Source organism: Limanda limanda, chromosome 11 (genome assembly GCF_963576545.1).
Source record: "Limanda limanda chromosome 11, fLimLim1.1, whole genome shotgun sequence".
NCBI lineage: Eukaryota > Metazoa > Chordata > Actinopteri > Pleuronectiformes > Pleuronectidae > Limanda > Limanda limanda.
Window position 1 is genome coordinate 25,056,603 of NC_083646.1, and position 72,089 is coordinate 25,128,691.

Consider the following 72,089-nt stretch of genomic DNA (forward strand, 5'->3'; position numbering starts at 1 on the left):
AACACAATTGGCAATGTTAACGAGGGAGGCCATTATAGTTATATCTGTGGATGGGCTGAATTACCAAACTCTGTTATTTGTGTCGGAGGCAGCCCTTGTCCTCCCCTTCCTCTGCAGGGAAGTCAAAGTCAGGGTCAGCTACACAAAGACATGGGGGAGAATTATATTCACTGCATCCCTGTTATCCATATATAGATGCATATAAACTAGTATGATGCATTGTAGCATTTAGGTCACAGAGGTAAAGCACCTGGATTATCCAGAAGAGTCAACATATTTAAATTACCTCGAAGTATAAAGAAATGTAAAAGAAAAAAAAATGCTTCATGAATAACATGGTGCTATTTGTATCCATCAAACTATGACTTCTACAACTTAAACCTTTGAATAAGTTATTATGGACAGTTTTATAAATTGTAATAATAGATGCAACGGTAAGAAATAAAAAGTGGAACCGTTCAAATATATCTAACTCTGGGGTTAGGTCTCTCTCTCTCTCTTTCCTTGTATCTCTCTCTTTCTCTCTCTCTCTACGCGCGCGCACGCTCGCTTGCGTGTGCGTGCGTGAGTGTGTCTCGCACACCTCCCAGCAGCCCCTCGGACGGCATCCCAGGTTGGAGGACATCACCAGGCGGTCCAGCCGGCCGCGTCATCCCCTGATGGGCGGCGCGCTGACGGGAGGACGGAGGGTGTTTTCCAGCTTTAAAAGCACCGGAGCCGGCCCCTCTGACAAACCACGCTGCGTCATCGACCTGGGGAGACTCTTGAAACCCTTGACTGGGTCTGAAGAGAACCCGACTCACTCACCTCACCCCCGCTCCCCTCCACGGCTCCTGACCTGTGCCGGGTCTCCACATCCAGCTCGTCTGGAGCGCGAAGTACCTGCGCCGCGTTACGCGTACAAACTTGAACTCTCGCTTTTCTTTACAAACTATGCTTTGGTTGAATGGTGTGTGAAGTGCACCCGGTCTCGCAGCACTACCGTCGGTGAAGGGGTTCGCCTGTTAACAGCCTCACAAGCGGAGAAAGTTGCGCATCGCTTGTTGAATGCAGGATACCGTCTTCTGCCTGAGCGCCGAGTCCAAGTTGAGGTTTGGAGCATCAGCCGGCCGGGAGCGAGCACTCCAGTGTCTCACCTCTGTCCCCGCCAACATGAAGTCTGCAGAGGAAGGTAAGTCACTTCAGCTCCGGTGTGAATCCGCTATAGCCACTGTTCATTGTGGGCATCATGTAAAGTGAGACTTTAAGGTGTGTTGCCATTAGGTGCTGCACTTAATGCAAACTTTTATCTTCAGTGTTTTTCATAAAATGAAAGTGGATATGAATTTCGAAGTTTTGCTCAACTGCTGTTATTATTTCATATATTACGTGTCAGCTATTTCACTAGGCTGCTATTCTAAGTAACTTTCTCTTGTTTTGTTAAATACGTTAAAGTAAATCATGTAATTAATTAATTAATTCAACTATAAGTATCTGGATGCAAACTTGAATCACTGTTGAGGAGGTGACAATATATTATTCAGTCACAAGCACATTGACACCCATAAAATAATAAATATTAAGGAAACATCAACATCTCCTTCTTGAGGGGCATCAACAACTTTATTGTTGTACATTATTTGGATAACACCAACTTCACTTCTCACTTAACTGTTGATCTGTACACACAGACACTCTTTTTAGGGGTCATTAGGGGTCTGCAGCTGTGCCTGCAGGTGTTTCTCACCATGCACAATGTATGTAAATTGGGTGAAAGTGTTGCTGCCCCTTGCTCTCCTTATGGTTAGACGTGTGTTAAATTCTATTATTGAAGATGTCCAATCTCCCTGTGCACTGGGAGGTCAGAGGTCAGGGGTCAGTTGTAGAGCAGACCCCAGGAGTTCCTGAGGTTTCTTTGCTTTGCTCATATGAGACACTCAAGCACAGATGATGATTCAGCCATTAAAAGGAAGCTTCATTTTTTTTCAGTTCTTTGATTGAGCAGTCATGTAATGAGAATTTGATTCGGTCCATCAGAAGCCGCTGAGAGTCGGTCTTGTCTCAAGTCTTCCAGCACTGAATTTACTTTTTTGTGGATTTATAGAATTCAATTTTGCCTTGAGGTTTCAATCGAACGAGCTGTGTTATTATTCATTTCAGTCCCTCAGTCCTAAGCCTTATAATTGGTAACAGACGTGTGTGTGTGTATTTGTGAGGACAATTTTAAGCAGAGACTTAACAGAGTGAGGACATTTTGGCCGGTCCTCACTCCTCACTTCAAAGGGCTGTTTGAAGGTTTGGACTTGGTTTTAGGGTTAGGGTTAGAATTTGGTTAGGGTTAGGCATTTTATTTTGGTGGTTCAGGTTAGGGTAAGGGGCTCACTAAGATATAAGTACAAGAACTTGTTTGTGTGTGTGTGAGAGAGAGAGAGAGAGAGAGAGAGAGAGAGAGAGAGAGAGAGAGAGAGAGAGAGAGAGAGAGAGAGAGAGAGAGAGAGAGAGAGAGAGAGAGAGAGAGAGAGAGAGAGAGAGAGAGAGAGAGAGAGAGAGAGAGAGAGAGAGAGGCGTTCAGGGAAGCTGGGTAGCATGCTTGACATGGAGACATGCTGAACCAAACACAGCTTCAGCAGTATGCAGAGGGCTGCTTTATTATCACACATAAACTGAGACGTGCAGACACACTAGCACACCAGCACACACAGACGCACTCCGCTGGTGTTTTGCCTTAGCCCATAGTCAGCCATGTGCAGTAAGTGGCCCCAGGGTTCTTAGTTCCACAGGCTGCGGATGACTTCTGTGGGCGACCCCCTATCTCTCCCTGAGGTCCCGTCAGTCTGAGCCCAGCCTAGACCACAATCCCTGTGGATAAACCCATATATTCTTTAGTCACGCTGGTTGGGCTGTGGGGAGAGAGAGAGTTTCGATCGTGATAGCATAATTGACAAAAATGGTTGAAGACTGAGAGAGCATGCTATAATCTGTGTGATCGTCAGTGTTTTCAAATGAACCCTGCTTACGCAGCATTTTGAGCACACAGCAAACAATTGCAGACGCATTGCCTTGAATCCAAGATCAGTTTTTCTTTTTCTTTCATTTGGTTCACCCCCCAAATTATGATCTGGTATAATATTGTTTTCTCAGCCCACATGTGACCCCAGAGTTTCAAGACTGTGCAGCACACAGGACTGACACAGCCTCAATGTGTTTGGGTTGGTATTAGGAGAAGTGCAGTTTTGCACACATGTTCAAGATAAAAAATAAAAAAAACAGCTGAGACTGTAAGCAAAGTCAGTCAGGCCTGAAGTGCAGAGGTGTGTCACGATGGGTGGAGTGGGCAGGAGATTATCATCTGTTCAGCACTAGAAAACCAGAGGACAGCATCGAGGAGACAGAGCTACCAGTCTTTGTAGTTATGTTTTTAGTTATGATTATAGTTAAAGTTTATAATCAGTGGGACAGTGATGAGTTTACAGCATGTACAACAAGAGTTATAAATCAGATATGTGAATGAGGGATATGAATTCAGCCGTGGTGTCAAGACTAAGCCTGAGAAAGGTGGCTATATGAAGTTTTGTTTGTGGTTAAAAGACTGTTAAGGATCTGACATTTTTCAGACCCTTTTTGTGAAAAATATGTGATCCTGTTTTTAAAAGGAAGCAAAAATCTCAGATGGGATTTTCTATAAAATGCATGTATATTGTCTGTTGTTCCTCTACGAAAAGATGTTGAGCCTCATTGAACTTAGTGCATTGAACTTGTTCTGATGCACATCTCATAATCACCTCTGAAAATAGATTCTCATAAACTAATTTTAGGCTGCCTACCCACATTATGTGGTGTGACACAGATTCATCATTTCATGTGATGCGCAGCATTGTGGTTAACAAATATAGCACGCTGCAACAAGGGGAATGCCCTTCACTGGGTTTCAGACTCACTAACATTATCAATAAAAAGCAGACGAGAGGTTTACAGCTGTTGACGCAGCAGCCAGCTGCTACAAAGCTAACTGAAGTGGCTACCTGCCAGGATATACGTGCCTCCACTGACTGAGCTTTTATGTCACTGCACTTGTCTGCCTGCGATTTCTTTCTGTGCTCACTTGCGGGCGCCCATTGTTTTCTGTCTGCCACGGGCGCATCTGTGTGTAACGCTGCAGCAAACTCTCTCCGTCTTAATCAGGAGCTCAGAGCGATGTGAGAGTGCTGTCAGTTTTCCACAGGGGAGGGCCTAATTCACTCAGTGAGTGATGCAATCAATCAAACAAAGCATCCATCAGCGCTGCTGGAGGAATTCCTGTAGAGTACATATGACAGCAGGGTGTGCCAAATAGAGCCTCAGATGAACTGATCAAACAAATAGAGTGGCTGTGCAACTTTGCGACTATACACAGCCGCCACATACAGGAACTGCTTTGAGATGATTGCTAAGCTTCTCCAGATGTTGTGAGGAAGTTTATGCAAGAAATATTGGTGGGAGTTGTGTAGGGGTATTGTTCTAAAATGTATTCAGAGTTAATTATTACCATAAAAGTCAAAGTAAAAATATCTAAATCTTTTTTTTTGCAGATGTATACAGCTACACACCAAATGTCAGCCTGTCCCTTCCACTGGGCATGGGAAACCCCTGTCTGGCCACCCAATACCACACCTTACAGTCCAGCCCAGTCATCTCAGTTTCCTCTTGCCTGCAGACAGGCTACAGCCTCCAGAATGATATCCATGCAGCATCAGGCTATTACCTGCCCCACGGCCTCAGACCCAATGGGGCTCCAGCCCTGGAGAGCCCCCGTATAGAGATCACTGCCTACAGCCAGTACCCTGAGGAGGAGGTAGAAGAGAGCAGCAGTGAGGACCACAACATCAAACGAGGTTTGAACTCCATCGTCACACTGACACTGCCCAATGCTGATGGCTACCGCGATCCCAGCTGCCTCAGCCCTGCAAGTAGCATTTCCTCACGCAGCTGTAACTCGGAGGCGTCATCCTATGAGTCTGGCTTCTACAACTATGACAACTCCCCACAGAATTCGCCCTGGCAGTCTCCCTGTGTTTCTCCCAAAGGCTCTTCAATGCTCCTGTCCTGCCCACATGCCAGCGGGCCTGCAGGCTCCCCACACAATTCACCCTCCAACTCCCCTCAGATAGGGGCAGTGGCTGAGGATGGCTGGCCGGCTCAACTTCGCGGGTCCAGGCCCAACTCGCCTTCCTACAGTGGAGGTGTTGGAGGAATCGGTGGAGGAGGAGGAATTGGGAAGAGAAAGTACAGCCTCAACGGTGCCCCCTACCGTCAGACATCCTGCACCCCCAACCAGTCCCCCATCCCGTCTCCACATATCTCCCCCAGGGTCAGCATCACAGATGAGAACTGGCTTGCCAACACCAACCAGTACACCAACTCTGCCATTGTGGCTGCCATCAACGCTCTCACCACAGATGGAGTGATAGACATGGGGGAGGGAATCCCAATCAAGACACGGAAGACGATGCTTGACCACTCGTCCTCCATGAGCCTGAAGCTGGAGCCTGGTGGGGAGGAGCTGGGTCTTGACGGGGAGCTCTGCCACGAGGACTACCCCTCCCGACTGCCCCTCAAGAAGGAGAACTACTGTGGAGGGTTCCTTGATGTGCCCCAGCATCCGTACTCCTGGTCGAAGCCCAAACCTTACCTCAGGTAGGTGGAGCTGCTCTGACGTAGTTGCTTTGTCAATAAACTCTGTGGCCCTTTTAGCATTTGAATCCACAAGATGAAACAGTTATGACTAAACCACTCAATGTGAAACTGAGCCAGCAGTTGTTTTCTGTGAGAAGACAATGAAGCAAGTCTGATTATTTAGACAGATTCATGGTTTATAGCAATGTGCGTTAGGAAACAATGTATTTGCAGACAGTCCAAGAGAAAAACAATTCATCCAGCTGTTCCACTACTTTGCGCAGTTGTCTTTATATTAACAGAGTTAGTGTTATTTATTTATTGCAAGGATACGATTGTTTTAGTTTTTAAACTTCAAAGGCCATATCAAAAGGCAGAAATCCAAAAGTTGCATGCTCTTCACTTTCAAAAGAGTTCTCTTTGAAGATCAAAACTATTTCATAAATCATATTTCACAGAGAGGAGTTGCCCTGTGTGTGTGCCATTGTTGCTATAGTGATATAACAGACACACACACACACACACACATTGTGCATGCGCTCAGCTATGTCATTGATTTTTCACTTTTGAGCAAGGTAAGCTTTTTCAATTTCAATTGTGTCCCAACTGGCATTTTTTCCCCCAAGCCAATAAGACTGTTTCCTGTTGGAAATCAAGTGTTTGATTAAGATAGTGAGCAACAGGAAGTGATGGTGACAGGCCTGGCTGAAGGGGAAGCAGTCTGCGGGTTAATCAGGCGGCTCACTGCTCTGGCCTGCTGCGCCATCAGCCCATCTCTTTCTGCGGAGCTAACGTGATGTCATGCACTGACTGGGCAGATAAAGCCCTGCGGGGGGAAATCAGTTCGTTTTGGGTCAACAAACAGCCCGCGAGTTCCACAAAGATGTCAGAGATTGGTTTCAGTTGAGCCACCCTTCAGGTCAGGGGTTTGCGTTTACCAGGCATCCGGCACAGAGAAATATTGTCTGGCACATGTTTGTTTTGGTTTAGATATCACCACGGTGTTCACATGGGAAGCTCTGACTCCCCGTCTCCAGAACAATGATGCCAGCTGTAGCTCTGGGAACGATATCATGCTCCAAGGCAGAGTGTGCCGCTGACCTTATTCAACTGTAGAACTCTGTTGACTGCAATTCCAGTGTGGCTGTGTTTTATAATTTCACAGTTATCGATTTGGAAAGGATAATAATTGTATCAAAGGACAGGATGGTCGCCAGCTGGTACGAGATTTGTTTTTCTGCCCTAGAAATGTCTTTCCTCCCATCACTTTCTTAACTCCCTGCGTCTGTTTCCACCTGTCACACCATAATAAAAAACACACTGCTCTAACCAGGGAACAACCGTCTCCTTTATTTTTCATAAAGAAGGACCACTAATTATTACCCAGCCCCCAGGAATTACACACGTCAGCGAGTGAGTTTAATTGATTAGATTAAGGACCATGATGAAATGGGGAAGGATCAGGCCAGTTGGGTTTACACTTAAGTGTCCTAATTTGAAGATAATTTAAAGCAAGTTTAGAGCTTTTTCATTTAGACTTTCTTGGTAATGACTGAACAATGGAAGAACTGCATCCTCACAGGTCCTACTTGGGCAAATCTAATCTGACTTGGTTTTAAGAATATAATTTAATTAATTACAATGAAAAAAACAAAAGGACTACAATTCCAAGCACTTTTGAAAAAAAAACAGGAAAAAATTACCAGACCATGAGTGTAAATCTTTCATTGACTAGATTTGATTGAATTCACTGTTATATCAATTCCTTATTCAGTAAAAAAAAAAAAAAAAAGTACTTTTGTATTAGGAGATTATTCCATGAACCTACTAACAAACAATCTGTCATGTTAATACAGCCCATCTCTACCAGCTCTTGACTGGCAGCTTCAATCATGCTCCGGCCCGTACAACCTGCAGATCGAGGTGCAGCCCAAGTCCCACCACAGGGCCCACTATGAAACTGAAGGCAGCCGCGGGGCGGTGAAGGCGCTCTCCGGAGGACACCCTGTAGTGCAGGTACGTCACCAGCAATTGTTTACTGAATTGATTGGTATGAGTTCATGCAGAAATTGAGGTTCACCCGACACAAAGTCAGCTTTGTGCCTTTAAGCTTTGTGATATTTTGATGTCATTACAGAACAAGTGCTAACAAGCAAACAAGTGCATGCTGATAACAGCTCCCTTTTCCTCCTGACAGCAAGCAAAGTGGATGTTTGGCAGATGCTGATTTTATGGCAGAATGTTTTCACAGAGTAAAGTCAGCACAGCCAAGAAATCTTCATTATCTTCTCCTGATCTTTTTTAAATGTTTGATTTGTCCCAGTCGATGAATCCTAAAATGAGATCTTAATGATTACAATGAGTTGATATTAAACTACGTGATTGACTTTCAAAATATCTCCCTCTTTTGCATTTATTAAAGTTTGCTTTAGAAAACCATTGCTTTACACTAGAAACCGTTTGTAAAGTATGATACCCAACGTTTACCAATGTTGTTGCAAACATTTAGAGCCAGTTTTCTAAATTATAAAAGCCCTTGAGTGCAGTATATCCAGACCCCAGTCCGTGCCAGTGTATGCTTGTATACTGTGTTATTAATGTTCGCAGAATCAATCTACTGCTGCTCTGACCAGCAGCAGTGCATGCTGACTCAATTAGTATAGAGCAGGACCATCCCCTCTCACTATTGTACTTGGCGAACACTTAAAGAGCACACGTCAGTCTCGCCAGCAGCACAGCACAGAGCTCCTTTCTCTGCTTCACTGTCATCACACTGCACTGACATCTTAGTTTACTGAAGGTGGGGATCTTAGTGACGTGTGTGTCCTTAAGGTTGTGAGTCAATTTGCCTTGTATACAAATTAAAACCGTGTAAATAAGAATAATGTCAGGCCATTCATCTGTGGTGCTTTTATTTTTTTTCCATCCTAAAATTCCATTTATCATCCAGAATTGCAGCCAGAGAAATTTTCTGTTTTGGACCATTAAGTATTCAGGTTGGTGTTCTGTCTCTGTTTTACAGTTAGCATAAGATGTTGTTAGTGCCACAGTTGTAAATAGATGTTGTCAACACATCCTCGCCTGCCCAACGTCAAATGCACTTGACAGCTGTTGGCCAGGGTGGTGTTATAAACAGGCCTGTCAACCCTCAGGTTTTCTCTGTAAATACAGGTAATTATTCCCCTTCATTACAAACCTTTGTATATCAACATGCTGGTGAATCAACATTTTACCCCCGCGCTTCCACGTGAGCCGTACCAGACTCAACTCGTCATGCACAGCTGCATGTGGCAGGTGAGGCTTGTTTTGATTTAGTTAATGCCACTTTCTGACTCACTCTGGGAGCGAGAGTGAAAAGTCACGAGTCGGCAACCCGCAGTTCTGTCCAGATTTAGATTGATGACATCGTATCGTATTGGCGCAAGTTTATTGCTTTGCAAGGAGGTTTTTCAAGTCTTGCTGTGTATGTCAAGCAATTGTTAGTGATTAGTAGTCATGGATAAAATATGATGACAGCTGCTTTACCATCACACCTCCCCCGACTAGCATTGCCTACTTTTTACCCTTACTTTTTGGTGTGGAGAGATTTATGCTCTGTGCAGTCATTTGGGATATCTGGAGGGAAGCAAAGCAGTTGGCAGAATGATAAATCTTTACAGATTAGGCTGTTATTTGTACATGCCAGAGGCTAAAATATAAGAGAAGAGAATGTTCTGTACCTTCAAAGGGATTTTGCACATTCCAAGTGCAAGATTTCTCATTTATCTGAGTGTTCTCTTTATCACTGTCTTAATCTTTGCTGAAGTGTTGTGTGAAATTGTGTTGTTGTAATCTTAGAGAATAGGGCATGCTGAAGTCCCCAGTGCCCTGTGGTAATGAGTGGCAGGCACTGGATGGGTGGATGCAGTCAAGGAGAATGAGTCAATAATGACATGAGGGCATGGGTGTAGGAAGCAGCCATAGAAGTGTCTCTCTACGTGTGTGTTTGTGTGAGTGTGTGTTTGTGCTTGACTAGATCGAGTAGAGAGAAAGAGAGGGAGAGAGGGAAGGGGCAGAGGGAGTCAGCAGGCAGCTGGGGCTCAGCTCAGCTGCCCCTGGAGATGCTCTGTATCCTGCTGATTAGGGCTGTGTGGCCCTTAGGTTGACTGAGCATGGCTGTGCTGGGGCTGTTTTGGTGGGGGTGGTGGTGGGTGGATAGGACTTAGAATCCCAGCGCCCATCGGACGCCACCTCCCCTTTCCACACACCGGTGCCTCCCTCCCTCCCTGGGGGGTCCAATGATGTCGCACCCTGTGAACAATCCATCCTTCAACCAGCTCCCCAACCCACAGCAGCCGGCCTCCCTCGGTTAAAGCCCAGTCATCCACCATGCACAGCTCTATTGTTTTTTAAGCTCATGGATGATCAGACTCACGTGCAATGAGTGATGGTGACATGTGTGTTGGAAAGCATCTCTGGATGAAGATGAAAAACATGAAGAGATACACTGTTTCTCTAGCATTGTCCCCCAGAGAGACACGTCTGACAGATAGTTAAACCAAAACACTCAACTGCTCATTTGCCGATGTTGTTTTACTACTCAGTAACAAGCGGTGGTGTTTTCCTGATATACACAGAGGAAAGTTTGGCATCGCTAAGGTCTGACATCATCCCAAGCTGCAGTATCAACCACAACACATTCAATGCAGGATGGAGAGCTTGTGGGATGGCTGCATGGGGAGAATGGAGTGTCAAAACTGCAGCCACACACCAGTGAAAACCTCTAGATTATGGGTTACCTCTTCTCATTACCCCTTTGCAGCTTGCACCGGCTCTCCGCACTGTTTCTAATATCATTCATTTATTCTGTACCCGGACTCCATCCCTCCGTCCCTTCCTCCGCATCGGCAGCCTTTTAACTTTCCCTCCCATGATTGGTCCACTTTGTGACCCCCGTGGCTGCTTTTCCACTTTATTTACTGCAGCCGACCACAGCGCCATTAAGGGGATCTCGGGTACTCCTTCGGCTCCCAACGCACGGTTCCAGAAGCTTCCCTCTCTCACCACAGCTATGCCAAGACATTTACGTGGCCGATTTTCGTAGCAGTGGTCAGGAAAACCAACAACCTGGTCTTACTTCACTCAGAATACTGCAGTGACATTGATTGATGGCTTTTTCCAGAGGAGAACAATAATTGAAAATATAGTGACCGGGTATGTGACCTGGCTCGGATCGAATCGTGGGATGAGTTGAAGATGTTGTAAACTCAGAGACACACAGACATCCGGCAGGCCCAGAGTAACAGCAGACAACAACACCTGTGGAGTATTAAACTCAATCGCAGAGCACACAGCACTGTCCTGCATAGGGCTAGTTCATATAGGATAATGACTGGCCTATAGGGCTTCCCTCCTCACACATTCACAAACTCTCTCACCCACTCTCTCATTAAGTCTAAAGCAGCAACAGACACGGTGTAATTTCAGCAGGATGTGGCCATCATCCCTATGAACGTGTGCGTGACTTAATACACATCTCTGTTCCTCCCCGACTGCATGTGATGCACATCAAATTTTCAGCATGTTTCTTCCGCGACGACATGAAAGACCTTGGTAAACATGTGCTCAGTTCTTAGCATGTGCAGTTTCACCTTGGGATCCGGTGCTGGCTGGCTGCGTAATGTCCCAAAGAAAACCTAAGATCTAAAGCGCCTTTTACTGTAGCTACTAATTGCTCATTAAATCTACTGCTGCCTCTTGTTTGATATTCAAAATGCTCTGTGTACCCTGTAGTGCTGCTACAGCTTAGTCAGGGCTATTAATCATTACCCAAAGGGGTATTTATGCCACTCTTAAACTGTGGTTCTCCATTTGCGTGGGCTTCCCTTACACTGGTATTTGGCTACCACTAATTACCAGTTAATAACAAGTGGATAAAAATGAGCAAAATGTGCATCGTTTTCACTGGTTTGAGGTGATAACCAGACATCCCACAGATTTATGAGGTAAGACACGGGTGGTTGTTTTGCTTTTAGGGGACAGCAATTGTCTGTGCATCATCTTACTCAAATTCTCAGTAGGTTTGGATGATATTTCTTATGGTAGGCGTTGCTGGTAGCAAATCCATTTTTTTTGGTATGGAATTTGGACCCTCACTGGTCTAGACATGGGGTAGTGCTTGAAACTATGCCCTCGATGACATAACACTATAGTACTTAGTTCGACAACAACTTTGAGGGATATATATCTTCTGGTTGCTTATAAAAACAGCAGCATTTGAAGACGTGGAAATGCTGAACATTAAAGGATTGCATGCGTCCTTATGCATTCAGGATGAGGCACTGGAGAAATGAGCAGGAAAGAAGGGTGATAGAGTAAAGTCTGGAAGGAGAGACAACTTGGATGAGTTTACATTTAATTGGGTATAGCAAAGGCTGGAGAGAGGGGAGCATGAGAATGGGAAAAAGCCTAAATCTGCTGTTGTAGTTCTCCACCTCCCCTGCTTCAGTTTGCCCAGTCCTCTACTGCTTCAAGTCCCCTTTTCCTTCTCCTCTCCCCAATTCTCTGCGCCACGTGGACTTCTACGAGTCATGACATTTCTCCAGGCGGTGATGAAATGAAATTACTGCAGAGGGATAGAAGGCAGCACAATGCAGGCCTGTGGAGTGTATTCACACTCAATATCTGTCCAGACCAGACACATCAAATTTACCAGCAAGTCATTATTAAACATTACATGATCAAATCCTCTCTTTGAACTATTGAGGCAAGGTACAGGCAGCACATGGAGTTGAGAAAAAAACCAACCCCACGTCATTACTTCATCACAACAGATTTTCACTGATTGAAGCAAATGAGGAAAAAAAATAGGGCTATATCCCTAGGACTGAAATTGTCTATGCTGATGATGGATCTGCAATGGTCCGAAGGCGACAGGGAGATGAATGGGGGAAAGTGGTTGGGATGTACCCCCCTCTCCCTTTTCAGCTCGACCCCCCCACATCATCACAACTGATCCAGACAATACAGCTGCATACAATTACACAATAATGCATCAGCCGCCATATCCACAGTGTTTTGCTTGAGCCTCAGCTATCAAAAATGGCTCGTGCAACAGTGGCTTGTGGTAGGAGGTGTAAATGGATCTAGCTGACACAGTGGCAGAAGTTGGCACCTTGAAACAGCTGCAAATCAAGCCATGACTCGGTTTCGATTATCTCAAAATAAATATACGGTGCATGTGCCAGATAGGCTGCAGTTACAGCAAGAGAAGCTCATCTGGTCAAAATTAGTGGCTCACTGGTCCAACCTCGAAGGCAGCATTACAGACAAATACAAAGCCGAGGTCACAGGTGTGTGTGAAGCCTCTGTCGTTGGCCCACACTTAAAGTTTACGACACTATCTTGGCTTTTTTCCCGCCATTTATTTCACCTTTGAGAATGAAATAAAGAAGTACGTTTTGCGTTTTTCTTGTGGTGTGCATTTGTGTGAGCGTCACAGGAGCTCAGCAGAAGCGAAGTGGGGGCCTTTAGGAGAGGGTCAGGGGAGCACATATGGTAAAGGAATCGAGGGGGGTCGCCCGGAGGGGACTAGACCGCCTTTCTTTGCTGCTGGGAAGACCAGCGTCACCAGGAGGACTATCTGACCTCATTAATCACTTCCTCTCCTCCATGAGGTCACTATGGCTTTGAGTGAGGACACTAGCGTCATCATGCGCTACCGCAAGCCGAGTGAAAGGGATAAAGACACCCCCTCTTGCCGTCTCTTATACAGGCCCCCTTACCGCCACGTGGCAGCTGAGGTAATGGTTGGAGGTCAGTGAGAAATCCCAAGAAGTCTGCTAAGGCAAAAGTGACAGACGACACTCCTTTGTAGCGTGGAGGCCTGTTTTTTATTAAATCATGAGAAAACCTCAGGCAATTTAACGCTACGGTGTTTCAGATTTGTACCTCATGCTCCAACATAGCCCTCTCAACAGTCAATACACAAGTAACTGGTAGCATGTGTGGCTATGGATAATTGCCCCTGGTGACACCATAAGTAAAATATAACAAGCAGAGCGAGGTCTGCCGGTGAGATCACTTCATAGATGAAGTGGTCCCTTGGGATGCCAAGACTTCAAGAAGCTCCTGACCTTGGCCTAACTCACTGATGACTTGCATGTGTGACTAGCTCACAGGTCAAGACAGCTGCTAGAGACACTATGAGGAGGTGAGGAGAAAAATAGACGGTTGGAACTGGAAATGAATGACGGTCTTAGCTTAACCACTCCCTTTGCAATCCCTTGATATCTGAATCAAATGCAAAGGCAGCCACAGGCGCTCAAATTATTGAGACATATGGATATGCTCTTCTCTAGTGACTAGTCATAACTTAATTTTATTAAACATAATTAATACCGAAAATCATGTAAATGCGGGGAAAAAAAACATAACCCCACAGGCAGTCAGTCTTGATGTTAATTATCAGGCCAGACAACTTATCCAGTCAAATTTGTTCTCAAACCAAAGACACTGAAGCACTAATTTCCATGGACCTTTCATGACATAGCTCCCCAGTCCTCCACCAGCCGTCCTCTTCCTCACACCCCCCCATCCCTGACCACCCTCACAAAGGTAATTATAAACCCATTAATCCGATTATGTCATAGGTTACATGTGCTCTGAATTTATATGACTCAGTCTGTTAGATAAACAACAGGGGTCTTTTATTCCATTCAACAGTACCACTGTTTTCACTTGAACGCAGCTCAAAGAAAATTGGTCTGAAGCGATGCGCTGGTGTAACTGAACAATTTGTGGGAGTGTTGTGGCAGCCATGGAATGGTTAGCCGTGGTCTTGAATAAGTGTTCTGTCACACTAAATGTCATAGTGAGGTCAAGGAGCCACCTGGGTTGATCCACGGAGGTCCTCATGATGATAAGTTACTCCTCTTAGTTTTCATCTTTTAGGTTTGGGGTGATTTCTAAGCCCACGCCAACATCCAGCCATATGACCATACGACCACTTCGCACTGCGATGAAGAGAAATTTAATCCTGGGAGGTCTGCAGTGTTAGACCTGGTTCCACCAAAAATCCACATTTGGTTGGCAAATTATTCTGGTCAGACAACACTCACAAAGTATCAGTTGTCCTTCACCGCACTTTCAACCCCGCCTTTAATTTTGAGCCATTATACACTTGGTTAAATCATCAGATGATGTTGCTTTAGACATTGTGCAAATATGAGCCAGGCATTTTGTTGGCAGTTTATATTTAAAGAGCTGTTGACCCCAAACACAACAGTACATTTCAAACTATGCATGGCCATTGAGCTTTTCTTCTCTATTTTTTTTAAAGATTTGATCTTTTATTAGTTGAGCAGTAGCAGCTAATGGAGCCCCGCAAGAGGAAGTGGTAGTTGTTTGAAGTGGTGGTTCTGATACAGGAGTCTCTTTCATCACAGTGGGACACAGTCTCTGAGCTTTAATGGAAATCATAATGTATGTTCATAACTGCCCAAAGGCAAAGGGGCTGCATTCCATCTGCATGCCAAAAACTCCATTAAGTTTTTTTGTGTTTTTCTTCACATTCAGGTGTAAATTTAGCTCAACTACCTATACTGACAGTCAATTACCTCTAAATTCATTTTGATTTATGTTCATCACAGTAACATTGTGTTCACTCATAGGTTATGTGCACGCCATTATTGCTTTTATTGACACGAAAGATTTTAATGTATGCTAAGGTCTGTGTTTTCCTGTATATGCAATTTATTTATATAAGAATGTTGTTATTAGCCCAATCATCAGTTTCATAAACTTTAATGACTGTGAGCATCACAGCTTGAGGCATACCTGAGATGATGGCCCTGGGTTCTTATTTTGTCTTTTAAGGGGTCACTTTCCGCAGAGTCACAGTCTACTGGTTGCCTCTCTGTGGGCACCTTTTTTAATAGGAGCAGTGAGATTTTAATGAACAGTGAAGTGATGGGAAGACAGCCTCTCCATCAGCCTCCACATATCTGTACCCAGGAGATCACTACTCCAGGCAGACTCAGAGACATCAAAAAACTTTTTCTTCACCTTCCCCTAAAAGAATGTAGAACTAGCGGTAAAAAACAGTAAAGATTGCTGAAAAAGGATCTGTTACATCTCTTAAAAAAATAAAAACTAACGCAGCACCTCTCAGATACCTCTAACTATCGCTAGCCGATATGCCTTCTGTCTCTATTTTCCAAATAAGGGGTTGACTTCGACGGAAGTCTTAGAACACAATGTTGCGTCTCACCTGGCTTCCTTTGTTCTCCCGACAGCTTTATGGCTACATGGAAAGCGAGCCGCTCACCCTGCAGCTGTTCATCGGGACCGCAGACGACCGCCTCCTGCGACCACATGCCTTCTACCAGGTCCACCGCATCACCGGCAAAACCGTCTCCACCGCTAGCCATGAAGTCATGCAATCCAACACCAAAGTTTTGGAGATCCCTCTGCTGCCTGAAAACAACATGAGAGCCATGTGAGTGCTCTTAGACCTCCACAAATCACCTATCCATCTTATTCTTTCCACATTTTTCTCTGGTAACCCGTGTTTTGAAATACACCCACACACACTCCATTCTCTCTCACAGCACTTTCCTCTTTGAGTCTACAAACAGAATACCTGATGATAGGCACTGTACAGCACACACTTCTAAATAGGCCTTCAAAACTTTGTGCTCTCACCCCAAGAGATGCATGATTTCTAAGGAGGTGAAATAAGTGCACAGTGTCGACAAACTGACTTCATGGGTGACTTGATTCTGACAAATGTTTTCAGGGACTATACAGGCAAGAGGCTTGAACTTCAACGGAAACTTTGTGATTAATTTGACAATATTACAAGACTAAAGTCGTAATTGAGAAGAAAGTCGTAAAAGTACGAGAATAAAGTAAGAAAAAAAAATCTTTATAAAATAACCAGCCAGAGGAACTCGTGCTGACCAGAGTTCCACTTCTTCTGGATCCAAAATCTTAAAACAACTTAATTAGAAACCATGAGCCCAATTGAATAGCACACAGGTAACCTCACAGTCAACCACAAACATTTCCTCTTCCACATAAGAGGAAACATTCTTGTGTTCTTTCGTCGGATTAGACAAAGTTTCTTGCACAATCCAAGTTCTAATACTTACGTGAATGTGGTGCTGATGAGCCCTACAGAAAACATTTAATTATTTGTGAAACTTACACTAAATTATAACTAAAGATGATGTTCCACATTCCTTTTTAATGCAGGTGACAGGCTAGACGGCTCGTATCCCCCTTCTAAAATTACAAAAAGCTTTAAATGATTGCCTAAGTCTTTTAACATTAAGTATGTATTCTCATAATACTTAATTCTTAAATCATTACGACTTTATTATTTTAAATAAATAAAACTAATTCTGGTGATATTATGACTTTGGCCCCCCCAGACACTTTTATGTTTCCCTAAGACTCCTTCATAAAGTACAACTAATACCTTAAAGAATAAAATGACGAGCACTTTTACTCATGAGGGTCCCTTGATCCCTCTAGCCAATGTGCAATGAAAACATTTGTGCCGAACTGATGGTATACACACTGGAACAGAGAAAAGTGTATAACGGTATAAGTAGCAATATTTCACTTTAATGCTCAATAAAACAATAGAGTTTTTCATAGCAGACATTTTGATGGTGAACATTTTCACAGTACAGGAAACCCAGGTTTTAACATTAACATCAACAATGGCTCAGTCCTATTTGAGGGTTTCGGTATGAGCCATGACAGAGGGACAGTGACACAGGGAGCACAGGACCACCGGGTCCTGAAATATGTAAGTGATATGTGACATGTGTCTTGGTAAAAAAAGGCCTGTTTCTAACTCAACAGCTGCTAGACAAAAGTGTGATGAAGTACACAACTAAATATAACCTTGGTTTACCTTTATAAGCAAGTTTGCCAGGCTGAGGTAAATCAGGCTTGGCGTTCCTCTGTACTTGCAGTAAACCAAGAGGCTGTGCTCGAAACTGAGTCCAAGCAGTGGCTCCTTTCCTGGGGCTCTTTTCAGATTAGGGAGCAGTGAATTTATTGGACTGAGGCCCAGAACTCTGCGAAATGGATAAAACCACTGTATATGAACATAGGTTACATGAGGCCATTTACCTACATATATGTATACAGTTCTTGGTTGGACTTGGGATTTTTCGGTGGACAGTGGATGATTCACGCTGCCTTACTATATAATTTTCACCAATACCAAAATATTCCTTATATTGTATCATATTTAGGGAGGTCCCTCACCCATTTAACTTAATGTGTCCCTTAGGATGAATATGATATTGTAAACAGTATTCGAGAGGAAGTTTCATTTCCCCTTTTGTCGTCAGTGTGCATGCTAAAGGAAGAGGAATGAGAGTTCTCTATTTCTACCCCAACTATCTGAAAGGTCAAAGATGAAGCGAAGCCTTTAACTGTCTCTTTCCACTGAACTGTTAAACAGTCATCTTGATAACACAGCATCCATCTCGCTGCTCTCATGCCAGCAATCATTCGTTCAGTGTGTGGGATGCAGACAGTCGAGAACTGCAGTCAAACTTTCAGACAGTTTCAATCTGTCTTACTTTTCTCCTCTTGCAAAGTTCATACTCATACAATGTAGCTTATTTCTAGTAGTTTATTGCCTTCTGCAAAATATAGTAAGTACAACATACTGTTTGGTCATTTAATAAAAAACAAATAGAAAAAAATAATGGGTTTTAGCTGATATATTGAAGTTGCCGTTTTACAATGCTGGCAGAGAAGACTATTTCTTTCATTTTATCTAAACAGTATCAAAATGTACCGGCTTTTGACATCTTGGATGTACAGGTCATGAAAATGGACTTAAAACTAATCCGTGACATCCAGCATCTTGGGTCTGTTTTAAAACCTATGCATGACAGAATGTGTCAGGAACACATCATGCACGGCTGATAAGAAGTAACTAGCCAGCTTCACATCTTATTTTTTCTTATTTACCTTTACTCAAATTCTCAAAAACCAAAGCGAGGGGAAAATTTGATTGGTATAAAACCTGACATTTACCATGTTCCAGGAATAGTACCCAAATAGCCACCATGTAAAATAACTGAAATGCCAAACCATATCCTATTCATATTCCCTCCCTTTTTTTTACCAGCCTCTGTAGTTTTATTTAAATTCATGAAAGGGCATGTCTGAAAACGAAGGCCTTTTTCCACTAGGAGAGGGGAAAGAAAACTCGCCCCATTAGCTTCCAAATTGTGAAATGAAATAAATAGAGACAGCTTAGAAAAAGGTCTACTGCTACATGTGGTGATGATTAACAGAGGTTAAAACCCTAAATATATGAAGTATATGAGTTTGTATATGCTGACTGCTGGTGGGACCTCGTGTGGTCGTGTTCAGTCACAGTGTGTTCATTCTTGAGGATTCCTACAGAGAATTGCTAATTCTTGGACCACTATGACCCTTTAAAACAGTGATATGAAGTAATATACGTCCGACTCTATCTTTGATGACATGCTAGATTAATAATGACATGGTCATGCTCCAGTCAACCTCTGGTGCATGATCTGTAACACCAGCAGTCACGGCTGATCCTAATGCACAGCAACTCTGCTCAATTTCTCAGTTAAACAGTCAAATAATCAAATCTGCCTGTTTCGGCCTCTTTCTCTAGAAAATATTCTGAGATGTTTTCCTAATCTTTTAAATGTGTTGTTATATTTTTGCCCTTCCCTACCTCTGTCCCAGAATCGATTGTGCAGGGATCCTGAAGTTGCGTAATTCGGACATTGAGCTCCGCAAAGGCGAAACAGACATCGGTCGTAAAAACACACGTGTGAGGCTGGTGTTCCGAGTGCACATCAACCAGCCCAATGGCAGGACGTTGTCCCTTCAGGCTTCCTCCAACCCCATTGAATGCTGTAAGTTTCGCACACTAACACTCCGAAATAAACTCATTGCACGCCTTTTCTCTTGGCTCCCCACCAGAGCAAAGGGTGGCATCTATTGTTGAAATCCAATAAACTGAGCTACTATGTTTTTTTCTCAACTTGCTGGAGCAAATTCAGTGCACCAGTCAGTAATATAAAGCACTCAGTAGGATTTATATGAACGAAGTAATCTGCCAAAGCAATGTGTGCATTGTACATGATGTCAGACACATGTGTGATCTATTTCAATTCACATTTTATGACTAAGTGCACAATTTACTATGGTAGAACTATATTAGAACAGGTTCCACAGAGGTCATTTGCCAGCCTTAGATTTGGCACAGTTAACTGGGTCCATTGAAAGAAACCTCTGTTTCTTTGCCATTCATTTGTGTGTAGGCATGATGTTATTTGTACCCAAAAAGCCAGTTATAGTTACACAGCTGGCATTATAGCTTATGGTCTAAATAAAATACAGATAAAATGGTAAATTGTTTGCATTTATATTGAGTTTTGTCATCTTAATGACCAGTCAAGGCGCTTTACAGCACAGTTACATTCACCCGCACACATTCATACAGTGCATCTATGGGCAGCACTTTTTTTCTATGAGAACGGCACAGCCGTGAGGGGCAATTTGTTTGGCTCAGTATCTTGCCCAAGGACACTTCTGCAAATGGAACGGGGAAGACCGGGATCGAACTGTCGACCATCTGGTTAGAGAATGACCCATTCTACCCCTTGAGGTCACAGCCAGAGGTCAAAAGTGACTAGCTAACCACATTGATAAACAGGTGGTTGGCTGTAGATATAGAAAATATTGTTTTGACCAGTTTCTACCTGTTTTGATGCTGTTGGCGGAAAACTTCTTAGCGAGGGGACATGCTATCACCATATTAAAGTTGATAAGTCTGTTTAGCTAAGCAAGTACTGCTGTTTTACTGGCTGTGAGCTGGGCCTGTGCGTCTTGGGGTGGATAGAAATCACCACAGAGTTTATGGGGGCTCACATACTATATTGAAATATGTTTGTGTGTGTGTTTCTTTTCAATAGCCCAGCGCTCTGCACAGGAGCTTCCCTTGGTGGAGAAGCAGAGTGTGGAAAGTTACCCTGCCACGGGAGGCAAAATGATGCTCCTGAGTGGTCTTAACTTCCTCCCCGACTCGAAGGTGGTGTTTGTGGAGAAGGCCCAGGGTAAGCAGCAGTCAACAGAACATGTTTACTGCCTCTTAATTTCCCCTCTTAATATTTCCTTCAAACGTCTCTCTGCCTCTCTGCCTCTGTCCCGTTTCCCCAGCCTTCTCTCCCGTCAAAATACAGCAGGCCCTGCCAGAGAGCCACATGTGGTGTGCATTAAGCCACTATATTTTTAACCAGAGCGTATTTACATTTGCTAAAGTTTCCATTGCCTGTTCACTGGTGCTCGCCACAAGTTAAGGGATGAATCACAAACAGGGCATGTGCAACGTCTCTCCCACTTTCTCCCTCTCCCTTGCTGTCTCTCCCCACCAGACTCACTTTTGCTTTTTTATATTTAACCCTCTGGACCTTTATGCTCGTTAGATATCTCTTCTACCCATTCTGCTGGATACTCATCCTTGTTGCCATTCACTGATTCATGGTTAAGAGGCCATTCTTTTCTTAACCCATCTTTTTCTCTGCCACGCATTTCCTCCCTGTGTGGGAGGGAACAGTGGTAGGATCATGATCATAACAATGATCATTTCCTTGATTGAACCCACTAAATCAATACAAAGGTCATGCAAGGTGAAACCTCTGATGTCTGTTGAAACACAGTGCTGCTGCTATGACGATAATTAGCAACAAAGGAAGAAGGATTGAAGGAGGATGTTTCTTATCTCTGCTAATAACTAATAATAATGGATTTATCATAGATGTTATATTGATGGGTGTTTGTGTCACAAACCCATGTTAACCACAAAAATACTTCACATCATCTGCACTGTTTAACCATTTGAAACGTTACCAAGAGGTTTCATCAGGCGAATGAAATAATAAAAAGGCAAAAATAACCCTGACAACAGAAGGTACCCGTCGTTATCTGTCAATGAGTAAATGATTGTTTTTATTATTGCACCATCCGTCTCTCACATGCTAACAACACACAAATATGACAATATGCATTTTCACACAACAGAAAAAAAGACCTTTATATTCCACAACACAAATAATTTATAACTAACAAAAATAATGACTATATATTGTAAATACTGATTTAATAGTCCAACTTGTCTTCTTTTCCAGGATTGTAGACACAAGTATTTCAAGTTTGTGGCAAAACCATTTTTATGGGAAATGTATGTTCTTAAATCACCATATATTTATAGTACAAAAGTAACTCACTTTCTTCTTCTCCCAAATCACACGGTGATCACATTTTCTTGTGAACTATAGTTTATTGCACCGGCAATCCCCTGTGGGCCACCAAGTGTTTCAGGTGACCCTCCTCCTAGTTCGGAGGTTAGACACCTTCGAATAGTTATTGTCTCAAAAGAAAATGTTTGAACCCTTCATTATTGAATCTCTTAAAATTAAGTTATTCTCAAACTCATTATAAATTCCATAATTTATAGAAATAACTAAAGAAAAAATAACTTAAAAAGAAGACCAGCTAAAAAAAGAAAAGATTTTCTTATGTTTCTCCCTCGCTAAAGCCTGTTATAAAGGTTTACACATCTTCAGGGTTAAGGGAGAGACGGAGGTTGGGTGAGGAGGGGGGTGGGTGAACTTGGGAAACTGGGGGCTCCCCTCTCCTGGCTTTCCTTAGTCATGGAGAGGATGCCCTGGAGAGGAAAGCCCATTCATACACAACACCTTCTGCCTCTCCACCCCCTGTTATTTGATACTCATGACCCCTTCTATGTTGTGTTTCCAGTCTTTCACCTCCTCTCTTCCTCTCTTGTCTACGTTGATACCTTGTTTCCTCTCTCTCTCTCCTTTCACTCCCTCATCCTTCGTACTTCTTACCTCTATTCTCAATACCCGTTAAAGACATTAGGCAGTGTGGAGCTCGGCGCTAGCGGGATCCCCTCACTCGGGCCTGCCATCGACATTTCAGTGGTTTGTTTTCCGTCTCTGTGGTGGCGAGACGGAGAAATAGAGAGAGAAAGAGAGAGAGCTTGAAAAGAGAGGTTGTACATCTACTACTTAGCCTGCTTTTATGTAAACTTTAATGACCCACCACTTCCAGGGTCTCCTAAGTCAAAAAGCCCATTACAGATACACCTACACACTCATGCACGCACAGGAACACATACATCATTCACTAATGGCAACTATCTATGAGCATGTATGAGTGTGGGAAAGTATTTATGTCTCCGATATACGGCAAAGTACTGTCTTTTGGCATTTTAATCTGAGATCCCTGCTGTTTCATGAAGGTTCTCCGGCTCTCCGAGAATTTCTCTGATTGTTGATTTAAAAAGGACCAAATGGGGATGAGGGGAAAAAAGAAACCAATAAAATTATAATTATATTACAGATTTATTCTATAACTCTGGTTTTATTTTCCTCTGGAAAAGTCCACGACTAAATACACCCTTGAAATACAGAGCATCGCACTGCAATAATTACCACTCACAGACATCTGCTCACACATACAGTGGGAAGCACACATGCGCACTTGCAGCCGAGCTCTTTGTACAGCACAACACCAATCACTGCTTTTGCCACAGTGGTGACAGCCATTACTGTTGCTGCCATCAAAGGTCACAATGGTGGCTCATTTTCTAAAATTGACTCCAATGAACATCTTCCAGAAAATTCCACAGTCTTAAGGAGCAACCAACGTTATTGAGCGTCCCAATCCAACTCGTGTAAATAATAATAAACAGTTGAATTTATTCAAGTTGAGACGGAGGGAGATCACACACAGCACAAAAGCTGATTTGCACCAATGAGATTTATCCAAAAATGCATTCAATCTTTTAACTGGTGATTACATATTACCAAATGTTAAGAAATGCAATGAGCACAGCTGCATTCATAATGAGATACAAGGTAAATTAGCTAAATTGTATCTAAGAGTGAGTTTTTGTTTTGAAATAAGGCACTTAATATATGCATCAAAGGATTGCTGAGCCAGTAGGTGATTTCAGTGATCCATCAAATACTAGAGAAGAACGCTGTGGCCCAAGTAATATTGGGCAAGGCAGACTCCTTTGAAAGTCTGTAACGTTTTGCAGTGATGCTAAATTTAGCTGCTAAGTCCTAATAACAGGTAGCAGTGCTAACCGAACGTAAAGAAACAGCTGCCATTTCTGTTGTTGTTTCTGGTGCATTCTCATTACAAAATAGCAACAGTGAGCATGTGACATCGTTTTACAAACACTCCATTTTATACATTCACACGGATACACAGACACCGAGTTTTTGAAAATCTGCACTATGGACAGCATTTAAAAAAAAAAAAAGTAGTGTCTTAGAAAGCTGTTTGCTCTTGACGAGAGGTGCAAACGCAGAGGTTAAAGTTTTCTTTTCAAAATATCCACATTGTTTTTAACAGGGCGGTAGGCTATCGGCATTTATATTATATATTGTTTATATTGATATAAACAACTTTAATGAACATACAGAAGTCTTTGTTACATCTTTCACCAATGCAAATGATCTGTGGAGGTTATAGACATCTTGTTTTCGTGTTGTGTTTAAAAACTCTTTGTCATGTTAAGTTGTAGCTCCCCTCTGCCGCTCTTTTGCTGCCACTTTAATTTTCCTCCCTCTCTGTGTTGTTTTGACTGGGTCGTCTCCCTCTGAGATGTATCACATGTAGCAGTAGCCAATGAGTAGAGCTCATAGCTGTTGCCACTATGGGACAGCGTATTGCACCTCGAAAAATAATGACCTCTACTTTTCAAAAAGCCACATCCATCCCCACTGTTCTACTTCATCACCCACAGGATAACTGATGCAAACTGCATGTGTATGTTTGTTGCTGTGTGTGTGTGTGCCCACTATTGCTGGAAGCCTCCGGGGCTGTTTGCCTTGTGCAGAAGGAAGTGTTTTTGTTGAGTCATCCACAAGGGATTCCCTGTAGAGGCGAGAAACGGAAAAGACGAGACCCTCAGAGGTTATATTCAAAGAAGAGGAGAGGAAGAGGAGAGGCAAAAGAGGACAGAGCTTCCTTAGAAATCCTTCCTGTTACGATGTGCACTGAGACGTCAGAGCATAAAAACAATCCCATCCTTACCTGATGTGGACTTTGAGAGATAAACCTAATTCAATCCACCCGTGGCTTAATCAATATAACTGCTTTTCTCATCAAGTTAATCAGATTACTGCTCGATAACGATAGACTCAAGAGCCTCAAGTCCACTTTTTTGTTTCTACTGCAACATAAACATTATTTGTGTGTTTTTAATGGGTCATATCAATTTGTATTCACTGCAACGGAGAGTTGTACCTCTCAGAAAGCCACAACATGGGCATTTATGAAACTTTCCATCTTCTTTTGCATTGTTGTGCATGGTTCAATATTTCTGTTATTTCTAAAATGCGTATGTGTTGAGGTTGTGTCAGTGTTTTGGTTTGCCCAAACCACTCTTTTGGCGCACGAGCGAAGACATACCTGGCGCACCTATTGCAGTGTGTGTTCTGGCTTGTCCTGCTTTCCATGGATGGAATGAGCGCTAGAGGCAGGGAAAATAAAAAGACAGACAGACAGACGGACAAACAGAGAGAGAGAGAGAGAGAGACAGAGAGAGCTGGGGAAAGCCTACACTCTGACTCAGAGGGGAGGTGAGGGAATTCCCTGGTGAGCTGGATAGTTTTTACATCTGGTCGGATTGGAGCGTTGCCTGGAGCTCGGCAGCACCACAGTGCCTGGGCTGCAGCAGGGAAAAGTCTGGTCTTATCCACCTCTGCTTCAGGCTGGTCCAGCTTACAGCCAAGACTAAGAGAATCCTGAGTTACAGTATAATCTGTAACTTTAAGACAGGATGGTCCACAATAATAACTCCAGGCTGTTACTCTCGTCATGTGAATGCTCCTCAGCAACAGGCGTGAATATTTGGATTGTCATTCCTTCAAAATCGGAGTCTGACAGACTTTCATCCCTGCTGTTATAGTTCATTCAAAGACTGTTTATACTTAGTTGAATGCTTCTACCTTGGGCAAGTCTAAACACCAGACAACCTGGTCGATGTATTGTACTTCTAGCGGTATGTCTAGACTGGCGTTTGGCCTCAGGCTAGAATAACCTGTATAAGCTTGGCTCATAGTTTTGGCATTATAGCAATATAAAGTCAGCCTCCACCCATGCTTCAGGCTACAGAGTAGAGAAGTTACACTTTCCTATATAATTTGGATGGCATATTGAGCCACGATCAATCATAATATATAACGACTGTAGGTGCTTATACTCTTATCTCCCTTAAAATTAATATACTGCAAGGCCATGCCTGTGGGAAATAGATGTGTCAATACCCAAGAAAAGACCATAACACAGTATTTGAAGGGGATATGTTGCCCCCCGCCTTTGATAACATTTAATTTAGCTATAGCTGTATTATATCGATTTTCAGTGTCCATGGGGGTGCATATAGTTAAACCTACATAGTCCCGTTAGAGAGCGTAGCCTGTTTGAATTAGAACTAAAAGTTTCCCTCTCACCCTCAGACTTGTTTATTTCTAATCACGTATGACTTATCAGCATGGACCAGTGCACCTTTGTGGATGGAGGGTTTTCAGCATATTAAAGGGATCTGTTGAATCATGACCGTGTCATAACAAAGAGATGTCTAGGTTGTCTTGTGGCCTCGACCTTTTCTTCTGACATGTTTGAACATTTCTGAGGCAGATCTTGAGGAATGTCCCAACTGCATTATAAGAATAGTGATATATCTTAGGGGAGTGTTGCTAACTGCATTGGACAGGGACTCTTGACATGTACTATTCCCTGCATAATAAACAAAACAACATACTCCTGCTATGGTGTGACATGGAGACCAACCAACCTTGATATTTTCCTTCTGAACTCTATTCACTACACAAATAGTATATTTAATAATAATGCATTTAAAAGTCTGGAGGGTCCTCCATTGCCACACAGCCGGAGCCTTGATAAAAGGATGAAATCTGACTCTACTGGCTGTCGTCCTGCTCAGTCGACACCCAAAGGTCAAGTCAGCTCAAGCTTTCCCTGTTATACACCAATAATAACTCACTTCCCGACTATAAACCCATCACAAATCTACTGCCAGGCCATAATTTATACAGAAGCGTCTCGATCCAGACCCTCATTACTCAGATTTCAACTGTCCTCAGATTGGCAGAGACCAGGTGCTTCAGAGGGGGAAGCAGCCATACCTCTGGGATCAGTCACGGAGGAACCCCTTTGGCCTTCTTGGCTTTATTCCTCAATAGACAACAGAGTAATCACCATAAAAATAAGTTTGAAATTATTGACGCATTTCTCAGTTCAGGTAGCAGCGGCAGCAGAGCGGTAAAACGGAAAATAAACTTGACAAGTGTAAACAGGAATGAGGGGGGAATACTCCTGGAAATAATCTCTGGAAAGAAACATAGCTGCAAAAATACATTTGGGTTGTTTCACCTCCATAATTAAGCATGTGAATCATGTTTTCCATTCTCAGAAATATATCAGTGGAATATTTTGGGAAGTGGAAGTTGATGTGGCCAGAACAACACTTTTCAGAAGGAAAACTCACCTCTGGCTGTTAGTGTGAAAAGAGAAAAAAGCCAAAGCCTGTTAGGTCAGTGTGAGGACAAAGATGTCACTGCTCAGATGTCTGTTGCTCTGTAGAAGAGGGTGATCAGTCTAATCAGGGTTTAAGTAGATTTAAAAGCATTGCTATATTATCCCAAACTCCAGTTGTACTTGTTGCTGTGTTGCTACCATGTACACAACATTATGTGTTGTCAAGAACAGAAGAGAAGATGACTCCAAGAGGCCTCTCCCTATATATGCAGTGTTATTGTCCGATGAATGAGTGTGTTGGCCTGGTCGTCTGTATTGGTGTTAGTCTTTGTGGATCCCATTTGCACATGTGAGTCATTTAGAGCAGTAGACAGATTGTTGGGTTGTATCTTTGAGCACAAAGCCTCAGAGTAAGTGTGTGTCTCTACAGTATTTGTCTATGAGCTTACATTCTATGTTTAATCATGGCTGGATTATACCAAGACTTTTCCAGATGCAGCTCCAATACACCTCCTATTATTTGGTGCTTCCCTGACTTATCATTCAAGTTGATGGCCGGAACAAAGGTAGAGGATACTGTGGTTGCGTGTGTGTGTGTGTGTGTGCATATGTGTGGGTGGAGGCTGTGTGAAGGAGGAGGTGGTGTCTAGAACAGAAGCATTTTGCAGATGTTGCAGGGAAGAAGGAGTGAATGGAAAGTTCTGTGGTTATCAGTCGCACAGCTCTTTCTGACTCGCAGAGGTATGCCACATGTGGCTCTAGCCCAACTCAGTCTCAATTTTAGATTTTGCAAATTCTGAGTAATCATTGGAAACCTTTGTTGGAACAAAGGGATTTATTGGTATAAAGGTTGAGAGGAAAGATCAGAAGAAAGTCAGAAAATAAGAGGAAGAGAAGTTTGAAAAACATGTTTACTAGCAGAGGTTGGGGTTGACGTCGTAGGCTAAGGTTTCCCTCTTGGAGAGTCTCCCAGAGCAGAGGCGGTTGAGATTCCCTCATGGTTCCCCGAGACGTAACATGAGGAACACTCATCTTTGACTTTGTCTTTCTCCCTCTCTCTGACCTTCTCCCTGTCTGTGCTCTCTCTAATTGTCCATCCATACTCTTGCAGCCACTAACAGCATTACGTGCCTCTCGATCATCTGCCACATATGCAGTATCATTTCTGCAACCCATGGCAGCTCTATAGGCACATAACCCTGCCTCACTTCCTCAGTCATCCACATCATCTCTATCACAGAGAGGCACATTTCTCCATATGCAACTCTTATTTCCCCCAGTTCAAATAGAAAACCCTTATCTGATCCGTTCACCGTCTGTTTTTCTCTTTCCATGAGTTTTAATATGCCCTTTTTGGAAAGAGATATCTACTGATGATCACTCTCTGAATAATAAAGCTGACCACCCGCCCCCACAAGCACCGTTCACAGTGACTGGGATCCTTTATTCTTTTGCTCGCTGCATGATGTGAAAAACATAATGCTTTGGAGGGGAGGAAAAAAGGGTTTTACATCTTCCAGAGCTGCTGGACTATTTGGAAACTGACTCTGATTATCTTATCTGATGGCTTCCCGTCCCTGAAGCAAAGTGCAGCATTTCAGCAGCGAACTTATTGCTGTATCAATAAAAGCACAGCTGCTTCTTGCCCCACTAGAGTAAAGTGTCAGTGCTACAGTGCCCATGCTGTAGCCTCACATGGTCTAGCACTGACACAAAGGCTGTACTGTGTCACGTCTATTTCTGACAGCACTAATGAGTCATCGGTTCTGAAAAAAAGAGGGGGAAATGGCACTTTGGTCTGTGCTGATTGCCCTAGCAGAGCCCAGAGCGTCTGTTCGCTGTAGGTGTGGCATGAAATCACAGAGAAAACCCAAAGAATGTGAGCTGAGCTTCTGCAGGCTCCCAGCAGCTGCAGTAGCTCACAGGCCTTTTATTGCACGGCAGCCAGTGAAAACTCCTCACCACAACAAGATGGAGATGAGAGAAGGGAGACAACAAACAAAAGCCTCTGCTTTCTTTGTAATTTCACAGAGCAGAGTTAAGAATAGCAGTAAGTGACGAGAGCAGAGAATTGTATTTACAGTAGCCGGAAAACTTAATGAAGATCCTGTCCTAGTTCAAGCTCGGGCAATATAGACAAACTTTAATAAAATGAGTGATAATGTAGTTAATTAAAGTTCTTCCCGTTTGAAAATACTGAGAAAAGCAGCATAACGTCACACATTCAAGGTTAAAACCAACAAATGCTTGAAATTTCTACTTCTTTAAAGACTAAAAATCTGTTGTCAACTGATTGACGAATCATACATTTTTTTAGCATTGCACTTATTTAAAAGCTAAAACCTGTAATGTCCTAGCCCACCCCCAAGGTACACATCTCCTTTTGTTTACCGCAATGAATCAAGTCTAGCGCCATCCATTTAAAGTCCATCTTAGTGATGCACTTCATAATGAGCCGTACTTAATCTTGTATTTTATCCTTTTGTCAATAGACGGGCATCATCTGTGGGAGACAGAAGCCAAGGTTGACAAGGACTCCACCAAATCTGTAAGTTCACATCCCTGACATAACTCCTGCCGTCTAGAACCCATCCTCCCTTACCATTTGGTCTGCCTCCTCCTCATCTGTCCCCTGCAATGATGTAACCTTTACTAAGGCATTACAAGTTGCAACACAGACAGTGACGATCAGCCCATGCAATCCTGAATGGAATTTTCACAAAAACCCTCAGATGTAAACACAAGCTCTGGATATTGTTTATGCATTCAATACAAAAACACACATGCAGGGATTACAAACAGGAAACGTATACACGCACACAAATATACCAATACACTCGTGCTACACAGTCTCCCAGCATAGCCAGACGTTTAGTTCACAGCAAGGTGTTGTGGTGTGGTGAATTGGACCTAAACACCTCATCTGTTCTCGGATCATGCGGCCAAGAGTGGATTACGCCTTTAATTCTTCCCTGCTGGTTTTCATGAGAGGAAATAGACCAGTTCACTCACTGCACTGTGCAGTCACACATTCCAATTGTGATCATATAAAACGTAGTGAAAGGGAAACGTCAGGGGAGAGAATTAAGCATATGTTGTTCTACGTGTCCCAGAAAGCTGCCTGCCCATGCTTAGGAGCTAATTAGGATTTCACTAAGGTTCGTTAAATCTCTTTTCAGTGTGCAGAGTAAAGAACAGGATCTGGAATATCCTGTTTGGTTGTGTGTGATGACACTCTGTTTGTGAAATGCAACTCTGAAATGCTGATGCCTTTTTCATCAGTGGCTTGTCATCCACCCCATAACTCCCCCTTTTTTGTGTTAGCTCACCGAGGCAATTTACACATACACAGGTTCTAAAATAAACCGATTGCGTCTAAATGCTGCTACTTGAGGCTGTTTTTCCTCCTTGTTGTTGCTGTTATTTCACTCAGGTAAATGACTTTGTTGCATCAGGAGGGTAAATATGGACTCTGATGTCTAATTGGCCTGTAGGGCTGGCTGATGTGCTGTGGCTGGAGTCCCAGATGCTGGAAAATTAGCAGGCGTGCAAGGCTCAGCCGGGGGCGGAGGTAAGGGGAGGCAAGGTCGATGAGAGACAAATACTACAGTGTGTTTATTTGGAGATATAACAAACAAATGAGGAGGGACAGCAAAGGGAGCACTGGCCTTCCTCTTATGTCAGTTGCCACCAAACTGCTTGAAAGTCGTCCAGACTGCCTTCCTGACTGCGGTTTAATTGCTGTCCAGAGCGTGCTAACTTTCATTGGTTAGGATGGAGAGGGAAAACCATGTGCGCGTACACGTTTAACAAACACTCAATCAGCCACCTGCGTGTTATCTTTTTCGTCATCTGGAGAGCAGACCAGGGCTGAGAATGCAGACCCCTCAAACCCCTCCAGCCCCACCCTACACTCAACCTCCCCACACTTCTTCCATGAACAGTGATGACCGACAAAAACCTGCTTCCTGACCCAGTGCCCCCTTCTGGCCTGTTTGGACCCCCACATGAGTGACAATCCATTCCAGTAATTAGACACGAACGTTCAGACAACATCTCTCTGTGCTGCCTTGTCTGAAAAAACGTAGTCAAAAGTTCACATCCGTCCAGACTTGCCAAAGTCTGGCCTTGGGGAGGAAGGGGGACAGGGGAGCCTCTCCACAGGGAGACAGGACTACCTCTTTCCTCTCGTTCTGAATGGGAATAAAGCTAAAGACGTGAGGTTCTACCGGACCAATCTCATGCTACTGCTGCTTCTGTATCGTTCAGACAAGCTCATTTAGACCCGGTGCCAGACCTGCCTCTTGGAAACCGTATCCTCAATGCAGGCCAGCAGCAAAATAAAAACATATCATTTGATTAATATACAACTAATTGACATTTGGGGAGTGTCATGAAATCAGATGAGTGAGTAGAATTATCGAATCCCATAAAAGTGAAATGTCTTTATCGTTTCTTATTATTTCAGAGTTCTATTGTTGTGGAGATCCCACCATACAGAAACCAGAGAATATCCAGCCCTGTGCATGTCAACTTCTACGTCTGCAACGGCAAGAGGAAGAGGAGCCAGTGCCAGCGCTTCACCTACCTGCCTCCTAATGGTAATCATCATAAATATTTCCCCACCATTTTTATAAGCGGTGACATTTAAGGACATGTATGCTTTTTCAGAAGCTGCCACTCTGCATTCATCATGTAGAGTATTTCTCCCAGACTTGGCATCCATTCGCTATAAGTTTACAGCAGCCGTCAACATGCCACGTGAAATTTGTGGCCAGGTTTTCCGTCTGTGTTATTAACGTTATGCCAGCCACCACTTGGCTGTGGCCTGTGAATGAGAGCAGAAGATGTGAGGAGTGTTTATTCTGTAGTGAGACCGGCGTTCCCCAGTGATGAGGTGTACCTGCTGAGTGACAGAGCCTGCGAGCTCTGTTAATGTAGAGGAGTCAATCCCCCGGCGACCTGACTTTCACACCCCGCTGCTCACAGTGCCCCCCTGGTCAACAAACACACACCTTATGAACACACACACATCTACGAGCAGTGCTTTGCCCTGTCGTTCATGTAGCAACGTGAAAACCTTGGAATACCTCAGCGCATGTTTATCATGTGTCCCTGGCCTCAGTGTTTATAGATGGCTTTCACATTGGAATTTGAAGAATTTATCGGTGAGGGTGTAGAGAAGAGTTCAACTTCAAAACTGACTTTTCAGAGTGGATACAGGTGAAATATCAGGTGATATGAGTGTCAAGCATCCCACTTGAATACTTTTTTTTTATTTATGCATGCAAAAGGAGGTTGACTAAGCAAACAATAGTTCCCATTTTCATGTGGAGCCACAGGTCTCTGCTGTCGGCTAATGTGTCAGAGACTGGCAAAAGTACACACATTCTTTACTTTAGAAGAAGTACAGATACTTGTGTTAAAAGTACTAATTTAACCTGTTTACGCAAGTAAAAGTGTAACAGTACAGGCTCAGAAATGTACCTAAAGAATAAAAGTAAAAAGACCATTTAACTTAAACCACTCTAACTATTTTCCATTTTAATTTAATTTTAAAACAAACAGAAACCAATGGTTACCCTCACACGCGTTTAAACAAAAGTAACTAGCCTGTTTTGTGCATGTCAGGAGTAGAAATAAGATATTTTTGTTGAAATTAATTAGGTAAAAAAGTTAGGTTCAGATACTTAACTCTACTTTAAATTAATTTAATAAAGTACTTATACTTAGTTACTTCCCACCTCTAGCTATTAACACTTTATTTCTTTCTTCAGGATATAAACAACTCAAAAACGTCTCCATCTATCTCTGCACATTGTCCTGGCTGGTTTAGGGATCCTAACTAGAACATTCCATTTACCCGCCTACCCTTCGTGATAACCAGTGAAATCCATTAGATCAAAACAAAGGTTTCTTTTTTTCATTGATCAGTCTGTAATGGGTCCTATGCTGCTGGGATAGCATGCATTGTGTTTTAACTCCACAGCTGTTAATATGATGTGACATTTAGATTATCAGCAGATGTATTCATGGCCACAGGAGATAAGTGATTCTGGATGAAGCTCTGACAGAAAGTGGAGCTAGGCCCTATTAGGAGATGCCTGATTATATGATGAACGGGTGCATTGTGGGTAACTGGACCGGTGTGGGGAAGACAAACTGTGGCCATATATAGCATATCAATTTCATATACTATACTGCCACAGAGAAAGAGATGTGGAGGCTTATCAGTCTCTCTTAAGTCATTTCCCTGAGCATAAACATAGCCTAATTAAAAGATGACTTGTTGTGTTCTCTCTTTTGCTGCCAAGTAAACCACAAGTACAGTGTGGACCACACAAGCAGGGCCAGTGTCTTTTCAAAGGAGCATAATTAACTCACAAGTCTTAGAGCAAAAGAGATCATGAATCACAGGATGCAGAGTTCTATTTTGAGATCCAACACGCTTTTGAAGATTCACATTAAAATATACAACACAGCATTTTTTTTTTCAAAGAAGTTTTTAAATCAGACAGTGTAGTGTTACCTCATGTGGATAAGACCTGAGGCAGATCGGCTCTGTGTGCAGAATCTCACTGAGGTGACACCAAGCAGAGCTGCTCCCTCTGGCATTTATCATTGTCTAATGAACTATTACAGCTTGTAATTATAAATCAAGATAGAAGTATAAATATTGATAGTGTTTCCTTGTCTTGATGCAACATAATGAAAAGCATTTACAAAGCTTTTTGTACAAAGGTTATGATCAGTGTAAACCCACTCTGTGGTGCAGATGACTGTAATACTTTCATGGCTCCAATACGGCAACAATGAATGAGGAAATTATAGTAAAGCTGTTTGCTTTTGAGGGTTTCAGTGTGAGTGTGTGTGTGTGTGTGTGTGTGTGTGTGTGTGTGTGTGTGTGTGTGTGTGTGTGTGTGTGTGTGTGTGTGTGTGTGTGTCAACACTCAAAGAAACAACCCAACAACAGGTACTCGAGGGTGCAGGGGGAGGAGGACAACCACACACACTTTCACACAAACACACGCACACACACTCTGCTGTCATCACTTTTTTGCTCACTCGTATGAAAAGACTCTTCCGGCCCGTTGTCCCACTTCAAGCACAGTTGTGGTCTCTGACGTTGTTAAGAGAGAACATTTCTTTCACACTCTGGTGTCTGCTCGTCTATAAAAAAGGCAAACCCAACCCTTAAAATAGCCCGACTTGTTTGAAACAGCGGAAGGATGAAGCAAACAGTCTGTTGGACACAGATGCTGGTGAAAACCACCTTTATTTTCCATTCAGGTCACATGACCACCTTGTTGTTCTTTGACAGTAATGCAAAGGCAGTTGACCCCACTGTTGCTGAGCACTGATGCCTGCGTTTGTAGAACAAAATACACTAGGATAGAAGTTTGTGCTGCATGTTCCCCTCAGTTTAAATCATACATGTTATTTCAATAGGGAATGTATTGTTTCAGACATGTAAGGAGATCTTTATCTTCTCCCAACCTTGCCTTCAGAATTATAACATATTATTATCAGATGCAGGCTGTAATGGAAACATAGCTGCTCTCACTCGTACTAGCTGACAGACAAAGATAAGCTGCAGGGATATGAGTGGAGGGGCCCTGCAGACCTGTTGAAACGTTGCCATAATAATGCATTGTGAAGTTAAAACGGGATTTATAAATTTGAGCGAGCACTCTGCAGTGCAGTATGTCAGTAAGTGCATAGGTCACGTTTCTTTATGAACAGATCAATTCTTCAGTGGAGTGATAGTGAACAAAAGAACTTAAGGATTTGATATTATTGAATAAAGGTGAATACACAACAAATCAGAACAGTTTTCCAGCCAATTTTCTGTGGCTCAAGATTGATTGAATGTGAGCCAAAGTTGTCTTCAGCCAATTTATTGTTGAGAAACATCAGAAGCATTTGTGGTCCAAGCCTAAGTGCTTTTCTGTGACTGTATGTGATGAACATACAACACAAGTGTCCTCGTCTGGCTCCCGGAATGAGCTTTTCCAAGCTCCCTTCCAATCATTCTTGCGTGAGAAGAGAAGTGATGTGTTGCTCTTCAAATAAAAAACTGTTTTTCACCAACCACATTAAACAACAAAACGCTAAAAAAGTGTTGGCATTGGCCGAAGGCTCGGGCGAAGAACTTCTCGGAACCCCTTTTATTTTTACAGGCCGTTCGGAGATTCCTCCGTGATATCAAGTTCTATTCTTAACGCAAACGGGTGCTGTCTCCCCCTGTTGCACTGGTTTGAGGTTTGAGCTTGGGAAGGGGGGAGTGAGAAATCCATTCTGTGTGACACATACAGGAAAAGTTAATGAACCACACATTTTTATATATTTGCACAGTCATATTTTTTCCCCCAAAAAATAGACAAAGAGACTTTCATGCCGGCAGCTTCAGGCTCTGTCAGAATCACCTATGCTACACTAAGGCCCACAGTATGCTGGGTGACCAGATTGCATACACAGTGGGACATGGAGCACCAGGTACCCTTGAGTTAATGAACTACCACCTGCTCCATATTAAATGTCAGTGCAGATTCATGCGATTAGAACAGTATGAGTTCAGCATTTCTGCAATAGGATGAGTCCTGGTTTTACCGCAGTGTCATATCCCAGCCAACGAGCATCAGAAATGAGTGTCACGATATGTTGTGTCCCTGGAACCCACTTGCCCAAAGGGTACAGCTGGAGAGGGTTTCCTTCTGAAGATAATTTACAAATCTATATAAGCCCTGTTTGCTTTCCGCTCCTAATCAAATACACTGATACAGGCCCAGACACACATCTACTGTGTGTCAATGACAGCTTATGTCTTTCCCTTCGGAGGAAACAAGTGCTCAATAAAAGACACAGATCAGGCTTGATCAGTTTAATACGAGCAGACCGAGAGGGATCTGCCAGAGCTGGAGAGAAAACCATGTGCAGAGCATCCACTGTCTGTGGGCCATAACCCACAGGTTGAGAGGAAATAGAAGCCAGCTGAAGTCAAGACTGTCCTGGTGAATCTGTTTTCTCAGCTCACATACAAAGTCAAGAGAAGAGGCACAGATGGATGGAGCTGGAGGGAGACCTTTGTTTGAATCTGCAGAGGACATGGGTGGATCTCGGAAAGAACATTTTGAAAGTTTGAAGGCTGAAGTTCGAAGTGATATGATTTTGATTCCCATCATTGCCTGTCCTATGCACAGGCAGGGGGCATAGAGGAGAATTTTGTTTACCAGTTACTTCGATGTAAAGAGATACTTTTTTTTTACTACTTTAAAAATACACCTTTCTTCTCTGACTGTTTTACAAAAAGGAACTGCAAATGGCAAGAGCATCCCATCCCTTCTTTGATACAGCTGTTTCACCCTGTTCCCCCAAATTAAATTAAAAAGGGTACCCAGAGAAAGCAACAATCACCCAGATCAGACAGTTTGCTGATTTCTTTGATACAAATCATAACTGACCAGACGAACTTGCGTTTCGGTTCAAACTTAGCTTCTTAACATCAAGGCTTTGATATCTTTAGATATTTATAAATATTTAGATGTTTACATGACTTTAACTGAAATTTAACATTCTGATTTTAAATTTGCTTCAACTTAGATAATAAATCTGTTCCTGAAATGAAGCTAAATCGTGAAAAATAATCACACTTGGTTAGGACATTTCCACATGACAACTCTGACATCCCAGTGTTGGCACAGTGCTATCGTTTCACACTAGAGAAGACAAGGAAGAGACAGAGAATCGCTGAGGGAAGCAACTGTGGATGTAGCATGCACCATGTGACTCACTTGTTATTCCCTAGGCCTTAAAGGAGGAGGCCCGTGCATCATGGGACTCGCCTTACGATGAATCCCAGGCACCAGACCTGGTCTCTGGGCTCTGAGAGCAGACAGGGCTGACGTAGATGTGCTCCCTGCTGCATTGTCACTGCACGGCGGCTCAGCGCCCTGGAGGCTACAGGCGCGATTAACGTCTTTTCAAAGCCAGCTCCCACAAAAATAATAACACAACAGGCTGTTTTTCATACGACACACTAATGCTTCATCAATTCGTATCCCCCTTCGCTTTTACCATCACTCAGCTTCTGCTGTGTACATATGCAAACACACAGCTTAAACAGACATCCTATTCATATTGGCATCTGTTTTCCCTTGTATAAATGTCACTTGGAGCTACTTTAGTCAAAGTCTCTCAACGGTTGGCATCAAAAGCACACCACACCCATTAACACATTTTAACAATGTGTGGAAATAGAAACAGTGAGTCTATTATGACTCAGAAGCTTTTGCTATACATCTGGGTGTCTTAACACGACCCTATTAGCTTTGTGCTGGCACAGTCAGTGTATTTGTACTTATATATTAACAGCAGCCAGCTTGTTAATGCAATTTCCCTCCCCTCCACACATTACAGTTTGTAAATGTTTCAAACTGAAAGGCTTTGCAATTCTTTTTTTAGTATAATATAAATCACACAGAAAGATTTCATACTGGGTCTGATGCATTTAAAAAAAAAACTGAGAAGCCGTCTGGAACAAGTAGAATGTCATCCTCTGATCAAGGAGCGGCAAATTATCCACATTGCTTCCAAGTCTATTTTAGTTTGTCGGCGGTCAAGTTCGATACGCTGCTAGTAACTGGGACCACATATTCAAAAGAGGAAAACGAATTTCCATGATCTAATTGATCCCAAACAGCAGCTGGCAGTACAAAATAAGGACACACACAAAGACACACGCACACATACTAGGTCCATATGATATCAGCCACTCACAGGGCACAAACCACAAACAAAAAAATCTCATTGAAATATCTTAAATCAAATGCCTGATGCCTGTTGTTTTTTCCCCTGCTATCTGGAACTCCTCTGACAGATGCAAAAAAACTGAGCAAATACAATCTGGTCTGAAAACCTGCATGAAGGTGAAAACCTTCTGAGTTGGTGTGTCAACGTGAGGTTGTAAATTTTGAACTTCGGACGAAAAATACACACTTAGTTTCAAGACAAATATTTTTTATGAATAGTATCTCTTAATTTCAGTAACTACTCTTGACTGTGAACATGGAGTGCGTGATACCTCTCAGTCAGAACTAATCAGGAAACTGTGCTGGACTAGAAATCCAAAAGAGGAGGCAGGACGATCACGTGGGGTCATCTCCTGCATTATCCAAGGCCTAAAGCTCCTGTAACCACAGGCACAGCTCTACGGCCTCTTAAGGAGCTGAGGCCGCCCAATCAAAATCAAATCATCTCCTATTTTTCACTCTCCTTCCTTTATCTTGTGGTCCTGGGAGAATCAATTATTTCTAGAGAGCGAGGCGGACCTAGGGGTCCCTGGCTTCACAAGCAGCAGCAGCAGCAGCAGAGCAGTGCTTTAAAGTTCTCTTTTATTGGATATCAGAGCTGGAGGACAGTCCAAAGAAAATAGGCCTTATTCATTATTAGAGCCAGCTGTGGCTTTCCACACTGATGACTCATCCATTTTTCTTTCCCCCCTATTCTTTTGCTTTTTTCATGGTGTGGTAAAAGAGGGGTGGCGGGTGGAAGACATGAGGGTTTCTCTGTTAGAGTACTCAGCCAAGTTGACTCTGAGCCCATATCCACTGGTGGTTGTTTGTTTGGATTATGGAGGTCACAATTGTGCCTGCTCACTGATTGACTCAGCCTTGCTCGTGCACTCATTGTGCCACGTGGATCCCCAGCACATTTTTTAATATCTCCACCTTTCTTTCTACTTTTTTCCCCCCCAGTGCCGATAATAAAGACAGAACCCACTGATGAATATGATTCTCTGGGGACTGCAGGGCGGCCCATGCATTCAAAGCACTACTACAGCCAGCCCAGGCACGCTCCCATCATGCCTGTAGCAGAACCCGATGCCTGCCTGGTTGGTACCTTCCCTTCTTGCCATTCTACCATTCCATCGTCGTCTCCCAGCTCCAGCCCCACCCTGCATGACCTATCCCCTGCGGCATACAGCAAGTGCCTCCCCAGCAGCCCCACTCATGCGACACCACCAGGTCCTTTGGTGTCCCCCACTCCGGATACCCCTGTCCACCCTAAACTTACCCACCCAGCCTCACCAGACCACAACATATGCCTAGGGATGCTCCACTCCCAGGGCAGCCCCAGCCACCTCAACAGCCCAGGACCCCATGGTTACCACCATATCTATGCCAACAGCAGCCCCTCATCCTCCCCGGGGTCCCAGCCTTCCACTCCCGGTGGGACTGCAGAGAGCCCGTTCGTTCAGACCTACAGCCCCAGTCAGGCTCAGGCAGCAGCTGGCTCAGCCCAAGCTGGAGTGCGCCCACCCAGCCTGGTACCCGAGGATGCCAGCCCCCCTTCGATGGCCGTCACAGTCAAACGGGAGCCACAAGAACTGGACCAGATGTACTTAGATGATGGTAAGTTACCGGAAACAAGTTGCACAGACAGTATTTGGAAGTATCCCTTTGATATTTATTAGAATAAAGAAAAGCATTTTGTTTTTCTAGATCAACTCTTCTCTTTAGCTTACCGTCCATTCCAATATGGCTGTTATATATTACACTAAACTAACACCTTTTGCTTATCTGTGAGCCCTCACGCATAGCCGCACCCTGCTGCACCTCTCACTATTTCCTGATGAAACTCTAGCAGCAGATGTACGTCAGATTTGTTTAAATTTAGACCCGGGCAATTTATTTGCTTTTGGTCTATCGCGCGGCCCAGCTCATGTTGTCCAAGTGGCTGCTTCTCTGCAAAGCAGTAAATTGCCTTGATGGGGTTTTGAAACAATCTGTCAAAACATCAGAGCACTGAGGTCAGGTGGGGTGCAGCAGAACAAAAACAGTGGCACACGCGTAGCGAACCAAACTGTTGACACAACGACTAATGAAGGAAGCAAAACAATGGATAGGGGTTTCCTGAACCAAGCGATTCCCCCTCCACATATTTCTGGGAGGGATGCTGGGAGTCAGGAGGCAGAGGCTTTGTTTTCCCGTGTTTTCCCCACGGAGTCGGCACCATGCGGCTGTCGTCATCAAGGGAGTCGGTGGGGTCACTCATCTCCCTCTGGCAATGAAACCAGTCACACCCAAGCGCCCATATGGTCAAGTTTATTGCCGACTGTGTCCATCTCACATTTTGTCTCTCAGTTCACCAACCTGTTATCTGTGTGAGCAGAGGCCCTGCACGTTGTTATGATAAATATACATAGAACGCAGCAATGGCATTATGCCAGCTTCAAGAGTTAAAATCCCCTGCATCCCAGTGGAGGTGGGGAGGTAGACAACTCCACATTGAGCTCAGGAACATCAGCCTTCCTGTGCGCCTTTTGTTCAGTGTGTGCCTGTGTGTGTGTGATCACGTATGAGTGTGTGCACACTTCACTCAACAGCTCTGGGAGTAGGGGGGGGTGATAGGCATGAGGGGACCAGGGGAGTTCTGCTGTGGAACTGTAATTGAGTTGAAAGGCAGTTGTCAGCATATCTGTCAGCACTGATGAGTCCCATTAGTCCTCCCCTCATAAACACAAAATACAACAGGCAGGGAAGGTGTCTGTCTGTTGTCAGCTCTAAAAACTTTAACCTAAAATCTTGAGCTTTTTCAATTCTCTTCCTTTTCTTATCTGTGTGTCTCTATACTTCTACTCTTGAGTTCCCAGTGACGCAAGATGCTCTGGAAATCAGATTTCAACCAGCACAACTCAATAGACATTCTGTTCTCCGTTTTTAATGGATTTTGGCAGGAAGAAGCTTTAATTTCACTTTCAATTGAATAAAGTGAAAGTGTAGCTTCATTTTACGTTTTGCAATAAGGTTGGTATGAGGCCCTTTTACACCAACAGTATGAAGATACAGCAAATGATCATAGCAGTGCTGAGGTGAAATCATGTAACCTTGTTTCTCTTCCCCACTCGTCCATCCACTGTCACTTTAGCAGGCTCGCTCTTCCTCCAGCGCGGTGGCCAATTGTATTGGGTCAGTGATTACAGTTGCATTAGGAACGTACAGGAATGAGTATTGATTGGCCGAGGACAGTGAGGCAGCCCAATGAAAAACCTCAGCGTGCTGCCGTTTTGCATCACCTAACGTCTGCACAAGCTGCTGTGGTGAGCTCCTGGACTCCTGATAAGTGTGTGGTGGTAACAGCATACTCCAAAGGCATCTGCTGCTCCTGGGCCCGGCCCTATCTCCAGCCCCATCAAATGAGCCCTAAGCTAAAGTAAACAAGATTGGAAAGCAGCTCACAGGCAGTCCGGCTCCCCGTCCACATGCATTACCGCCGTATGTTAGCGAGCTGAGCGCTCCATTAGAGAGGAAAGACAAGCGGATGACCTCACCACAGCAGCAGTGATTTAACGCAAGCCATGTAGAGTAACGTTCCTCCCCAGCAATTGGGGGCCGGTGATTTGGAGTCTGCGGGAGCACACTTGATCTTCCCCATGAGCGGAGTGCCTCCCACGCTCGAGCGCTGAGGCTCTCATCAGGCCAGAGGAAATGTGTCTCTATGGCCAGGCCCAGGTTTTACGCAGCCCCTGAGAAATCACTCAACTTATCAACGGTGAGCTACTGTACCGCAAGGAGCTTGGTTAGTATGCAAGGAGTCCGAGATGTAAACCCCCCTGAGTGTCATACACACTCTCCACTTTAATGTGCTAAACTCTTCCCTCTACTCTGATAGATGCTTACAAAGTACAATGCGAGATCATGGTGATGATTCTGGTGTGTGCAATGAGGTTTTATGGCAAAAATCCAGTTGACGTTGGGGGAGCCATTTTTCTCTCAGTGGCATGTTGGCTCTCACCTGATTCGAGTCTCTCTTCTCACTCCTATAACTGAAGCAACAAGTATCGTGCGCCTCAACACAAGAAGAGAAACACCCAACACTGCTTGTTGACTCACTGTCATAAACAACGCATGGTGGGACTCACATAAAACCAACGTTTTCAGACATTTCTTGCTTACTCACAGCCCAATATCTCACAGTGAGCAAAACACCAGTCAGATGACATCTGTGCATCTAACAATAGAGTTTATGAAAAACACGGTCTGCAGCGTTTACATTTGCCTCGTTAGTTACTAATTAAACTCCCAAAAAAGACACAAGAACATGATGTCATGCTTTGTCACATGTCTGAAGGAGCAATTCTGATGACATCACACCCACTCATGTCAAACAACATGTCCATCTACAAACACACACAAATGCGTATACACTTCTGATGTTAGACTTTACACAGACAACTCCACAAGGCTGCTGCTGTGTGTCCTGTCTCATTAGATGGTGCTGTGATGGGTGATATCATGAAACACATCTGAATGCAGCACACGGCAAAGGAACTGGTGCTAATCAGAGGGCCAGATTTCTACCAGCTGCCTCTCTGGGAAACAGAGGGCCCTTATTCCCCCAAAATAAGAAAAACACAGGGCGCAACGCAGCCTCCGCTGATTTCTGACGTTTGACATATGTGCTCTGATTGCATCGTTGTGATTGTTTCCTCTTCAGTTCAAGGTTTGTGCATTTGAGACTCAACCCGGCTTGTTTTCCCCAAACTGGAAACAGGATTGTTGTCGGCCCTCCGTTCCTCCTTCTCTCCCTCCAGCAACAAAAAGGACATTTTAGCCTTCCTGAGGATCTTCGTCCACCATCCGATGCTTCTGAAGGCATCTCCAGGCTTTCCTCATGGAAACTTTTACACATCCTGGCGAGTTGCCCAGACCTTAGGTCTCCGCAAAACCCCTAATGATGATTGAGAGCGCGCCCGCACTGTGCTGAAAACATGCTGAGTCGCTAACATTGGAGTGTGCCGCAAGGTTGGCTTTGAGATTGGGGGGAGTGTGGGGGTGCATAACAGAGAGAGGATTTGGGTAGGGGGATGATCATTAAAGTGGAGGTTGAAATGTCTAATGGGACTCACTAAAGCAGAGCTGCTCCTGTATGTTTTGACAGTGTGTATGTGTTTTTCTTTTTCTAGCTGGCAGGGCCAGTGACAGCCTGTGCTTTCACAATGCTCCACCTCTGACCCTCTGGCCTGTTGTGAGCAGGTCAAGCCCCAGCTAATAGGGTCCAGAGAGAAAGGCTGTCTTGTGGTTAAGTGCAATGCCAAGAACACAGTCTCCTTCTAGACGTATAGAGATATTGACAGGTACAAGAAGAAGGGTGATGGCTTTTTTATTATTTATGACTACAAAGAGGATGTGGATTTTTTACTATTGTTGTTCATGCTGCCTTCTCACATTAAGAATGCTGTTTCCTGGCAGCCCTTGACACAGCGGGGTATAAGTAAAAGTTTGGTCTTGCTGGAGAAGTTTTATGGTCTCAGGAAAAAATTAATAGGTGGCTGCTGTCTTGGTTTGGCCTAAGACCGCCTTAGCTATGGATCAACAACTGCACTTTTGGGATCAGCAATACATTTGATTCAATTTCTTCTCATTAGGATCACAAACCATTATGTTTAATGTGCAAACTGAACAACCACGGCTCTTATTACCCATTATCAGATATTACCGACCTGACTGAAGGAGCTGAAGGAATTTGCTGTGCTGTAAATAAGAAGATCTGGTTGTGGGAGAGGTTATGTTTAATCGAACATGTGGCTTATCAAACTTAAGACATTAATATCAGACGTACTGTAAACTAATCGCCTGATCTTGCAAACTAGTAGTTGTAGTTATATAACGTTGGAAAAGAAGAGCCTATCCAAAACTGGTGATGAAAAACATTTTTACACCCTGTAGCAGCCCACATGTTGGAAAGTTAAAGTCACAGAGAACAGTGTGCTTAAATACATTAGTTGTAATATAAAGTTTGGAAGTTACAATGGAAGTACAGTAATGGAAACAAGGACACTATCTGCAGCATATTCGTCATTGCGGAGGATTACCTTTGCAGTTGAGTGGAAGTTCTCTGGATTACCTTAGCGCCCTGTGTTTCCTCTTACATCGCTTTTATGTCCGTCCCATTGGCTGAACATAAGAGCCTTTAGATGCCTGGTTGTGATCAGATTTTTCTTGGTATCACTTATTATGAAACCCACTCAATTACAGAAACTGTTGTCCAAGATTGCTTGCGGTTCAGGAAATAATTGGATCCAAGTGGTTACATATGACAGTGATAATAGGGGCATTGTATCAGTGCTTTGATTTTAAGCTCTTTCTAAAACCAATCGGATTTTTGAAAGGTGCGGCAAGATGAGTCTGTAAGAATTCGATCCATTCATTACCACAATGTGCTGGGGGCGTCTGTCTGTCTGTCTGTCTGTCTGTCTGTCTGTCTGTCTGTCTGTCTGTCTGTCTGTCTGTCTGTCTGTCTGTCTGTCTGTCTGTCTGTCTGTCTGTCTGTCTGTCTGTCTGTCTGTCTGTCTGTCTGTCTGTCTGTCTGTCTGTCTGTCTGTCTGTCTGTCTGTCTGTCTGTCTGTCTGTCTGTCTGTCTGTCTGTCTGTCTGTCTGTCTGTCTGTCTGTCTGTCTGTCTGTCTGTCTGTCTGTCTGTCTGTCTGTCTGTCTGTCTGTCTGTCTGTCTGTCTGTCTGTCTGTCTGTCTGTCTGTCTGTCTGTCTGTCTGTCTGTCTGTCTGTCTGTCTGTCTGTCTGTCTGTCTGTCTGTCTGTCTGTCTGTCTGTCTGTCTGTCTGTCTGTCTGTCTGTCTGTCTGTCTGTCTGTCTGTCTGTCTGTCTGTCTGTCTGTCTGTCTGTCTGTCTGTCTGTCTGTCTGTCTGTCTGTCTGTCTGTCTGTCTGTCTGCGTGCGTGCGTGCGAGCGTGCGTGCGTGCGTGCGTGCGTGCGTGCGTGCGTGCGTGCGTACCCCAATCCCAGGCATCAGAGCCAGAGGATCTGGTCTGGTTTCAGTCGCTCCGTCATAAAATCAACGTCATTGAGAAAGAATGTGTCTGCTGAAAACTTGCAGCCAAATTATCTGATCAAATTGGGTTTCTTTTGTGTCTGGGACCTGATCCACACACACACATTTAGATAAGAGATTTAGATTTTGAATTTTAACTATATTTTTCACTATTGCAGAGTTGCTACTGTAAAGGGCCGTGTCTTTGTTTCATTCATTGAGCCAAGCTGGGTGAAAAGTGGACGAACATCAAAACAGATTTCAACAAAGTACACAATAAAATATAGCAGAGTAAAACCACTAAATGTCGTAACACACACTTCCCTCTCCAGACGCATTTATTAAAGCGATATTCCTTCAGTTCAGCATACGTCATGTGTTTCTTATAGATTCTCCTGACACAGCCGTTTAGAGGCTCGGTTTATGTGGCTCACATTCTGAGGTTTAGGAAACACGCGTTGAAAAGCCACTGAGCCACACAGATCACAGCGGGTCAGGACTCAGACATAGCCTGTGGCTTGGCTGGGATCTTCCTGTGTATATCTTTGATCGCCGAGTTACCACCTCATGCAAGACTCCCGCCAGACTCCCTCATTACTGAATCATAATATGACAAATGTCAGTGTGACAGACTTCAGTGACAGGATGATCTGTGAGGGAGTCTCCTTCCCCCACGAGGCTGCGATGCCGTTATCGGTGCCTCAGTTTAAACTGATTTCAGGATAATCAATTTTTTTGATGAATTTTCAATGGTCAGTCTTCATCATCCAGTGTTCATAATGCAAAATATATCTGTGGCAAGCCTCTTCGTTAATGTCAGAGGTCAGGATTGGATGCTGGTCTGTTAGTTTGTGATTTAAAAAACAGCCGACAATTTCCACAAACATTACACCACCACTGTATTAACCATAAAATACGACTCCTCTGTGGAGATAACCCAGAAATGTTGCACAGTTACAGAAAGCATAAATTTACTTTGAATCTTGGATATTTCCTGCTGGCATTGAAAATGTGAGCACATGGAAAACTCATAGAGTCCACACAGGCATTAAACACCAAACAAGAACAACCGAATTCTCAACAGGGACGTCCGAGGTCTGGATCAGTTTCAGGATAGAACCCCTGAAGCTCATCAGGCCATGCTCAAGGACACTTTCACAGACAGCTGAAGCGTGGTTCAAAGATGGGATTCTCCATTTGAGGTTATTTTAAATAACCACACTGAGATGCCCGTAGCAGAGGCTGTGTTTTTTGGTTGGTATTTAGGGGATGTAAATACCTGCGGCATCGGTAAACAGGAGTCGGCCTCGGTCCCAGACCACTTAATAACAGCTCCCCATCTGAAATTTGTTAGCTCAGTGAAATAGTATCCTGTAGCGACGGATGTCAACAGAGAGGTCTGCTCCAGCCGGGAGGGATGGGGAAAGCCGTTGGGTTTTGCAACTCTTGGCAGACTTTGCCTCTTTTTGCTCCATGTGCAGATACCTCAGGAAGACGAGGGGGAAAGAGATAATCTTGAAGAGAAATGGAGAGGAGGAGGTGGCATGAAGACGGAAAGTATAAGAGAGAGTGAAGTAAAGATGCAGATATAAACTTTGAGGGAGTGATATTCTCTGCAAAAGTCTGTCACAAGTCTTATAACCAAACCCACGTGTCCCTTGAAGTGTCACAGTCCATTGACAAATCATTTTAAACACAGACACTTTAACATAAATTGAAGCTGTCAAAATAATCCATCCGTCAAAAATGATTATAATCTCACCCTCCATTGCTTTCTCAACACATTTCCTTTTCAGCACATTATCTGTTATTGTATGGAGCTAAACTGAAGGGACAAAAGTCACAAGATGTACTTTAGAGATTTTCACCATGTCCTCACATCCAGGAATATTCAGAGAGCATGAGAAGAAGCAGGTCAGCCAAAGAAATAAAAGAGACAGAGTCAAAGAAAGACAGACAGACGAAGAGAAAAATGGGAAAAAGTGAGGTGGAAGAAAGAGGCATGCAATCTTGGTGATTTTCCCTGGCAGCTTTTACAATTGCCCCTGTTCATAACACGCACACACACACACACACACACACACACACACACATGCTACATGCTCCTTTCATAGCTAATGCTGTTAAAAGCAAAACACTAAAAGTCAAAGGAAGATAAACAAGGCCGAAGTTAAAGATCACATTTTCTTCCTCTCCCACCAGCGGCTGTAGAGACTTACCACGCAGTGGGTGAATGGGTTTCCTTCAGGGGAGGGAATGATCATAACCACTGAACTGTAAGTGTCCTACTGTTGACATATGACCCAACGCAGTTATAAACCTCAACGGCTCCCCCGACTCTCTCGATCGCACTCAGCTGAGCCTAATTCCTCTCAAAACAAAGTGCTAACAAAAAAGGAAAAAATCCTTTCACGGCCAAGAAAGGCCATGGTGCTTTAAACTGTTTGTGTTTAGTAATGAGAAATCTCAGCCTCCAAATATTTATATATTATTAGCTTTTCAAAGGATCCAAGATTTTATTTAAATGAAATCCCTCAAACCCACACCACCTTTCTTATTATGTTATTTCAAACAGTTCATTAAAACGTAAAATCTTGTTTAGAATCACTGTTGTTTTTTATTGTATTAATTGCAACAAAACTCCTGCATTTAGATGATAGATATTCACAGTATGAAAATGATTAACATATTTAAACAATATGACTCAGTTATTACATTTTAAGGCATAAAAGGATTTATCCATCATAATTACAAAGAGTTGATCTTAGAAGGTGGTACCTTTGGTTTACTGCTCTGAAACTGAACCCTCACTCTTTTTTTACGCCCTAATTCTATTGGGGCAGAGAACAAGCATAAGCAGGACACAAGACAATTCTTTATGCTTATGTTGTAAATCAGCAATGTCAGATCTGCACCGAGTTCGAGTTGGAAAGCTTGGCTCCTACACTCTGCCTGGATGGAAATGTCACGTACATTTTAATGAAATCAGTTAGATTTACTGCATGTCTGAGTACAATACCAGGCTCCAGTTTCTCCTCAGGCATATAGGTTTACCTCCCCGAGCCCCAACAACGATTAAATGAAATGAAACAAACAGAAGCAGGTTGAAATGTGGTTTGATGATATACAGGTGACTGAAAATGTCTCTATGTAAGTAACTCTGCACACACAACTAGGGTTTCTTGACAACTTTATAATCTCCACATATGGAAGTTTGTCCATCTTTGAAAATCAAATTGAGGCTGTTGAGAAAGGAGATAAATGGAACTTTGCCGAGATGGCCTCTCTCCTGCCTGCAGGCTGGACCACAAGGTGGCCTGAGGCGACTTCCTCTTACTTACTGTCTTTGAATCCCTGCAGGCGATGTGGATTTAAAGTATTAGGGCGGCTCTGGGATCAGCAGACACAGTGTTGATCGGGTCACTCTGAGCTCTAGTCAGATCATGAGAGCTCAGCGGGGATGTTTGAAAGGGAGAGGCCATGTTCTTGTGCACAGCAGGAGTTTTGTAAGATTTAGTTACCTTTAGCGCCTTATTCTGTGTGTCTCTGTGCGACTCTGCAATCCCTCTGTCAGGCTCTCTGAGATGGATCAGTGCAAATCTTGCTTTCATCACAGAATTCTTCGATTACATAATAGGTTTGTGGTACTATTACTTAGTTCTGATACTTTGAACGGTTTTAAAATAGTGCAGTAGTGTGGACATCAGGTGGATCCCTACAGGTCTGGTTGCTTCTTACACCAAGCTGAACCAACCAATGAACCAAAGTGGGAACCTCTTTCTGGACACAGAGAGCAAACCAGTGTATTTTTCATGGATGGCAACACACACACGCAGACAGGCACACTTAAAAACAGGAAGGAGCCTCTCTGAGCCATCTAGCTGTGATGGATAGTGAACAGTAAAGCTTGCACTGATCTAAGACTTTTTGGACACAGGGAACATAGTTTCTCTGTATATAAATAAAAGAAAACAATTCTGAAATCCCACATTACGCCTGACAGTCAACAGGTGATTTAAGAAGCTGACTACAAATGCAGTTATAAATCGTATTATACACAGGTGCACGGCCAAATTCTCCCTCAGACGGCTGCAACCCAATGCCGTATGATTGTTTCAATATGCTCAGATTTTTTTCTCTGTGTGCCATTTTGAAAAACCAGCAAAGTCCAGAGCGTCAGCCTCAGCAGCACCATACGTTTCTTATTCTGAATCAATCACAGCGAGTTTATCAGATGGCTGCGTTATTTTACCATAAACCCGTTGGTAATGAGCCATGCAAAAAGTTTTAATCTGTCTCCTTTCATATCTCAATCACAGAGATGTGTGTGTTTCCCTCTCTTTAGTGTATTTTCCGTCTCGGGTGTTTCCCTATGCAGCTATGCATCAGTAGTTATTTGAGACTGGGCTTTTGATTTCTCACAGTCCTTAGTCTTTACACACGTTATGTCAGAAGCTCTTTGTGTTTGCTTTTGATGAAAACTTTTATTTCTAAGTTCTGTTCTGTCGTGGTATTTTTCCACTGTAGCCCAATACTCAACACAGTCAAAAAAGTGAAAGCTCTGTGCTGGAACCAAACTTTCAACATCTGCACTTTTTATTGTCATTTGTCAAAATATGGCCTATAACCTTTTCACTCTTCTGGTTGAAAGATAAATGTGCACATAATCTAAAGGTCAACGGCCCCAAAGGGTCAATATATAAATATTAGGGACAAAAAAAGGAAAACAAAAACTAGAAGAAAAATAATATCACTAAAAGCCATAACTTACAAATGTTATATGAATAAATAATTATCTGTATAATTAAATATAATTGATAGAGACATAAATAATGATGTCTTCCTTGCAGCCACTGTTTTCAGATTATAGGATTAATTATTAGGGCCCGAGCACCTCCGGTGGGAGGCCCTATTGAAATTGAAATGATTCTTATTATTATTCTCCGCCAAGTTAAATTGGCTTTTTGAGGGCTTTCCCATGCTCAAAAAGTTTCTAAACTTTGCAGTAAATTAGAAATGTGTGAAAATGGCCATATTCTGTAGTATTTGGAAGTAGGCGTGGCAAAATAGCTCAATAGCGCCACCTACGGATAAGCCCCTCATTTAGCATTCACCGATCCTCACAAAAAAATACCCAGTTGTGTATCGTGACCAGACACACAAAAAAGTCTCTCAGTGCATTATGAAAAAAGAAACAGGAAGTCCGCCATTTTGGATTTAGTGGCCATTTTGGCCATATTCAACGTTTTTACTTTGATATACTTGTCGTTGGGCTTTCATCGGATCAACGTAAAATTTAGACGAGTGTCATCAAAACAATATGGAATACTAAAGTTATCAAAAAAATCAACTTTTCGTCAGAGCCTGTGACCGTGGCGTGGCGTCAAAGTTTGATGAAACGCCATCAAAACACGGGCGTCTGTATCTCGGACATATTTGGTCCAATCAAGTCCAAACTAGACACATAACACAAGAATCACGACCCGAAGACAACAACACAGAAATCGTGACTTAATATCACAGCGCCCCCTGGTGGCAGCAGGAAATGTCTTGTTTTTGGTACGTCTCACACTTGGAAGTATTTCTCCTCATCCCCTTTGCACAACCATGTGTAACTATGTCAAATGGGTCTCAAGACATTGATAATAAAGACATAAGATTACTGTGACTTTTCGTCAAACGCCATATTAATGGCTTCGCATCAAAGTTCACCAACTCGCCATGACACACGAAATTGCTATAACTTCGGTGTTCAAGGTTCAATCTCCCTCAAACTACATGTGTGTGTCAACAGCCCCCCCCTGAAAGCTGTCAGACGGGATTAAGGAATGGGCGTGGCAGAATAACTGACTAGCGCCCCCTAAGGGGCAGCCCCGGCACTACATTTGGCCTACTTCTACAAAAATCGACGGGGACATGTGTCTTTTCATGACAAAGAAATAAGTCTCTTGGATAGATATGCTAGAGTAAACAGGAAGCCCGCCATTTTGGATTTGGTGGCCATTTTGGCGATTTTCTGCATATTTACTTTGACATACTTGTCGGAGGGCTTTCATCAGATCAACTTAAAATTTAGATGAGTGCCTTCACAACAAGATGGAGATCTTAAGTTATTGGAATTTTAACGTTTCGTCATACCATGTGACCGTGGCCTGGCGTCAAAGTTTGATTACACGCCATGGAAACACGGGCTTCAGTATCTCAGGCATATTTGGTTCAATCAAGTCCAAACTAGGCATGTAAGACAAGAGTCGCGACCTGATGACATCTGCATAGACACCATGACTTAAATTTACAGCGCCACCTAATGGCTACAGGAAGTGAAGCTTTTATCTTTGCAGCAGTGGAAAAAAAACCATGCAACGCGGAGATGTGCGCTTGGTCATTGAACGCTGTCTCTTCCCCGACCGCAACAGACTTGGAACGCGCGTGTGCTCGGGCCCATTAGTGCTACAACGTAGCCCTAGTTTATTAATGTATTTTTAATTTCACTCACTCATGACCTTTGTTTTATAATTTAAAGCAATTTCTAAATACTAAATTCTAGCACCAATCACGATTTTTACTGGTGCTTTTACTACCCTTGCAGATCGCATTGTGGGACAATAATGCACACAAATGCGCACAAATGCTAAGTATAATTATTCATACTCATATAAAACAAAGAGCTTACTCTACGTTGTCAAATCACTGATGTTTTGGTATATTTTTTGACTTTGTAATCATTATCCACGCAGTCCTGACAAACTCTGCGATGATTTCAGAGAAGTCAGTGATGAGTACACCGGAGAGCAGCTCCAACCATGTAAACACCTCCCCCTCATCCTCCCCTGGGACTGGCCTTGAGCAAGCACGCCCGTGGCCTCCTGGGCCTGGGAGGAAATGAGAGGAGGAGGAGGAGGAGAGGGAAGTGGCAGGCTCACACAGAGACAGGCCGAGCGAGGTGAGATAGAGAGAGGGCACTGCACACCGCGCAAGATCAAACACAAAGGTTACAGCCACCACCGCCAAAATAAGCACATCAGTGGTGGGGCTCTTCGTAAAAGCTGTTGTCTTTAGATTTCTAAATTGGGCCGTTTTAATGTTCCCAAACCTCGAACACAGCATTTCTACTCAATGTTAATCTGGACCAGGCAGGCAGCTGAACTCTCTTTGGTTTGGTATCCAGTCGGATTCACCTGACTACAGAGAGCCATAAAGCACGTCTTCTGGAAAGTTAGGCGCTTCAGAGACTCACTGGTGGAGGTTAGAGCCCGGCTCCCCGCTCCACATGAGGCTCAGAGAGCATGTCAGCGCTTTTTCTCTCAAGGATGCTTCATCTCTGCTATCCAACCGAGCCAGGAGCCTTTGTCTAAAAACAGCAGCAGCCATATTGATCGCAAATCTCTTTAGTGACACCAGAGCACTTAGTGTTTACACTCCAAACTTTATTTCTTCTTTTCTCTCCGTCTCTTCAAAAGACGGGTCATATCACTCCTCTCTTGGCATACTTGTCCGGCTCCGTCTGAGCTGTTGCATCAACTTCACAATTCTGCTGTTGGTTTCCAAACACTACATGACACACACCACTTCCTGTTTTCTTCTCTAATCAGTCTCATTTTTCGCTCTGTGCCCCCGCAGCTCTTCTTTTTGACATTTTGCCCATCACTGAACAATGGTGGAGGCAGTGGTGGAGGAAGTACTTAAACATTTTACTTAACTAAATTAATAAAAAGACAAAAATGTAAATGTAATGTTTGAAGAGTAAGTATATTTTTGCTTTTAAAGCTGAGTGTAGTCTCTTCTCTAATGCTATGGTCAACTACATCATTACAGCTGTGGCCTCCCCTGAATCAATTTCAGGTGTTTCTTCACCAGCTAGTGTATGGTCATACTAATATTTCAGAGGAGAACCTTTGACTCATGTTCACTTGCAATCTATGCAAGCGAGGGTGAAAATATAACAAGTGCTACCTGAGACCAAGTAAATTGCATGAGATGATGTGAATTAGATACCTGATACTGAATGATCGAATCCTCCACTACTTAATCTTGGTCTAATGCTCAACTGAAGTATTTTACAAACATACTGATTGTAAAACAACAGACATTCAGAGGTGTTGGAGTATTTATTCCAGCCCAGAGTCCTGCAGGTCTTTCTCTCAGGTATTAACCAGGTTAGCAGAGGATAGAGAGAATGTGTGTGTTTGTGTGTGTTTGTGTGTTTGTGTGTGTGTATGTGTGTGCGTGTACCCTGAGAGCTGAAAGACAGGGCAAAGAAAGTCCACAAATAACTTACTGCTGCTTGTAAGTTTACATACGAATTGTGAAAACGTCGCAAAAAAAGAGATTTACAAGAGCATATTCAAATTTTTATTAGCTCCTTTTTCTCCTCTCTGGACGTTTGCATCTGGGCATGACAATGATTCTGTTACGAGAAAGTAAATCAAACTGAAAAGTGAAATGGGACAAAAATAGGATTTTGAGGGAGACATGTTCCCAGCTGAAAGTATGCCCTTGCTCGTCAACTATTTATCTTTCCACTGGAGTCTACATCTAAATCGTACATTTCATGTCATCGTTGTTCACCTTAGCAGCGTGAGGAGGATGTTGGCTGCAGCCCATGGCCCAGCGGTGTCTCCACAGTACCTCTCAGTGTAAACTCAGCTTTGTTTTAAAGCAAACTCTCCGTCTGCAGCCCTATCTCTGCTCCTCCATCCCCTCTGTCAGTTTGTACAGACTGAGTGCTTCCACATGGGAAAGTGCAGGGCTTCACACATCAGCCGAGCTGGGGGGATGAAATATGCTGTCTGTACATATCATCACATCATTAGGCCCAAAGGGATCCCTGAGATGGATTGGAAGCCGTCTACCTGCAAGGCTCAGATGAATTTATAGGGCACTTTATCATGATGAAGCATTAGTGGAACGCTTTGTCTCTTTCCTTTCGTGTTTATCTGTGGGAATAATGATTGTGTCTCCCTCCAGTTCTCTCCCGCTCTTTTCACTCGCTCCGTCTTGGTGTCATTTGTGTTTGTTCTGACCTTTGACCCCTGCCGAGGTTTGATGCTGCTGGTTACTAACACATGATAAGTGACGTCGTCCGAGCCTCTCCGTCCGGCCGTTTGAGCCGTGTGTGGGAGGCAGCAAATTGTCCATTAAGTGTTTCTGCTGAGGCCGAGAGAAGATTTGATATAGCGGGGAAACAAAAGTAATATGTAACAGGAAATTCAATTGTCTCTCTCCGGCAAGTTTGAGCTTTAGTTTGGCCTCGCCACCAAATCAATTTCCCATGAAAGCGCAAGTTCAAATTAGGTTTATTTTCTTGAGTCCGTCTTGCAGCCTTTTACCCTCTATGAGCTCCCACACTGATTTGATGCCAGTGTTTATCTGTGTTCATATCAAAGCGCTTCTATGACTCAGACACACTTCCTCACATGCTGCTGAGAGTCTCAGTGCCACAATTGGAGGAAGCTACCTCCTCTTTCTCACAAACCTGATTGTGCTACTACAGGAGGTACAAGTAAGCAGAGGAAACACTCCCTTCGCTCCCGTGTGAAGGTCCCTGACCCTAACACAGCTGCAGTTAATCCATGTAGTGAAAGTGAGAGAAGTTCAGGAAGGTGCCCTCTGTAACTCCGGTATCAAGAGACTTCATGTGAGATCAGAAGCCCCTGGCAGGAAGCCTCCGTTACAACCTGAAGTTCAGAGGTCGTGTTTTGGATAGCCAGCTGAGGGAAGCTGGGGATAGGTGAAGTCACTCTCTGACAGGTCATTGCCAGTAAGTCCAGATTTGGCATGGGGCGGGGGGGGATCATGTTACGACAGCAGGAACCTCCCAGAAGCTCTCAGGCCTGAACGCCCGGCGTCTCACCAGACCACAGGGCATCCTCTGTTCTCTGTGGAAGCCAGGCTGTTATCGAACCCCAATGCACAGCGTTCTCCTCTAACAATACTAACTGAATCCCCCAGTGTAGGTCAGGTTCATGCTGAACTCTCAGAGTGGCCAAATGAAGTCAGAACTCACCACTTGGATTGCAGAATAAAAAACAAACAGAATGGCAGCACCATACTTGTCTTACTTTGTAAATCACTAATTGTCAAATGATTTTAGCTCAGTTCCAGATTCACTACTCTTTTTTCTTCTTTTTTTTCTTGAAACCGTTCAAGCAGCTGGTGATGTAGTTGTCCATGACAGATTTTTTTTGCTGGAAAAGTGTTTTTTCATCACATCTAGTGCCAGATCTAAATAACCAAATATGAAAGAAAAAATATTTAATCAACATGGTTGTTGATAAGCATGACAAACATTGACTTAGCAGATCCTAGATATCACAGCCATTGCTTCTGTGTAGATGAAAAAAAAACACATCGATTGGACGGATTTTGTGAAATTACTGGTTAAATTTCTGGGCAAATAATCAGTCTTTCCCAAAAGCAGAAAATGAACATGAATTCTGAACTAAAAAAACAAACATCTAATGAGTGTGATAATCAGCCTGCCATTTATCTCATGTTACTGACTATGAATATGGAGGTGTGTCTTTCCTTTAGTTTGTTAACTTTCCTTTAGTTTGTTAGTTAGAAAGTCTCATGCTGAATTTAGCAGAGTATTAAGCTAAAGAGCCAGGTTTTCCTTTTAGCCGGTGGTGGAGACAATAACAAAAGCTGCAAGTGGCTAAATATGTATGTGTGAATGGAAACATCACAATCAGTAGAACCAGACATTAGATAGTCTTTACCCTGGCAGCTCCAGAGTACAAAGTCAGTGTAATTTAGGATTGTGCAGATGTCGGGATCGAGCAGGTCATTCTATGGATAATTCACGGCGAGGATGAAAGCATGGTATTGACATTATATTTCCAGAAGGTATGTGAACACAACTGAAACAGATTACCTGTGCTGCCTGCATGAAAAGGCAACTTCAAACTGATCCAAACTGAACGATTCTCTTATGACAAGTTACCAAAAAGGCATTCGGAATGAAAGCTTCATCATTATTTTCCCTGTAAAGTAAAATTGCTCTGAACATTTGCACCAAAAAAATGTATAGAATACCAGCTCAACTGGCTTTAGTTTACAATCATCAATACTGTTGCTGTAGCAACTTTCCACAGTTGTGTAAAATCTTGGCTCATCACACTATAAACCGTTGTGTCACGTCTGGTGTCTGACAAGCCTTCAATCCAACAAGTCCTCCAACCTAAACAACTGCATGGGTTGCCTGTCGCTGGTTGGAGCAAAGCAGCAGCAGTGGACGGACACATGCACACATCTCTGCAGTCCCTGGTTGTTGTTGTTTTAGGTTAATAAGTATCTTTGGTTTGAATCTTCACTTTGTCAGAACCATCTAATATGTTTGATCTTGGACAACCCGGCTCACAATGAGTCAGTTGTAGCCCCCCTTTGGGTGCTACATCGTGTTGTTTCATGTGTGCACTACAATGGCAGCATGTGCACTGCAAGCACTCCACTCGCCTATAGCAGGCAGAGACATATAATTTTCCATCACAGATTATTTTAGTGAGGTCAACATTCATTCAACCAACAGTTACGCCCAATAGAGACGGGTTTAGTTATAAGCCACTGTCAGAAACACTGGTAGGCCCACACAAAGGAGCTGAATTGTGCACTAAACTTGTTCAACATGGCTGACATCACAGTTAAGCACACTCATATTTTTGTGTCACTCTCACACCTGCCTGAAATAGATCTCCCAGCCGCCCAGCCCAAAGTATAAGTCCTGACAGGTCCACACTGTGGTTTACTGATTACTCTGGCACTACGGCTAATGAAGGATGTCACTCTGGGTAACTCAGACTAGAGAGGTATTTTTTTTTCACCAGGGGAATATTCGGAGCTCAGTTTTCCGCTGTTTTTGTTTATTCATGAGAGGGTACCCTCCCAGTAACAGCTTTCCATTATTAACCTAGGAAACTGAAAAAAGAAGTTTCCAATACTGGTGAGAAGGATGCCAGGCCACTCAGAGTTCATTTATGTACATATGTGACAGTTAATGACAGTTGCATCATTATTGTGAAGTATAACATGGGGGTGCTTTGACAATAACATATAGAAATCATGAAAAGTAGAAGTCAACTGCCTGGCAGGCTTTTTAAAACACTAAAATGAGCTTAACAAGGCCTAGTTTGCAAAGGGAATTTTGTACCTATACCCCTGCCCATCCACAATATGCGAGGGAATAGATTTTTTAGAGCCAAATTCCACTGAACAAAATGTTCCCCAGCATGTGTGACTGCCTTCCCTTGTGCTGCATATTTGTGGTTATCTAGTCACCTAATGGAAGGTGAAACAAAGTCAAAAAAGAAGCTCTTTGCTATGTGGAAGAGGAAAGGTAGAAATCACTTAATTCGACTAAAATTGCAAGCTAAATTAAAAAAGGGATTTGATGAAGTGTTTTATAGCTTTTTGTTACAAATACATTAACAGTCATTACCTGTGTGTGTAGGTTTCATTACCTTTTCTGTAAAATGTCTTCATTTCTCAGAAGTTGTTGTGATAAAATAGCGACACAAGCTACCTCATTAAACACCTATAAATAGCAGCTTGGTATAGTGTTGTGGTGTAACAGTCGGCCACATCCTGTTTCTGAGATTCTCACATTGCCTGAGACAAAAACACAGGGGCCAGTGTTTTACCCTCTCTTCTTTATCACTTGTTTCTTAAGAATGGAAAATCATTGAACATGCTAATGGAAAATATTAGTTGATAAAGCAACTGCCGTTAAAATGTGGGCGGAGGAGACGTCACTTGTTGGGTTTTTCAAGCGTGACTGAAAAGAAGAAAAGAGGTCACAGCTTTCCCTCTGAGAAAGATTAAAAAAAGTACATTTGTTGGGTTTTCCCTTCCCCTCCTGGAGCTGTTTTCCCTCCTCAGCTAACAGTAATGAGCAACGACATTTTAATGTTTTGATCATTTAATTGTTACATGCGCTTGCACTTCCTTTATGTCCTGTGATGGCAGAACTAAAAATAAGTGCAGCGTGTAAATGCCTGTTTAGCCCGCAGCAGAATAGAGGTGAAAACAGCCAGCAGTGTTGGCACATGCCGGATTTTTCCAAAGGGAGCTCCTCCTGTTTAGGGAGGTGAATCCTAACCAACATGTGAGTAGTGTTTGTGTGTGTCTGTGTATGTGTGTGTGTGTGCACTCGTGGGTGGATATTTGACAAAATACAGAAAGCAGGGTATGCAATTATAGGTGTGTGGCCTTCTTCTTTAAAAAGTGCAACAATTTATTTTTTCCTCCTCTGCAAGAAGTGTACATATTGGTGTTGTGTTCACTTCTCATAGATCAGTTCAGCATTTTATCAGCAACACGCTATAGTCATTCAATATTGGGTTGGGTATTAAAAAGGCTCCATCTTGTTTTCTTTAACTGGTGTTTTTTTCGTGATTAGCGCAGATGCTTCGACATTGACGAAGCAGTATCTAGCGATAACAACCTGCTTGCCCACTTTGAACCTCGGAGGGGGTGGACTTCCTGTCTCGGCTCCTCACTGCGGACGGTGGTCTCGCCAGACTCTTTCCCTCTCTCTGTCTACATCAGGTCGCGTTATCGCGGCAAGCTCAGCGGCTGAGGAGCTTCTTGTTTGCGTTAGGCCACAGAGCTCGGGGTCCTCGCCGTCTTCACAGTCACTTCCCTCTGTTTTGCCAAAGAACACAGAGCAGATAAAGGCAGGAGACTGATCTGTGTCTGCCTGAGTGTGGGAAAGGCGAGGGCACAGGAACCGGTGCAGGAAAGACGATGACTGCAAAACAAAGATGGGTGTACGGGGCCGATATGAGTTTTAAAGGCTGGTAATGACATTGATATGTTTGGATTGTGACTACTGATACCCAGTATTTTTCAACTGGACCATATCTATGCCAAGCATTCAGTGGTGTACGGCCAAATGTGACATTATTTATTGCAGCCTGGAAGCACTGAGGAGTTGCATCATTTCCAGTTTAAATTTGAAGGGTTAGGGATTAATAAAAGTAAATGCCACATTTTCAGCATGCCAGCCGCTTGGCCCGGGGCAAAAATTAGTTGTACGACCCAAAAGAGACGAGAGTAAAAATCTCATTCATTTTCTGAATAGAGATTTTGAATATCAGCCATAATACTGTAACCATCCAAGGAACAGTTACCACAAGCTCCTTATATCCTCCTGTTCTAGTCACAAGTCAGTAACACCTTCCAGCGCACACAGGCGCCATTTTCTTCAGATATTCTGAAGTCAATGGAGAAAATGGATGGGAAATTGACTTCTGGAACCTTCCTATCACATGCCTTACATCTGTAACTTCTAGGCCACCTTGCTTTGCCAAAAATTAACTGATGACCTTGTCTTTTGTTTCCACAGTCAACGAGATCATCAGGAACGACCTCTCTAGCATCTCCGTGCATACCTCTGCATAGACGCCCAGGTGTCCAGACACGCACTCAAACTGCAGCAGCAGCAGCAACAACAACAACAACAAAGATGATGAAGAAAAGCGTTTTTGACCAGGATCTCCCACTGGACCACCGTTGCCATCCTTCTCTCTCAAACACTTGCTGCCTATTCACATAGACAATCACTGGCAAACTCCATGTGAATAAATAGATGAACGTTATATTTACAGAAAAGGGAAGTGATATCAGGGGCAAAGTATACGAGTACACTTGCCTTAATAATTCACAGCAGACATTCTTTAGTGGACCAACAACAAGACTGAATTACTCTACTATCGTTGAAAAATGACAATCTTCATTTCGAGCGTGATCTGTATGTTATTGCATGGACAAACTAACAGGAGAACACGAGTCGTGCTTCATCACTTTGGTTCATTTGTTTGTGCAGTCAGTCCGCGACAACTTAATCGGTGCCTTACAAGTGATATTGACAGCAGACAACAGCAGCAGTCACACACATGCAAATGGTCGGTAGCCCAAAGTGGAAGATTTTATACGACACTTTTGTATCATTTCAAATTATTTGTTTACAGGGAAACTGATTCAAAGGCTATACATAAATACATAGGGAGTATGTGAATTGTATTTGTTTTTCTCTCTTCCTTATTATCCCATTGTTCATTTATACTGAATGTTATTGTATGATATTCTTTTGTATAAACATGTATTTGAAAATATGTATACCTTATGCTTATGTCTTGCTGTTTGCTATGTTAGCGTTCTCTTTTTTCTCCCATTTGTCTTCCCCCTCGTATCATTTGTACCATTTCTACTCTCCTGCATTTTGCTTTTCACCTTAGTGCCTATTTTTAATCATCCTGTCCCGGTCTTCCAGTCCGCCGCCCAGATCATGACATGATGATGCACAGACAATCAGAGAAATATATAACACATATCCTATGACAACAGTTCCTGGCTGCAGGGAGTCACCCCTCCACCTCCTTCCAGCTATAAGATAGTAGAACAATGGTATGCTTACCTGCTGAATTTAAACAAGAATACTCCAGGACAATATATATATTTGTCTGTTACTTCTTGCACTGCAGGTTTTCATGTAAATAGGCACAGAGGTAATGGAAGTTATGCCACCGGCTCAGTTTTACATCATCATCTGGGTGATTCAACTGAGGAGTTGGCAGTTTCTTAGATGTTGGCAATAATTGATCTGATCAAACCAAAGGATTTTATCTTTGGTGAAATTATTGTCCGAGTTTCCTTTTTCTGTCAGAGACTTTAGTGTAGAATGGTTCCCCATACTAAAAAAAGGAACATTATGCACTTTACTGTAGGAGCCAAGCAGGTTTTCCTGCCTCCAGACCAAATATTGTAGATTGATTTCCACTGTCAAGTGCACCTACATGGACTCTTCTTTCCCACAGCTGCAGTCTTTTCCATGTCTTCTGTCTTTTGGAGCATGCACACATACTAATGTCGGGGATCTTTTAGCTGTCAGTAGCTTCCCATATAGCTTCTTAATAATTTTTTGGACATATAGTATAATAGCATGATACAACTGTATGAATAAGGTTTCTTATTTTGTGCCTTACTCTCTTTCTTGGCTACAAGATCATTGCAACTCTATAATGCTTTTCTGTGTAGGCACAAGGTGGAACATGTTTCTCTTTAATATGAGATATTTATGAAAAATGAAATGTGTTTTAAGTGCATTTAATGTGTTCTCAACAATTCATTAATAAATGGCATAATGGTGACCATATGAACAAAGTCCTGTTATTTTGGTGTTATATTTACATTGAAGCAGTGGGGGAGGAAATATTCAAACATTTCATATAGACAAGTAGTAAGTACTTGACTGATGTATTAAAAGTAAAGTTCCACAGTGAGTCTTAGCAGTGACCTCTACTGAATTCATTTTAGTTCTCTATGCTGGATGCAGGGTCATGCTCGCTGTTATTGGTGAACAAATTCCCCTCTTGTAATTTATAGAAATATAGAAACCAAAGTGAACGTGTAAGACAATACATTGTACAACTGTAGAAGAGAAGAAAGTAAAGAAATTAGCTGATCAGTGTATTTGGGTAAAAGTGACAAGTATTAGAAAATAAATCTATTTAGTTAAAGTACAGATCCATGAAAAATGTACTTCAGCACAGTAACAAAGTAAATGTACTTTGTAACATCCCAGCACTGCATTTAAACAGGAATATTACAGAATCTTTTTCACATGACTTCTTGATATTTATTATTTGTTTATTATATATATATATATATATATATATATATATATATATACATACAGTGTGTGTATATATACACACACACTGTATATTTATTTTTGAGGTGGGATAAGTATTCTATTTGTCATTTTGTTTTTATGGCAGCTATTGATGTGATATGTTTTTTTGTGTTTACATCAAACAAAACTTATATTTCCTCTACTGGAAAGGTGAAAAGTGAGCATCACTTCCTTTGTTCCAAATGATGAGTGAGTACATCCTGCTGTACTGTGGCTTTTTATGATCCCTGTTCAAAGTCAAGCTTGAATATTTTATGGACTTTTAAAATGTTTTTTTTTATTGTGGGGGTATTATTTTAAATTATGTACTCTGTCTGGTTTATCTTCCTCCCCTATCTGTTCAAGCTAAAATATATATTTTTTACTATATCATGCATGGCCCATATGGCTGTGCTTAAGTTTTAACGCTTTTTCACGAAGCCAGCCGTGTGATTTCTTGTGTTATACAGCTTGACCTTAATAAACCTCATACTGTTTCCAACCTGTACCTATATCCCCAATAAAACCTGAAATGGGACAGTTGGACATTGACAAGGGAAAAAGTGCACAACAAAATAGTGCCTTCTAGCACTTGTAATTTTAAAGCCTGTATTGTTTTACTTTAATAACATTTTTACAGTCATTTCTACAAAATAGTGTTTGGAGGTAATAAACTGACAGTTTTACATGTTGCTAAATTTCCCTTTGCCATTGGCAGCACAGCAGGAGCGGAAGAGGGCACGAAGCAAATCACAACAGGTGGGATTTGGTCTCGACTTCCACACGTGTTTCAAAACTGAAATGCAAACAAACCTACAGCGAAGTTTAGCGAGAGAAAACGCAACAAAATGCTGATGTGCCAAGTGCAAGCAGAGGCCCGTGTTCTCCGGTGAGTATTGTCAGTGTTGGGTAGTTATGAGTGAAACTGCTCTCCTCCATGGGAGCTGTGCCACGCTCCTGTGTACCACCTGCCAGTCCTTCAGACTTTTTCCATCTAGCAAAGTTATGAAGCGCCCATCCCCATAGTGACAGAAGGCAGGCCTAGGCGGTGCTCCCCTGTACGGCCGTGGTAAGCCCAAAATAGAAGCGCTATTTACAGATGCAGTCACGCCCCTTTTTCCTGGCACCCTGTTCTCCTCACCTTAGTCTTCCTCTGACAGCATCGTCGCCTTTGACACAGTGGAGTGATGACGCCGAGCCATGGTTTCCATTGCCCAGGCAGAAGTTGAGTGTCAGGTCACTATCTAAAGCAGTGAAATATACAAGATATGAACACAAATACAGCCTCAGATTGATTTGGCAATTCATATCACTTCCTGCATATGATGTATTTTTTTCAAATTATTAAACTGAGCAGATAGTGGCGATCTTAGATTAATTGACATGTTTGGTATTGCTCATACTGTTCAAAATTCTGACAACGTGACTCTGAACTAATCTAGCCAGTTATTATAGCCATTTTTAGACATGATCTTCACATTTTCACATATGAACAAAGCAGCAGGAGTTTCTCTGGTCATAAGCATTCAAAACAGAAAACTTTTCTGGATCGACAAGGCATCATGCAGGAGGCAGTCACATTAATTCCCCTGCGGAGATCATGTGTTTTTGTACACAAAACATCAACACTGGCATCGGCCTGTATCAACAAAAACTCTCCAATCTCATTTTTCCAAGTTGACATCTTTGTCAGTGTCTCCTATTAGTTTGGCACATCTTTGTTTAATTCTCTTTTTATTCCGTTATGCATCAGTTGTGTGTTATCTCATCGATATGCCCACTCATAGTGATACCTCCGGATTATCTCCTGCTGTTTTTTTCATGTGGGCTTATTCGGACATAATCCATAGTTTCTACTAGGGGGCTGGCAGGAGTCAGACTTTTGTAATCTCACATACAGCTCCTGTGGATCATTTCAGGAGATTATCCACTGTTCAGTACATGTCTGAAAGCAGCTAAAGTTAGTCATAATCAGACAATATTTACCTTAATTTGTGTATGGATTGCTATGTTTTATCTTTGACAGAGCTGGGCTAACTCTTTTTATTCCTGTAGTCAGGCTTTATGCAAAGCTACACTAAGCTCTTAAACCCAAAGTTTAAATGGAGCAACATTGAGAGTGGTATTGATTTTTCCTATAGGTAAACAAGAAAGAAAATAAGTGTACTGAATGATTGCTCTACAGTTTAAAGCAGGAATCAAACACTGGCGGGATTGGTCTGTTTCCTAGAATATGTTCCCATGATGTGTCTGTGTGGCTTACACAATTTGTAGGAAAATAAATGGCTCACATAGGCCTGTGTATTGTGTTTTCATTTAAAAACTGGTGGTCTCAGTATAGCTCTGCAGCAGCATTTTTATTTCAGTTTTCCAGCGAAGGTGTTTTATTGCACATCCTATTTGATACTGACAAGCGATTCAGGAATAACAGTCATGCTGGCTTTTCTTATTTGGCATCAGAAATGTGTTGGTAGGTTGTCGACTTGGCTTTAGCTACTGATAATGCATGAAAATGATTTATTTGCTATCTTCAAGTTTTTTTTTCTTCTCCTAACTTCAAGCCAACTGATCTTTCTCCCGCTGGAATTGGATGTGCTTATGTAGAACTAACTTTTTCCATGATTTCAGTGATTTTACAAAGGAAAGATTTCGAAATTAAAAGAAAAAATAATGTTAGGAATAGAAGTCACTAAAACATATTCGTGTAAAATGTCAAATATTAAGACTTCAGATACGATTCCACTGATTATCTGACGAAATGCTGGAGACGGCTGATCCGATGATCTCACTGAACGACTGCAGGGCTGAGTAACAGACAGACAGCGACTCTGCCACTTGATGGCCAAAGCAGAGACAACAGCGCAGACGAGCAAATGGTCTGTCCATGCAATCACCGCGAGTGCAGCGCGTGCCATTTTCTCCCCGAGGTCCACATGCACACAGCACCTGGCAGAGGGCACAACTTAGAAGTTTCATTGTGCGGATTTATAGGAGCTTTATGGCCTCACTTCCTCCACTATTGTATTCCCACAGAGCCCTTGATTTGGCCTTTTATAAAGTGAGTGCATGGGCGCAGCGCTACAGCTCCTGCTCTTGTCTCTCATCGGCCATCTGCAGGCAGTAAATCCTCAATATACCTCTGTTATGAGGGGCATGTTGAGAGAACCACGGGGTGGCTTTAAGAGATGCTTTAAGAGATAATTGCTCGACCATACTGAGGCACCTTTGATAGTTGTGTCCCATAAGCCAGTTCTACACTTGATCTTCTTAGGTCCCTTGAGAAAGATTTTGAGATTTCTTTTTATTCTTCAGAAACATATGTCAGAAGGCTGTAAACAGACCGTCTTATCAATTACGTTTAGGATGATAAAGGAAGAAGATGAGGACCATATGTGTGTGTGTGTGTGTGTGTGTGTGTGTGTGTGTGTGTGTTTACATGTGTGCTTTTGATCTGTTTAGGGTGTGGCTCTCAGGCTCCACAGGTGTACAGAGACCCTTTTCATGGGACTTCTCACACGTGACAGCACCAGCACCAGAAATGATCCACTGACAGGCTGACAGGGTGACATCGTCGCTGCCGCACAGACAAATCACTTTTTTAAAAGACACTTTAAGAGACGCGAGAAAAGACAACCAGATGGGGCCTGGAAAATCTTGTGCTGTCTTTTATTCTCCATCTGCAATCATTCAGCTTGATTCACTCTCTCTTTTGTGACGCGTGAAATGTTGTGCACGGATTTATAAAATTTTAGCGGTCGGACAGATGTTTGAGCTTAGGAAATGTGAAAAGTGAGAATTATCTTTAAGTGCGTGTTTATACGATCACAACACGTGAGTTCTCTGTTCTCCACATCAAAGTCAGTGGATCCAATAGCCTCTTCTAGTTCACCCTAAGAGCTCCATTTCTTCAAGGAAAAAAAACCCCTCAAGACATCTCCACCAATCATTCTTCCATTGTTTGCTGTAAATGATTCGGTACATATGCAGAATGTTTACGTTGAAGTACACTGTAGCGCACATTAGGGATGCTCTTAATGGGCTACAGTAAAAGCCCTTGCTAGTCAAGAGTTCAGGCAGGTGCAGACTCTTACAGTAGATAAAGGAGCCTGGCACTGGATATGAGTTCATGACAATCACTGTGAGGCTTTTAGACGCCTTCTCAGAGCTCAATCTTCATTTCCCCTGACACTGATTTTGCAATAAGGATCCGGAGAAAAGGGGAATGTCCATCTATTCATTTTAATGATCCCTCATTATTGACTGCTGGCAGGGAGGGGGCGGGCAAAGGTAATGACTCTTTATCTTTGCTGGCCAATCACTCCTCTTAAAGGAATAAGACTCTAAATAAGGCCACTAATGGATGCCCAGTGTGACCTTAGGATGACCCCACATGCAACCCATGCAAACTGTCTGCCCGACATGATGTAGTAAGCGTTTGCTGCTTTTGTTAAATCGGTCTTGTTTAACTAAGGTGGTTATGATGTAGAATAGAAGGAATTGTCATTATGAGTGTCAAACCACAAATTCCATGTGGTGTTAATAATGATTTAAATATAGCCTAAATGGCCTAAGGTTACTGAAGCTGAATCTTGGGTGTGAGTTTAAACTCATTAATGGGGCAAGAGTTGGACATTTGGAGATTTTGGAAAATTCTGTATTGCTTGAGTTAGAAGAGAAAATCAATTCATGTCTGTGTTTCAAATATTAAGCTACAGCCAGCTGGTCTGACTCTGTCCACAGGTAATGAAAACTATCTGTCAGCACCTCCAAAATTCAATATAAGACAGGTTTTATCATGTCCTTACAAGGTGTAGAAAGAAAGACATTGAGCCAAATGCGGGGTAGACCCTGGACAGGTTGCCAGCGCAAAGAGTGGATCCAAACATTGTATTATGAGAAAAATATGTTACATAGTTAGACTAAATTTAACTTGAATGTATCCTTAAATCCTATATTATTTCACGGAAAAATATTGGTTACCCTCCTCAGACGAAAGGAATCAAAGTCCGCCTAAAGAGAACCTAGATTTGTCAGGACCACTGACTGTAAATAAAGATGCACATGCTCATACAATTGTGAGTCAGTGTCAGCTGTAAATCATGCCATTTCATGTTTCTGTTTATATAGCAATGACTGATTCAAACGAAAATTACCGAAAAAAAATTTACCTGTAAATATACATCAGTGTGACCAGAACTACCTAGCAGTGGGCGATCAAGATGTAGTCTTTACTTTTGGAAGCTGTCTTGCAGGTCGGTAGCTGCACCAACTTTAATCATACTTTTTCTTATATTAAAGACACTGTGCCCAACCAAAACATCATCTGTCTAACACCTGTTTAACCATGAATCCTTTCTATTGTACTTTGGATTCATCCTCAATAAACAAATGAGATAGGAGAGTTGCACTGGTGCGGGTAAAGGTAACTAGTAGGTAATATTATATTTATATAATATTATTATATATATTAGCAAGAATGTTTTTTAACCTTTCAACAGACCCATGCTAGTAGTTTCCCTATGTTTCCAGTCTTTATGGTAAAATAAGCTAACAGGCCGCTGGATCCAGCTAAAGTAAATATTTACTGTATAGGCAAGGCATTAATCCTCATCCAACTCTTTGCAAAGTGTGAATAAGTGCATCTCCCTAAAAGTCCAGCTTCAAATCCAGATATTTTATCTGCACCCACTGCATTTTTTATTACATACTGATGTTGATGTTTTTAGCAAATAACCTTAGAAGGACTTGCAAGAAATTGATCCTACATTTTAGAGCTCCAGAACAATGAGTGTGTACAAGCATTCTGATTTATATAAAATCCTTCTGCGTATGCATAGCACAACAACGTCTAACTGCAGATGATTTAGCCTTTACTGTAGTGTTTGAGTGTGCATATGTGTCTGTACGTGCTCGTGCATGTGCATCTCAACCCATCTTAGCTGTCATCAGTCTATCAAGGTAATGAACCCTACTTTACTGCAGCCTCCAACAGCTCTTTAAGGCATACTTCACACCACTGAAGAAATACACTCAGGTATTAGTTGTTCTGCCTGGATGGTCTGCTGGATGATGGGTGGGCGGGGATGTTATTAGGAGCATTCATCTTCAAGGCTCCCCAAGCCATACTATACTGAAACTGACCACAAGACAACCCTATCATCCTCAAAGATTACCTGTCTCCTGCACTGTATATGAATGTTTTATCATAAAAGCTTTTCTTTTTTGCTAAGTGCCTCCTTGAGTGTTTGCTTTTAACTTTTGATTACTTTATGTCTTGTTGTGGGGGAGAAAAAAGAGAAAGGGCCCGGACCATTTGAATATAATGGACTTAACGGGAAAGGTAGTCTCTGTTGCTTCATTGAGAGGATGAAGCATGCCGGTGTAATCCACCTCAGTGGGTGTGAAAAAGTTTGGACAGAGTGGTAATTTTCGATCCCAACTGAGTGTGCCTGACTCCACCTGCAGGTGGATCACAGACTTCCTGTCTGACAGGAGGCAACGCGTGAGGCTGGGTAAGTATGTATCTGAATTCAGATCTATTAGCACCGGTTCCCCTCAAGGCTGTGTTCTTTCACCTCTTCTCTTCTCCCTGTACACCAACAGCTGCACCTCCAGTCACCAGTCCGTCAAACTCCTTAAGTTTGCGGATGACACCACCCTCATTGGGCTCATCTCTGATGGGGATGAGTCAGCCTACAGGTGGGAGATTGACCATCTGGTGTCCTGGTGTGAGCAGAACAACCTGGAGCTCAATGCTCTAAAAACAGTGGAGATGGTCGTGGACTTCAGAAGGAACCCAGCCCCACCGACCCCCATCATCCTGAGAGACGCCCCAGTCGTCACTGCGGAGTCCTTCCGCTTCCTGGGCACCATCATCTCCCAGGACCTCAAATGGGAGCTTAACATCAGCTCCATCACCAAAAGAGGACAACAGAGGATGTACTTCCTGCGACAGCTGAAGAAGTTCAACCTGCCAAAGGCAATGATGGTGCACTTCTACACCTGCATCATTGAGTCCATCCTCACCTCCTCTATCACCATCTGGTTCGCTGCGGCCACCACTAATGACAAAAGGAGGCTGCAGCGGATCATCCGATCTGCTGAGAAGGTGATTGGCTGCAATCTGCCATCTCTACAGGACCTGTTTGCCTCTAGGACCCTGAGGCGTGCAGGTAAGATTGTGGCCGATCCCTCCCACCCGGGTCACAAACTCTTTGAGGTTCTTCCCTCGGGCAGGAGGCTGCGGGCCATCAGGACCAAAACCTCCCGCCACAAGACCAGCTTCTTCCCGACTGCAGTGGGCCTTATCAACAAGGCCCGGGACCCCCACCTGACTCGGACTTGTATTCCACCCCCACACCTCTAGGATGTATTAAATTAACACATTATATCATATCATATTATATTATACTGCATTACATTGCATATTGCAATATGACACTGTTAACTGTTTTGCATTTAGCATTTCACTTTTTACTTCACTTTTTATATTTTATATTTTTTATATATTTTTATTCAGAAATGTTTATCTGAAAATAAATGTTACTTTGTATAAATATTGATAAAAAGTGAGTAAATTAGAAGTAAACAGTGTGTAAATATATACTGGTTTCCCATTTTTTATTGCTCTCCATGCATGCTGTATTTATTGCGTCTTTATGTTATGTTCATTGTTTGCACCAATTACCAGAGCAAATTCCTTGTATGTGTGAACGTACTTGGCAATAAAATACTTCTGATTCTGATTCTGAACAGAGTTTTTATCTTAACGTTGACCAAATGGGCCAAGCAGGTGGAGAGAGCCAAGGGAGAAAACAGACGTGACACAATCAAGTACATAAAACGGTATGGCAGGGATTGTATAGGATCCATATGTTTCTGTCTGCGAGGAAATATAGGATGTCATGCGTCACGGTGTAAAAGGACTCATTAAAAACATTAAAACCAGCCCATTTCAACAAATCTGCGTTTGATGTGGTGGATCACATCTCATTTGGTTCTGTTTTCATATGATAGCCGAGTTTGTCTTTCATAAAATCTTGAGTCATTTATATGAAAAAATATTTTTCTCTTTTGGTCTAGACAGAGGTTTCCAGCCCCCAGCACCCCACACTCCTCCTTCTCTAGGTTTTACCAGACATCGCGTTGTGAGAGGGGAATGGTCGATTGCATAACGGCAGGCGAGACTTGATCGTTCCTGGCCCTCTCGCAAAATTCAATCATTCTCTGCATACTCCAATCCCATGACGGCCCATTAAAGAACAGCACGGGCTAGGATTTCCCCTCATGTGTTTTAAATTGAAATTACAGTCACAGAGTCTGCCATGTGCATGAATCTGAGGAAGACGAGGACCGCGGTTAAAAAGGAGATATCATAAAAATGGCTGGAGTGAAGAAGGGGAGGAGACGGCCAGGCAGAGTGATAAGGACTTTCACTCTTCTCTCTCTCTTTCTCTTATTTATATTACTTGTGTCATTCTGCCGCCCACATTCATACTGGCAGACTGTCCACTGTATATCTGAATGTCATTTCATTCTGATTTGGATTGCATAACACTCGAAGGGAAGTCTTCACCTTTTTATTAGACATATTCAGAGAAACACACAAACAAAATTCCACCTAATCTTGAATTTTTCCCTTGTGTAACAGATATAAAGCTGAATCTGCAAGCAGGTCAGCAGCGAATGAACTCAGCACTCCATAAGTCACAGAAACTACAGGAAGAGATAAGCAGTAGAGGTGAAATATAAGAATCAACGCAGATGACCCCAGATGTTCTCTGAGGAACCACTGGGATCTGAATCAGAGTCTGACTGGCCACAAGTTCCTCATTCCTTCATGTCCCTGTGGACCGGAGGAAGGATAAAGACGCGCACACACACACACACAAACTCACACGGATAAGACCAACTCTCTTTCTGATTTAGTGTGAGGAGGATATGATGCAGACGTGACTATGGGGACTTGGGCAAACACCCCAGAGAGATGCATCACTCCTCACCTTCAGAATTACTAAGGGCATTCAAAAAAACAAATATTTTTTTAAAGCGTCATTTACCTAATGAGATTTCAATCTGAGTCATTTAGTCCTACAGATCAAAACCATGCACCGTAGTATTTAAATCTTTAAATTCGACCGCAGCTATGACACCTCGAGCTGATCTACCAATCATACAGTGACATCTAGTGTTAGTTTTACAGAAGTGCAGGAAACAAATACTAATGAATTATTTACTGTAAAAAGACCCTGCTAGATATATTTGAGCTAATAATAAAGTTCACCAGTGCACTAACACCAGTCTTTTATGATAAATAGTTTTATATTAGAAATATTTTTCTTCAAATGGCAAAGTGTAAAATATATAACCTTTTCACATATTGCACAGACAAATAGCAAAACACACACACACCCATCTCTATACAATGTTCAGATACATCAGATCAGAGCGTGTGTCAACCACCTTTTCATTGCCTTAAGCCCAGCTCATAGTGCTCATTTTTTAGTTAAGGCCCAAATTTGTCAAGTCATTCGGAATTAGTGCAACAGTCGAGCAAGGCAGCTGATTTGAAACACCATGTAGAGGTTAGAGGTGACTGTCCTCCAGAAAGCAGTGGGGCACACTTCCAGAAAATAACTATAATTGGTTTTAAAGGGGAGAAGAGTACATGTAGGATCAGCAATCATTTTTATTGAGCAAAGACTCGCTGGCATTAGATGTACTTTGTGTATTAAAATTGTACTGAGTTTGCTGGTGGTGGCTGGTCTGGGTTTTCTGGACACACTTTAGCCAATCAAACTCTGAGCACTGATCTGGGCTCATCTGTCCTCCACAGAACATCTGATGCCAGGGAGTTGTGACAACAAACCAAGGGCTGCTCGATGATTGCAAAAATCATAATCATGATTATTTTGGTTGATGGTGTAATCACCATTATTTAATACAATTACTCATTGACTTTGGAAACAACATACATTTATTATACTTTAAAGAAACATACATAATTTCGGTGCCCATGTTAACTGATTGTGTCTACACTTCCTGAGAGAGCAGTGTAGTTTAGGCAGTCTCTCCTATTATTATGAAATTATCTTTCACCACAGTTTCAATGTTTATCTGAGCATCATGTCACAAACTGCCTGTACCAATTCATTTGTTGTTACAAGGTTTTGATTGTTATTGCAGGACCTGAACATACTCTGCGTCAAAATGTACAGTGTTTCCTCTGGGGTTTTTTTAAGCATAAGTGCAATGTCTTCGTGAGCAGGCCGTGAAGCCTTGTGCCATAAGGGAAGACAAAACAACAGCATAATTGCAAAATGAAACACAGGATAATAATTATTTTATGTTGAATACTAAATTTTCA

At 42.8% G+C, this 72,089-nt stretch overlaps 1 protein-coding gene across 1 annotated transcript; it reads left to right on the forward strand.

The window, feature by feature from the left end:
* Positions 1 to 1,047: 1,047 nt before the first annotated feature.
* On the forward strand, positions 1,048 to 60,157 carry LOC133014231 (nuclear factor of activated T-cells, cytoplasmic 1-like). Its single transcript, XM_061081419.1, has 10 exons — positions 1,048 to 1,171; positions 4,548 to 5,652; positions 7,488 to 7,647; positions 15,906 to 16,108; positions 19,369 to 19,541; positions 20,604 to 20,744; positions 29,721 to 29,776; positions 31,697 to 31,829; positions 38,982 to 39,638; positions 59,396 to 60,157. The coding sequence occupies exons 1-10, from the start codon at positions 1,048 to 1,050 to the stop codon at positions 59,449 to 59,451; spliced, it is 2,808 nt and encodes a 935-aa protein (XP_060937402.1). The 3' UTR covers positions 59,452 to 60,157.
* The last annotated feature ends 11,932 nt before the right edge of the window (positions 60,158 to 72,089 follow it).

Coding starts and splice junctions, on each gene's coding strand:
- LOC133014231 (XM_061081419.1), top strand. CDS start 1,048: ATGCAGGATACCGTCTTCTGCCTGAGCGCCGAGTCCAAGTTGAGGTTT. Junction 31,830..38,981: donor CACCTACCTGCCTCCTAATG/GTAATCATCATA, acceptor TTTCCCCCCCAG/TGCCGATAATAAAGACAGAA. Junction 39,639..59,395: donor CCAGATGTACTTAGATGATG/GTAAGTTACCGG, acceptor TTGTTTCCACAG/TCAACGAGATCATCAGGAAC.